Source organism: Mus musculus, chromosome 5, assembly GCF_000001635.26.
Source record: "Mus musculus strain C57BL/6J chromosome 5, GRCm38.p6 C57BL/6J".
Taxonomy (NCBI): Eukaryota; Metazoa; Chordata; class Mammalia; order Rodentia; family Muridae; genus Mus; species Mus musculus.
Window position 1 is genome coordinate 52955917 of NC_000071.6, and position 72089 is coordinate 53028005.

Below are 72089 nucleotides of genomic sequence, written 5' to 3' on the forward strand. Positions count from 1 at the left end.
GTTCTGATAAGACGCTGTGCCGGAGAGACTGGAGTGGACTCGATATTGAGTGGGCAGTGTCACACTTTGGTTAGGACTGCTTAGCCATGCACATCTTTTGCTTACTTAAACCCAACCCTCATGCCAGGACCCTGAAGACCAACTTGGGGAGGTGGTGTCTCTGAGCCTTTTTGTTCCTCTTCTGAATGTTGCCTCCTTGATAAACTGCCCCATTTACTTGTGTGTTTAGTTGAAGATTGGAGATGGGTACTAGGGCCTGACTTATGAGAAAACCAAGGCTCTGACTCTAACAACCCCAGTTACAGGTAGTAGAGGACATAGCAACCACTGGTTTCATGCTGCTTACCTGGTCCTCCTGGGCAAGGGCCATGTCAGGCATCATCAAGATCTGTTTCGGTCACCCAGGAAACAGTGGCTCAAAGAGAGAAAGCCACTTGGCCGAGATCACAGCCCTAACAAATTTATCCTTGTGGTGGTTTGAATAGAAATGGCCCCCACAGACTCATGCAAATGAATGACTGGCCCATAGGGTGTGGCAGTGGTAGGAGGTGTGGCCTTGTTGGAGGAAGTGTGTCACTGTGGGGGCAGGCTTTGAGGTCCCTTGCTACACTCAGTGTGGCACACAGTCTCCTTTTGCTGCCTGTGGATCAAGATGTAGCACTCTCAGCTCCTTCTCTAGCATCGTGTCTGTCAGCATGCTGCTATGTTTCCCACCATGAAGATAATGGACTGAACCTCTGAAACTGTAAGCCAGCCCCAATGAAATGTTTTCCTTTAAGAGAGTTGCCTTGGTCATGTTGTCTTCCCACAGCAATAAAACCCTAAGACACTTGTCCTGCCCCAAAGAAGGTTCCTTACCTTTCTGAGTTAAGCCATCCAGCTTCCTAATGCTTGGCCATCTCATCATTTGTGTATTCTTTGGAACTGCAGAGATATCTTGCTTTATAACTTTACTAATTGCTGAGACCCCAGACCACAATAGTAAAACGGTTGCTTTAGACTCAGGCTTCTGAACTCTGCTTCTCACAGGCTGTTTGTCCTAGGTAACTTCTCTGTGCTTCAGCCTCCTTTGTTGACAATGAACAATACTGTAGGGTATTCACTTCATTCCATTCTTGGGTATCAGAGTCAATGTATTACATTGCAATACACTGTCAGTGTTACATTGTAATACACTGTATGTGTTACATTATAGTACACAGTATGTGCTACACTGTAATACACTATACATGTTACATTGTAAAACACTATATGTGTTACATTGTAATACCTTGTATGTATTACATGCATTTGATGGGACACCTGGCATGCACCAAGTCTCAGCACTTGCATTGCTTAATTTGGGGGCTGAGAGTGCTGCAGGTGGAAGGCAGGGCTTTGGGCTTGGTAGGTAATTGCTCTACCTCTGAGTTTCATCTGTATCATCCATCATCCATCATAATTGCCTCTGAGCATGTGCTCCATGTCTCAACTGGTGCTGCGCCTCACACAGTAACAGTGATGCAGGCAAGCTGGAGGATGAAAAACCAAGGAATGTATGTTATTAGAGGGGAAGGGTGCTAGAAAGAAATAGTGTTTGTTTATTGTCTCTCTGTGGAGTGTTTTGTCTTGAGCTTCTAAGAGGCACCGAGGGTATAATTTACAGTTCCGGTTGGTGGCAAATCCTTAAAGGGCTCTTGTCTTATTCAGCTAGTCTCAGAAGATAAAGAAAACATCTCCCATGGCAGCTCTTTGTGTCTTTTATAGTGTAGTTGGGGTGTGGGGGTGGGGCACAGTTCTGAGACAGTGGGTAATGTTTAATAAGATAGAAATATCCAGAAGGAACAAGCTGCTTAGGGAGAATGAGTCCAAATGGCCTCAGTGGTCACAGACATTCTTTTCCTAGGTTCTGGATGCAATCTGCATTATATTATGACATTCACAAAAGCTCTGTGTGTCCTTCTGGTAGTTTTAGTTAGAATAGCTCCCATAGGTTCATGTATTTGAATGCTTGGCCCTCAGTGGGTGGAGCTGTTTGGGAAGGACTAGGAGGTGTGGCCTTGTTAGAGAAGGTATGTCACTGGGGGTGAGATTAAGTTTTCCAGTTAGTTCTGTCTACATTGTACTTGTGCTTAGACGTAAGCTCTCGGCTACTGCTCCTTCTTCCCTACTGCTAAGCTTCCCACCGTGATGGTCATGGACCATCTAACTCCATGGAACTGGGAGCCTCCAAATTTCATGCTTTCTTCTCAAAGTTGCCTCAGCTATGGCGTCTCTTAACAGTTATAGAAATGTAACTGAGAAAGAGCCCGAGTCAGGAATGCCTGGGTTCTGTGCACCAGTCTAATCACTGAAAATAGCAAGGATACCCTAATAGTGAGATCTTATGATCTTTCTGTTATCAAATTCTCCCCTCCTCCCCAAGGGAGAGGGTCTCTGGGAAGGGTGGAAGGGGGAAGGCAGGTTTGTGTTATGTGACTCTGCCCCTGAAAGTGAGCTTGTGGGCTGGAGAGATGGCTCAGTGGTTAAGAGCACTGTCCGGTCTTCCAGAAGTCCTGAGTTCAATTTCCAGCAACCACATGGTAGCTCACAACTGTCTGTAATGAGATCTGATACCCTTTTCTAGTGTGTCTGAAGACAGCAACAGTGTACTCATATAAATAAAATAAATAAATCATTAAGAAAGAAAGAAAGGAAGGAAGAAAGGAAGGAAGGAAGGAAGGAAGAAAGAAAGAAAGAAAGAAAGAAAGAAAGAAAGAAAGAAAGAAAGAAAGAAAGAAAGAAAGAAAGCAAGCAAGCTTGCTGGTTGTCCTTCCTGCCAGAGAGGCTGCCAGCTTCCTACAGTGTGCAGGTAAGAAAGAGCATGAATTGGCGGATATGGCTGTCTGCTCTACTCTGGGTTTCATGGCTTTGTTAGATGGTCGAGTCAGGTTAGATCAACTGGGGATTGGGTGAGAACATTTTCTTTCTTTTTTAATTAGATATTTTATTTATTTACATTTCAAATGTTATCTCCTTTCCTGGTTTCCCCTCCACCCCCCCCCATCCTATCACCCCCTCCCCTTGCTTACCAACCTACCCACTCCCGCTTCTCTGTCCTGGCATTCCCCTACACTGGGGCATCAAGCCTTCTCAGGACCAAGGGCCTCTCCTCTCATTGATATCCAACAAGGCCATCCTCTGCTATATATGCAGCTGGAACCATGGGTCCCTCCATATATACTCTTTGGTTGGTGGTTTAATTCCTGGGAGCTCTGCGGGTACTGGTTGGTTCATACTGTTGTTCCTCCTATGGGGCTACAAGCTCCTTCAGCTCCTTCAGTCCTTTCTCTAGTTCCTCCATTGGGGATTCCATGCTCAGTCCAGTGGCTTTGAGCATCCACCTCTGTATTTGACAGGCACTGGCAGAGCCTCTCAGGAGACAGCTCTATCAGCTGTCTTTCTTCCTTTTTATCCACTGTGTGACCCACTTTAGTGCCAGCATCCTACAGGCACAGAGACTGGGCAATGGTCAGGAGTCACAGTTTGCTCTAGCATGGGGAACATTTTCATCAGAGAGAATTTTGCTCTAAAATCCAGGATGGAAAGCAGAGAATAAAGATACAGAGGACCAATGAAAAGCAGCAAAAAACCTGCTGGCCTCTTGAGTACCATCCAGTAGGAAATGTGTCTTATCCTGGGATCTATGGAAGGACCCATCCATGTGCTTATCTGCCTCCTAGTTCTGCAATTTCACCAGGTGCAGTTGGTTTGTCTGTGTCACCTCATCTTAAAAACCTGTGATACTTTAGAGCACTGGTTCTCAACCTGTGGGTCTCAACCCCTTGGTGTGTGTGTGGGGGATCATATATCAGCTATCTTGTATAGCAGATACTTACACTATGGTTTCTAACAGTGGCAAAATTACAGTTATGACGTAGCAATAAAAATAATTTTAGGTGTGGGAGTCACCGCAACTGAGGAACCGTCTCAAAGGGCTGTAGCACTAGAAAGGCTGAGCGCCACTGCTATAGAGTGAACCACTGAACAGTTTCAGTCATGACCTGGCTTCGGAGTGCCTGTCTACATGCACGTGTCGTGTATGCTGCATGCTCTGTTGGACTTGTGAAGACAGTAACCATGGGGCTACCTTCCCTCCAACCAGGGCACAGTCTAGAAAGGGATCCCAAAGCAGAAGCTTCCAGTTCCTTGTCAGTACTGTAGGGCCTACAGGGTGTAGTAAGAAATGGGCTTAGAAGCTCGGGGAGAGGCTGGGCAGGGAGAGGAGATGGCTGGGCGGGTAGGGGAGAGGCTGGGCGGGGAGAGGAGATGGCTGGGCAGGTAGGGGAGAGGCTGGGTGGGGAGAGGCCCCCGCGCACAAGCCTGATGACCTGGGTTTGATTCTTGGTACCCACATGTGGAAGGAGAGAGCCAGCTCCCGTGAGTTGTCTATTGTACACTAAAGAACTGTGATAGAAAATGTACAAATCACACTATTGCATATGCCAGAAAGATTATGCTGAAGGGACCCTGATATAGCTGTCTCTTGTGAGGCTATGCCGGTGCCTGGCAAACACAGAAGTGGATGCTCACAGTCAGCTATTGGATGGATCACAGGGCCCCCAATGGAGGAGCTAGAGAAAGTATCCAAGGAGCTGAAGGGGTCTGCAACCTTATAGGTGGAACAACAATATGAACTAACCAGTACCCCGGAGCTCTTGACTCTAGCTGCATATGTATCAAAAGATGGCCTAGTCAGCCATCACTGGAAAGAGAGGCCCATTGGTCGTGCAAACTTTATATGCCCCAGTACAGGGGAACACCAGGGCTAAGAAGTGGGAGTGGGGTGGGGGGGTAGGGGAGCGGGGTGGAGGGAGGGTATAGGGGACTTTCAGGAAAGCGTTTGAAATGTAAATAAAGAAAATATCTAACAAAAATAAATTTAAAAAAAGAAAATAATGTACAAATCAAGTGAAATGTTCTTAGAAAGTAGTATCTTGGTATATGGGCTGGCTTCCAGTAAGGGCCAGATGGGCTTAGCACATGTTCATGTGTGTACATGTATGTACATGTACATGTGTGTGTGGGGCAGGGCTGCATGTCCACAGGAGTCCAGAGATTAATTGTGGGTGCCTTCCTCAGTCACTTTTCCACCTAGTGATTGATTTGTGAGAGAAGGTCTCGCTGTGTAGCTCTGGCTGGCTTCAAGCTCACAGAAATCCACCAGCCTTTGTTGTCCTCTGAGTGCTGAGATTGAAGGTGTGTGTGTACCACCGTGCCATGCATTTCCTCTTATTTGTTCAAACAGTGTTTCTCTTTGAGCCTGAAGCTCACTGATTTGGGTAGGCTGGCTGGCCACCAAGCCCCAGGGATCCTCCTGTCCCTGTCCCCCCTGCACTGGAGTTACAGGTACACACCACTTCGTCTGGCTTTTTATAAAGTCTGATTCTCACGCTTAAAGGGCTGAGTGTTAATATGTTAGCAGCTAATTTCCGGATAAGAAGCAGAGGAAGAGGAAGAAATTTCAGGTGGAAGGGTCATCTTACAGAAAGACTCAGCCACTAAAGGCCCTGAAAAGCCATAAGGACCTTAGGTGGAGTTCAGAGGCAAAATCTAATATTGAAAACTAGATTTCTCTGAGCATGGTGGTACCTGCCTTTAATTCCAGCACTCAGGAGGCAGAGACAAGTGGTTCTCTCCTACTTGGAGAGTTCTAGAACAGCCAGGGATACACAGAGAAACCCTGTCTTGGGGGAAAAACCAAACCAAAACCAACCAACCAAACAACCCAACTTGATTTCCTTTGCTGGGTAAGAAAAGCAAAGATAGAGAGAACAAAGATAATTTCTTTTTCTCGGTGAGGCTATCACATTGAAGCATTAGTGTATGTATATATATTCACATGCAACTACTCTCTTCCAAACTGCTTCACAGCTACACAATTTTATGGTGTGAGCATGCTCAGAGAATGTGGAAGTCTGTATCGTCTCAGCAAGTGCACAGAACTCTAGCACCCACTTGGAGGGCACCATGTCATTCTCCTCTAAGGGGTGCAAGGAAGAGAGAAGGAGAAAGAGGGGAAGAAGAAGAAAGAAAGGAGGGAAGGGGAGAAGGAGGAAGAGGAGGAAGGGAGAAGAGGCAGGATCTGGGAAAATGAGAGTCGGATGAGGAAGGCTCAGCAGAATGGACACCTCATCCCGCCAGGATCCTCTCAGGATGTTCCTTGAAGGCCTTTGACTTCCGACTCCAGTGGCTGGGTCCCCTCAGTTCCCCTGTGGTCACATGCCAGTTCACCAGTACTCTCAGCTTGAGCCTGGCTCTCCTTGGCTTCCCCAGATGACACTCAATGTCCTAGCTGAGGCTGGTGAGTCCTGGTGATGTAGGGCTTCATGGAGGCTGAAGTCACAGAGGCGTGGTCATGAATACTGGAGAGTTTCTTATCGCCATCCAACTACTGAGCAGAGCAGCGGTCTGCCCTAACGAGTCTGCGGTCCACACTCCCTTGTATGTTGGCTGGGGCCTCCCTCTGCTGCTGTTTTACTCACTAGTCAAAGTCTGGTTCCATGGTTCTCAGATCACACACTATGGTGTCCGGCTTTTGGGTGTGTTCAGGGCTGCACAGCATGCGTGCTTCCTGGCTGAGCCATCTCTTAGTCCCTACTTTTAGTAACTCTTTGGCTAATTGATAATCTTACTCAGCTTTGCACTGGCTGCTATTTGGAGACATAGTTTCCCTACGAAAGGGTGGGCATGGTGACTCATGCCATCATCCCAGTAACATTAGAGGCTGAGCCAGGAGGATCCCCATGGTTGTTCAAGACCAGTCTGGGCTACATAGTGAGTTCCAGGACAATGTGAACTACAGGGTAAGGCCTTATCTCAACAAAAACAAACCAACAAAAATAGAGGAGAGAGCTTTGGACATCTGCAAACATCTTAGTTGTTACCAAAGGAGCTGTATGTGGCCAGTGTGGTAATCCTTGAGATCAACCTAGGCCCAGGTAGTCCCAGAAAATGGCCCTAAAGGGACCCAGGCAGCAGGGCACTGAATGGGGTCACTCAGGATTTACCACCAGAGGCTTGACTTCCAGTCTGCGTCTCCCCTTTTTAGCCACAGGTCTTTGGGGAGCCATGCCACCTCTGGACCCTCGGCTTGCTAAAGTCAGACAAGGCAAGAGCTGTTAAGAACTCCACAGAGGCCTGTGGAAGAGCTCTGAGAAATGATGGGTCGGTGTCCAGGGGAACAACTAAGGACCAATTCTGTAGGGGTCATGGGAGGAGGCCATGTTGAGGTGATGTTGAGCCAGAACTTTGGAGATTCTTGGGAAACTAGCAAATTCAGAGATCCTTCACTGGGGCCTTTTCATGTGCCCTCTGCCCTGTCCTAAGCTCTGAGTTTAGAAAACACCAAGGCAAAGAGAAAGCTGCAATGTTCTGGATACTGGTTCCCTCCTATACCAGCTGGTTTTGTGTCAACTTGACACAAGCTGGCTGGAGTTATCACAGAGAAAGGAGCCTCCCTGAGAATCCTCCATGAGATCCAGCTGTAAGGCTTTTTCTCAATTAGTGGTTACTCCGGGAAGGCCTATTGTGGGTGATGCCATCCCCGGTCTAGTAGTCTTGGGTTCTATAAGAAAGCAAGCTGAGCAAGTCAGGAGAAGCAAGCCAGTAGGCAGCACCCTCCATGGCCTCTGCATCAGCTCCTGCTTCCAGGTTCCTGCCATGTGAGAGATCCAGTCCTGACTTCCTTTGGTGATGAACGGCAATGTGGAAGTGTAAGCTGAATAAACCCTTTCCTCCCCAACTTGCTTCTCAGTCATGGTGTTTTGTGCAGGAATAGAAACCCTGACTAAGACACCTATCAAACTCCTGTGGAAATGTTACTGCCATGGTAACAGTGTTGGAGAGATTGGATTTTGTTAGAGGAGATGGCACACATCTGTAAACCCAGAACTTGGGAGGTAGAGACAAGAGGATTAGGAAATCAAGGTCACCCTCAGTTACAAATCAAGTTCGAGGTCAGCCTGGCTGCAGGAGACATTGTCTCAAAACAGAAGTAGCTCTGGAGAGATGACTTAAAGGAATAAAATCTGCCTTAGTGGAGTTGGAACTTTCAGACTTGGTAAAAGGCAGAGCATGAGCCTCTATAACCCTGGTGCTTCTACAGGGAGACAGGAGACAGACTGTGCAGATGGGAGAAGCCCCACAAGACTGAGGGGACAGCTAGCCTAGTGTCCAGGGTAGAAAAACAGCAAAGAATTCCTGCCCTGAAAGGGCTGGAAAGTGAGAGTCTGTGAGCAGACCTGCACAGGAGCACTGTGGTGTGTGAGCAGACCTGCACAGGAGCACTGTGGTGTGTGTGCCTCAGACACACACAGAATAAAAATGGACCACCACCAGCTGGGAGTGCTCGCTGAAGGGAAGTTTTGGAAGTGTAAGTATAAAAAGGAGAAAAACATCTAGAATCCTGTTCCCCAAGTCGACTGTCATTGATAATGGCCACAAATACACTTCCTCTGACTAGTGTTGTCACAGCCAGTCATAAGTCTTCAACATCACCTCCTTAATGGCTCCACTGCACCCATCTAGTGGATACATGGAAATATATTTAACCGCAAAATGGTCTTTTTGTAAAAAAACTATTTTATGGTTATTACAAGATTTACAAATCTTACAGTTTATGGTGCCACAGAAGACGAGGCCAGAACTTGCCTAGTTATCAGTTTTTGAACCCTAAATCTCTACACAGACAGGACTCCTTGGCTGACGGTTGTTTACGAGCAAAGGAGCCAGTCTGAAAGTGAATGGGGAAGGCGCTACCAGCTCTGACAGGCGCGGAGTCCCTTCTAGGTGGGTCCCGCTGCTCAGCTGTCGCCTGTCCTTTTCTCTCATGCCAGTCGCTCACCCATGACTGCTCTTTCCATTGTTTAAGAACCAGATATGTCCATTGGCCTTGTGTTCCCCTCCTTCCTTCTTTTTTTTGTTTTTTGTTTTTTGTTTTTTTGTTTTTGTTTTTGTTTTGTTTTGTTTTTCAAGACAGGGTTTCTCTGTGCAGTCCTGGCTGTCCTGGAACTCACTCTGTAGACCAGGCTGGCCTTGAACTCAGAAATCTGCCTGTCTCTGCCTCCCAAGAGCTGGGATTACAGGCATGTGCCACCACTGCCTGGCTAATTTATTTTTTTCAATTTTTTATTAGATATTTTCTTCATTTACATTTCAAATGCTATCCCGAAAGTCCCCCATACCCTCCCCCAGCTCTGCTCCCCTACCCACCCACTCCACTTCTTGGCCCTGGCATTCCCCTGTACTGGGGCATATAAAGTTTGCAAGACCAAGGGGCCTCTCTTCCCAATGATGGCCGACTAGGCCATCTTCTGCTACATATGTAGCTAGAGACATGAGCTCTGGGGGTACTGGTTAGTTCATATTGTTGTTCTACCTATAGGGTTGCAGACCCCTTCAGCTCCTTAGGAACTTTCTCTAGCTCCTCCTTTAGGGGCCCTGTGTTCCATGCTGACTGTGAGCATTTCAGTCAGTGGATACTTCTGTGTTTGCCAGGCACTGGCATAGCCTCACAAGAGACAGCTATATCAGGGTCCTTTCAGCAAAATCTTACTGGTGTATGCAATATTGTCTGCATTTGGTGGCTGGTTATGGGATGGATCCCTCCCCTCCTTTCTTTTTTACTCCTTTCTTTTTGAATCCTGCCATGTAGTCTAGCCTTGAACTCGGGATTCTTCTGCCCCACCTTCCTAAGCGTGGGGTGGTAAGCATGTGCCAGGGCGTCCAACAACAATTTCCTCCTCCTCCTCCTCCTCCTCCTCCTCCTCCTCCTCTTCTTCTTCTTCTTCTAATTTATTTATTTTATGTATATGAGTACACTGTAGTTCTCTTCAGACACACAAGAAGAAGGCATCGGATCCCATTACAGATAGTTGTGAGCCACCATGTGGTTGCTGGGAATTGAACTCAAGACCCCAGGAAGAAGATTCAGTGCTCTTAAACACTGAGCCATTTCTTCAGCCTTGCCTAACTTCTTATCCCTTAGTTCTTTGTTGTTTCTGTCCTGTCTAGGTTCTTGACTTAGAGCTGACACTTGTCAGAGGAGGGGCGGTATAGTGTTGACATGTTGTCTCTTTTCTCACTTTATAGTGGGTAACAATGCCTCTCAGGGTCATTAAGAAGACAACACAGGAAAAATAGCTAGAGGCCCTTTGCCTACGCTTCTATGGGACGCTGTGGAGGACACTGTTGAGTTCACATGGTGGCCTGTACATCAATTGCTGGCAGGAATATGAGGAGAAAGAAGATAGAGCCATGGAAAGCAGAGATGTGCCTAAGCTGGTCCCCAGCCAAAAGACCCCTGTTTGTTTGTATGGCCTCCAGAGCTTCTTGCTGTGTCTAGTCTCTCAGCCTACAGAAGGCCAGGTAAAGCAGATCAGGTGAATCTCTGTGAATTTGAGGCCAGCCCAGTCTATAGAGTTCCAGGACAGCCAGAGAAACCCTGCCTTTTAAAACAAAACAAAAAGCAGAAGGCCAGGCAGGCTTTCCTCACTGTGTCTTGTGTGGGGCTGACCAGGCAATCTGATGTTTACCTCTGTAAGGACCTCTTGACTTCAGGAATTTTTATTCTGCCTAGGATTCTCCTAGAGCTTTCTCTGGTTTTCTCCCACACTTGTAGTGTAATGGACTTCCTTGGACTTTAGTGACTGCTCTGGGCCGTTAGGCAGCTCCTGAGCCGTGCTTATATTCCCACTTCTGTGGACTGTGGAGGAAGAGGTCTCATTTCTATCTTGCTCGTGGGATATTCATCGATGTATTTGAAGTAAGGAGGCTGCCACCAGACACATGGACTGGGGCTCCCAGCCTTCCGGTTCGCTTACATTTCCTGATACTCATGCCTCCGGCCACGTCCTCCTCACCAGTCGTACAGCTCATCTCTGAATGGTCAGTGTCTGTGGCTGTTGACCTCACAGTTCCCATCTTGAGATACAGAAATCCGGGTGCTCCTCTATGGTTTCTGATAGGCTGGGCCCCACAACCTGGATCCCTAAAGGTACCAGGTGGTTTCTTTCCTCCTGGATCTTGTACTCACTGAGCTGAGACATATCCCTTTGCTGAGTCGTGTCCACAGCACCCCTGTATGAAGAAGGTGTCCTCCAGCTGTCTCTCAGGCTGTATCTGCTGCCTTACCATCACAGCTTAAGTTAACCTAGGGTGGTGACCATGCACTGCTGACTTCTGAATCCCAGTTCTGGACCAAGTGTGTGTCATCCTTGACCTTGGTACCCTGGGCAGAGACTTGGATGTGTATCTGCACGTCAGAACAAATAAACAAATAACATTTACCTGTAAGCTATGGCTATTGGATCCATCAGGAACTAATGGGGACAAATGGAGTTTCTCCATCAAAACAGACCCTTCCAGACCAAGGTGAGGTATAGGCCTCCAGGAGAAGAAAATGTTTCCTCCAAAGATTATCATTTTATCCTCCAAAGGATGGAGGTCGAGCCTTCCATTCTTCAGTATCTCTGTCAGAAAATCAATTGTTAAATTATTCATTGAGTCAGATCAGGTAATTTTGAAACCAATCTCTATAGTGGGTGACGCTCTATCAAAGTCGACATTATTCCTGATATCTGAACAGATGAGCTCCATAATTTAATGCCTAATCTATCTTCCAAACACAATGATGGAAGATGCTTCTGTTTCCTGGGCATTGAGAGGGTCCAGCGCCTCCTAGATCTTTTCATTTTCCTATTACCTTATCAAGAGAACAAAACTCGAAAGTAATAAAAAGAGACACAAGAAACAATGCTCATTTTGGCTCCCAGTTCCTTAATTATTAATTCCTTAATTACCAGTAGCCTAGCTGCCTCACTGGACTTGCCCTTGACTTCATGCTGAAAGGTGAGAGTGTGTTGATTCAGAGACACCGGGCAGGACCTAAGTGTCTCCTTGCCTGTATGGTAGAGCAGCAGGTTAGAGCACCAAGGGGCTCTGAGGTCTGCTCTTTAGTTTGTCATGTTTGGGGTGAGGGACCTTGTCCTCATACCTTGTTTTTATCAGTGGTGATGGGGTGAGGCTGTCCATTCTCATTATTATTGGATGCATGAATGGTGTCTGGGCCCAAGGAGATGTTCAACAAAGTGCCCACCCTCAGAGGCATTCACGGTACTTCCTGTGGCTTTCCTCTGTGAGAAACCAGTAAAGGAGGCCTCATTTCTCCTTGCTGGATCCCTCTGTCAGTTCTAGGGTCTTCCTAGAAAGCCTTTAGTATGGCATCTATCAATTTCAGGAAGATTAGGGGCATTTGGGTATGGATGGAAGGTTGGCAGGGCAGGGTGATATTTTCCTTACTGAGACTTGTAGTGACTTGCAGGCTTTGGAAAAAAAAAATTAGGTTCACCTATTACAGAGGCGCCAGATTCACTCTCAACAGTCTGCCTAACTAAAGCATTCTGCTAGCTTTGCTGCTGCTGCTGCTGCTATTGTTGTTGCTGCTGCTATTGTTGTTGCTGCTGTTGTTGTGTTGTTGTTGTTGTTGCTGCTGCTGCTGCTGTTGTTGTTGTTGTTGCTGCTGCTGCTGTTTGGGACCAAGTCTTGCTATATAATCCAGGCTGACTTCAAACTTGTAGTGCTCCTCCTGGCTCTGTCTCCTTTGCTACTGTGTTTGGTACTGTAGAAATCACCTGTAAATTGCCATGTACCTTAGGCCAGGATGACAACTATTCCCTGTGATCCTCAACAAGACAGGAACCATGTCAAGTCCATATTACTTTATCTCCTGGGCAATGCCTCATACCTAGTAGGTGCCCAAATATAACCATTTGAATGAATGAATGAATGAATGAATGAATGGTATCTTATCCAGTCATGGGATTATATAGTATAGCTTTGATATTAACTAGCTACTTGGGAGTCAATAACTGGGGTTTACATCCACAAAGCCTTCTGTAGCCCAAAGTGTCTTCTATGTGCTGACCCAATGGTGCTGATGAACTGACTATATAAAGCTTACTTTAGCTCTGGTATGTCTCATGGCTTGCCCTTGATTTGACAGTTAGAGGAGATTCAGGGAGATTTGTACCATAGAGAAAGCCAATTAACGTCCAAATGGAAAGAATGTAATGGCTTGCAGTAACTCTGTGGTCTGAGGCTGAAGTCTCAAGTCTCTCACTTCCTGAAGCCAATGCTTACTTTTCTAACCTTCTAGAAGCTTCCATAATGGGTTTTTGCCGTTGCTGCTAGAATTGCTGGTGAATTACTGGCTTTTCAGATAACTCTTCACAGCACTTTAGCAAATGAGAAAATCGAGGAAATGTCTCTCTTCATGTAAATTTCCCCAGATTTATATGTTGGGAGGTGTCGTGTAGAGTTAGAATAGTTGGGAAATCTAATGTGCAGTAGTTGGAGCAAGCTTATCATTGTTACAACTTGTCTTAGTTACTGTCCTAGTTACTGTAAAGAGACATCGAGACCGCAGCAAGCATTTAATTGGGGGCTTATTTACAGTTTCACAGGGTTAATCTATGACCATCATGGTGGGGAATGTTGTGGTGAGCAGGCATGGTGCAGGCGCAGAAGCTGAGAACTCACGTCTGAACCCCAAGTTGCAGGTCAAGAGGCGGTGTGGGCTTCTGCAACCTCAAAGCCCACTGCCAGTGACACATCTTCTCCACTGAGGCCATAACTCCTAATCTTTCCCAAATAGTTCTCCCAACTGAGGACTAAGTATATGAGCCTCTAGGGCCTTTCTCATTCAAACCACCTCACAAAGTGGTCCCTGTCAGTTCCAGGGTCACTTGGAATGATTTGGAGAAATCTCAATCAACTGGACCTAAGGCTCTTACAGCTGTGCTCCTTGCTTACTGCACATCTGATCTGCATGTACGTGGTACTGACATTAGTGCCCATTTGCTGATTGAAAAGCTGAGAAGTAAGGGTTCACGGGGTACAGCTCAATGGTGGAGGTTAGCATCAAGTCCTGGACCAACCCTCAAACTAACCAAGCAAAGCCAAAAGGAAGAAAACAGAAAACAAAATGTGATGGCTCACCTTGGTTGTCAACTTGACACACCTGGGAAGAGGGACCCCTCTCCCCTTAAAGAACTGTCTCCATCAGATTGGCCTGTGAACTTGTCCATAATGTGTTTTTTTGATTGCTAATTGATATTGGAGGGACCAGCTCACTGTGGGTGGTGCCATCTCTAGGCAGGTGGGCTTGAGGTAGCTGTGTAAGAAAGCTATCTGTAGCTGGGCATCATGGCCCACCACTTTCATCCCAGCACTCAAGAGGCAGAGCCAGGTCGATCTCTGTGAGTTTGAGGCCAGTTGGTCTACACAGCAAGTTCCAGGCCTTTAATACCAGTACTGGGGTGAGGGTGGGGGTGGGTGGGACAGAAGTAGAGGCAGGCATATCTCTGTGAATTCAAGGCCAGCCTGGTCTACATAGTGAGTTCTAGGACAGCCAAGGCTACACAGAAAAACTATATCTTAAAACAAACAAACAACTACACCTCTCCCCACCCCTATCCCTGAAAGGAAGGAAGGAAGGAAGGAAGGATAGGGAAGAAGGGAAGGGAAGGGGAGGGGAGGGGAGGGGAGGGAAGGGAAGGGAAGGGAAGGGAAGGGAAGGGAAGGGAAGGGAAGGGAAGGAAAGGAAAGGAAAGGAAAGGAAAGAAAGAAGGAAAGAAAGAAAGAAAGAAAGAAAGAAAGAAAGAAAGAAAGAAAGAAAGAAGGAAAGGAAGGAAGGAAAGAAGGAAAGGAAGGAAGGAAAGAAGGAAAGGAAGGAAGGAAGGAAGAAAGGAAGGAAGGAAGAAAGAGGGAGGAAGAAAGCAAGCTATTTGAACAAGCTAGGAGACAGTGTTTGTCTCTGGTTTCTGCTTCAAGCTCCAGAGAGAGAACTAGTTTACTCTGAGGCTCTGTGACTGTCTGGAGAGCTTTGCTTAGTGGTGGAAGACATCTCACAGTCTGGTATGCAGCCTCTTGCCACACACAACTCCTGAGCACATGACAGGTGTCTAGAACTACCAGGAACTGAACTTTAAATTTAATTTTAATGCCAACGCAATTAATTTAATTGTTAGGCATTCTACCTGAGTGGTATTCTTAGTCAAAATTTATTTTTACTCGAAAGTTTTATGAACTATTTGAACAATCAGGAAACATGCAGGAAGTATAACAAACCACCAACCTGAGTGAGCATGTTGTTAATTTGTTTTGTTCTGTGTACTACAGATATTTATTCATTTATTTATTTACTTATTGAGACAGGGTCTTAGTATGTAGCCCTGGATGAATTGTTACACAAACCAGAATGGTCTCAAGCTTGCAATGATCTTCCTATCTCTGCCTCCTCTGAAAACATAAATGTGTGGTGTGTGTGTGTGTGTGTGTGTGTGTGTGTGTGCATTTTTAATTAAAACACTAGAGCTGGAGATATGCCTAAGTGGTTAAGAGCACTGGCTGCTCTTTCAGAGACCTGGATTCTATTCCCAGCCCCTGAATGTTGACTCACAACCATGTAACTTCAGGTCCAGCGGATTTGATGCCCTCTTCTGTCCTTAGGAGGCACCAGGCATGCACTTAGTATAGACATATCGGTGGTGGAAGAACAAGACTTAGTCTGTGTCTTAGTCAGGGTTTCTATTCCCACACAAAACATCAGGACCAAGAAGCAAGTTGGGAAGGGAAGGGTTTATTCAGCCTGTAAGTTCACCATCAAAGGAAGTCAGGACAGGAACTAACTCAGGGCAGGAACTTGGAGGTAGGAGCTGACACAGAGGCCGTGGAGAGATGTTACTTACTGGCTTGCTTCCCCTGGCTTGCTCAGCTTGCTTTCTTACAGAACCCAGGACTACCAGCCCAGGGATGGCACCACCCACAATGGGCCCTCCCACCCTTGATCATTAATTAAGGCATTTGCCTTACAGCTGGATCTCATGGAGGCATTTCCTCAAGGGAGGCTCCTTTCTCTGTGATCCCTCCAGCTTCTGTCAGATTGACACACAAATCCAGCTAGCTCTGTCTGTAAGATTAAACAACACATCTCAATCCTCCATGCCCAGGGAAAACTACAATGGGACCTTCCCTTTTCATGTGCAGTCTCCTGGCTCCTGCTTTAACCGCAGTTGTGGTCTCCAGCCGCTCAGGATGGCAGTCAATCTCACACACAGACCAGGATAACCTCAACCCCCCCCCCCCTCCGATTCTCCTGCTTCCACCGCCTAAGGGCTGGGATCTCGGGCTCACATCAGCACACCTGGTCCCACTCCTAGTTCCAGACTTTATTTATAGATGATATGAAACATTGTTTGTTTAAACAATTTAAGTAAAGGTCACTGTACTGTATAGAACATTCTGCAATTTCAATTTTCCACTTATAATTTTGTGACCTATTCATGTTAATATATAAAAATCAATTTCATGGCTGGGTGTGTGGCACGCTTTTGTAATTCCATCATTTGGGAGGCAGAGGCAGAAAACCCAGGAGATTACAGCCAACCTGGGCTATACAGTGAGTTCAGGGGCGGCCAGTGTTACACAAAACTCTTGTCCAGAAATAAAGAAAGAAAAATTAATTTTATGAATTGAATTTAACTTATTTATCCCATTAGAGAACACAAAATTATAAATAAGCCAAAATGTGTTTATCTAGGTAAACTCAGATTCAAAATATTGTGATGAATGTCGGGCGCCTGCTTTCTCTGGGGCAATGTCCAGGAGAACTCCATATGGTTGTTTGTATTGTTTTTGCTGATACGCCTGGGATTGTTATTCCTTTTGGCTTCTGGATGCTTTCATTTACTATGGTTTATGATTGCTTCTCTGACTATCTCTCCTCCTGTCTTGGCTTAGAAGTTAAATATGTAATGTCTATTTGCTTGCTGGTTAATTATTGGCACATATGAATAAAGGCTTAGATGCAAACATTATTTCTATATTTCCCTCCACTGTACAAGTAGAATGTTTGTGCTCCTAACACCCTGTCTTTGTTGTTGGATGATATATATATATATATATATATATATATATATATATATACACACACACACACACACATATACATATATAACCTTTAAAATAAGAGCTGGTTTCCATTGTTATAGCTATAATTTCCAAGTCAATACTGTTTACTTTTCAGCCGTTTATTTTTTTAAATTATATTTATTTATTTTGTATGAATATACATGCTTGTGTTTGAATATTCATGGGGCAGTTTGAAGACAACTTCCACCAGGTGGGTCCTGGGAATTGAACTCTGGTCTTCAGACTTGACAGCAAGCTCCTTTTTCCACTGAGTCACCTCACCAGCCCTTCAATAATTTTTCAGTTCCCCATTTGCTTTTTTTTCTCTCACCCCTTCCTCTGGTTTTGTTTTTCTTGCTAAAAGGAAAAAAAATCACATGTGGTAATTTTGTTTAGTAAGGTGATGTTAGCAATAAAAATTCAAAGACTTTTATATCTAAAATATATTTTTCTACTCTCTCTGCTTAATGGCTTGGCTAGAAGGCTCTGCTGCCGTCTCTGTCCCCGCTGTGGGACTCCCATTTAAGACTGACTGTAGATTCTGCAATTCCTGCCCCTGTGAGCTGCATTCAGAATGATCTCCTTAAAGTCGCTTGTTAGTTTATTTATTCTGCCTTCTGATTTGTGTGTCATGTAATGTGCTCATTGAATTTTTAATTTAAATGGCTGTTATTTTATGTCTAGAAGCCCAGTTGGATTTATTTTGAATCTTCCCCTCCACCTTTGACGCCGTTCTCTCGTCTCCTCTGCTTAGCTTTCATACATTTCCCCTCCATGGCTGCGTGCCTCTTTGAGACGGTTTTGTGTGGCAGTTACTTTTCTTGTTACTGCGACCAAAAATGCCCGACCAAACCAGTTTAAGGAGAGCCAGGGATGGCCACTGGGTAAGGGCACTCACCTCCACTTCCAAAGACCTGAGCTCAGTGCGGATTCCCCGGATACAAACACTGGCAAGAGGGAGTTGACTCCTGAGAGTCGTGTCAGTACGGATGCATGCACGCGTGCACGCATCCACAGTAAATAAAGGCATCAATGTAAATTTTTTAAAAAGCAATTTAAGGAAGAGTGGGTTTAGGTAGTACAACCAATTTAAGCTTATCCCTGGCTAGCTTGCAAATAAATGAGACTCGGACTATGGTTTTTTTATTTGGCTTTGACAATTACTTGGGAGTCACTCCTAATCGACTCTTCTAACTGCCGACCTGGCCGCATCCCCGCTGCCTCCCCAGCAGTGTGCCCCAGATACTTGCTGTTTCTCCTGACTGCGAGCTCATGGTCCTTCTCCCCGCTATCCCAATCTGGGGTTTCTACCCCACCTTAATAAAAGGCACATTATTATTATTAATTATTATGCCTTAAACAGCACACGAGCTGAGAAGATGCTTACCCTCTATGCTATTAGAATCTACTTTCCTATTGATAACCCTGAGCTGTTACTAGGTTCTATCTCGGCTGCTCTTGCTCTCTTACATCAGCCCCCAGGGCCACATTTTCATGTCTCACTTAACCCATTGCGGCTTCTCTTTCCTCCTCACCTTCTTCTTCCTCTTTCTTTCCCTCTTGGTCTCTCCTCCTCCAATCAGAGCACTCCAAACCCACCTGCCTCTAATTCCTCCAGTAACTGGCTGTAGCTGATTTTATCTAACCAGCTTGCAAAGAAGAAGTCACTCATAGGCCTAGACCATCCAGTTATAGAATTTGGTAGTCCAATACATAGAATGGTTTGAGTATTCATCCATCTTGGTGGGAAAGGTGTTGGGGCAGGAGCCTGAGGCAGCTGGTGGCTTTAAACCCTCCAGCAGTAAGCAGAGATAGATGAGTGCCTCTTCTCTTCTCTTCTCTCTCTCTCTCTCTCTCTCTTCCCTAGTACACATGCGCATGCATGTCTGTGTGTGGGGGTGGGGTGGGGGGGATGTCAGAGAACACCTTTGTGAAATCAGTTGTCTCTTTGAGCCTTATTGAGGCAGGCCCCCTTACTGTTTCTCAGTGTATATTCTTGGTTAGTGGGTCCTTGAGCTTTCTGGTGATCCTTCTGTCTCTGCCTTCCATCTTGCCTGAGAAGTGCTGGCTTTACAGAGATGCACAACTACCAGTTCCAGCTTGTTTTACGCAGACTTCAGCAATGGGTCTCAGGTGTCAGGTTTGTACACTAAACCCCTTTACCTGCTGAGCCATCCTGCTGGCCCTTCACTTTCTCCTTTTCATTCAGTCCAGGGTCCCAGTCCATGAAATGCTCACAGTTGGAGTGGGTCTTCCCTCCTTATTTAACCTTCTTTGGGTTTGGGGAAGTAGCTTAGCACAGGAGAGGTCCAGAGTTGGATCTCAAACAAACACTGCGTAAGTCAAGCTTAGTGATACTTGGGAGAGGTAAGGACGAGGGTCAGAAGATCAAGGTCATCCTTCGCTACATGACAAATTCCAGGCTGGCCCAAAAATCAAGAAATGTCTCAAAAACAAACACTCCCCAAACAGTCGCTTTTATTGGGCAGATAAGTCAACCGGAAGTACTGGGTTCCATTCACAGTCCAGCAAACAAAACTCTGACTCTTTCCCCTACATCATCCTGTGCAAGGAAAGTAGTCACTAAACCCCAAGTACATGAGTGCCCCCCTACAATACGGTGGTAGTTCGCATAGAGCTGGACCAATGGACATGGACGCATGGACTCCGCAATCTGGTATCCAGCCTCCTTCCTGGCCCCGCCCCTCCCGGGAATCCCGGGAGTGGGAGGGGCTCCATTCACATTCTGACTACCTTTGCAGAGCTATTCAGTCTCTTCAGTTTAGGCTCTGGCACTGCCTAACCTCCTGAGCTGCTAATTGGACAAGGCTGTCCAGGTAAGAGACTGGTTGTCCTGACCAGAAGGTTGTTGTTTCCAACGGTAAGTTTCCATTCCTTGCACATATAACACAATGACCCCCACAGGAAACAGCCAACAGGTGTGTTCACAATCCATCACTAATTCCACTTCTAAGCAGGGTAATGACTGACCAAACAGCCTTAACTTAGAAAGGGAAGTGTGAAGACAAAATTCCAGTCATTCCAGAACTTAAATAAATCATTTATGAAAGTCAGGCAAGGGAATATAGATGCATGCCACCCCAGCACTTGGGAGGCCGAGCAGGGTTGTAAGTGTGACGGCAGCCTGGGCTACATATGGAGACTCTGTGATTAATTAATTTTAATTAACTGCTGACTATGAGGTGCTTATTTAGCAAGCATAGGCTGTGGGTTTAATCTCCAGCAACTCCTTCCCATTCTTAAAAATTGCCACTATGCCTGTTTCTTCAATAATGCACATGGATAAAAAGATACAGGTGGCTAGTATCAGGAAAATACAAACGAAAACTATAATGAGATATCTGGCACAATACAGAATAGCTGTTAGGAAAAAAAAATACTGATGAGAATGGGAGGAAAGGTGGGGGGGGGGCGTGCTGAAGAGCTGGCTTAGCGGTTAAGAGCACAGACTGCTCTTCCAGAGGTCCTGAGTTTAATTCCCAGCAATCATATGGTGGATCACAACCATCTGTAATGAGATGCAATGCCCTCTTTTGGTGTGTCTGAAGACAGCTACAGTGTAGCGTACTTACATATATGAAATAATAATAATAAATAAACAGAATAGGAGAAAAAGAAAACTTTCTTCATTCTGGTGGGAATGCGTGGAGGGAGGGCAGCATGGATGTTCCTCGAAATACTGAACTAGCCAAAGCATGTGACCCAGACATCCAACTGCTGGCTATATATATATATATATATATATATATATATATATATATATACACACACACACACACTCACAGGGACCGAAATCGACATATGAGATAGACACGTGCCGATGTGCCTGTGTGTGCTTATCTCAGGATTATTTACAAGCATTAAGATATGGAATAGACAAAGATGCTCATCAATCCCAGCACTCAGAGGCAGAGGGATCTCTGTGAGTAAGAGGCCAGCCTGGTCTATATAACCAGTCCAGGGACAGCCAGGGCTAAATAGGGTGATTCTGTCGATAGATAGATAGATAGATAAAAGAGATGCTATGGAGATGGTTCAGTGGGTAGTGTTTGAGTTCAGCCCTCCAACACCCCATAAAAAGCCAGCTGTGGTGGCACGTGCCTGTAATCCTAGTGTGGGGGGAGGCAGAGATGAGAGAATCCTGGAGACTCACTGACCAGCTGGGTTAGCCAATCAGTGATCTCCAACCTCGTGAGTTACCCTGTCTCAAAAAATACAGTGGGAGGGAGAGAGGATGGTGACCTCTGGCCTCCACACGTGTTTGTGCACACGCAACACAAAGACACGGGCATAAGAGACGAGAGGGCAAAGAAAATGTGAAACATGAAGTTTTAGTCGGGCATGAAGAAAAAAAAATACTGTCACTTGAAAAAAAAAAAAAGTCTAGAACTGAAGGATATGTGCTACATGAAATAAACCAGATGCAGGAAGAGAAGTTGCCCCGGGTTCTCAACTCAAATAGGATGGCGGTGATAAGAGGCTGGGAAGGAGTCGGAGAGATGGATTTGATCATTGCACACGATATATGCCCATGTTGGAATATGACATAAATACAGTTGATAGACATTAAACAGAGACAAAAGAAAAATTTAAAACCCCGAAGGCGAGTACCCAAAGAGAAGGATAACTCAGAAAGGAACTTCGGAATGGACTCTTGCGGAAGCGCTCCCAGCTTCCCTTGTCCCTAGAAACAAAGCTGAAAAGGGGAGGTGATTTTTCTTCTCCTCACACGGCGGAAAGTAATGATTCTGATAAAACTACCTTTCCACAGGGACTCAGTCTGAGACCCCTGCACGGAGGGCTAACTAGAACAAGCACTTGGAGCCGCAGCCTTGACGTTACCTGGCAGAGCAGACGCACCTGCACTTGAAGCTGAGCCCACTCCGCGTGGACCAACCCCACCACAAACAAGGAATGCCTCACTAGTAAGAGGATAAATGCATTGCATACTATTCACGAAAAAGAATTCCATTGGGGCAGGCGTGTGAACAGAAATGTGTTATCAAATGTGACGATAGCTGGTGGTAAAGGGAAGCAAAGAGAAGCTGCAAAAGCTGGTGGAGTTAAGCCCCGCCCCCCAGCCAGTGGGTCTTCCTGCCGCCCCTGATCCTGCCGCTTAGGAGGAGGTTTTGCTGTCTTTGGTTTTGTTTCTGAGACAGGGTCTGGCTCTACTGAGTATCCGTTTGGATTTTAGCTCTGCCACTTTGTGTGGACAAAGGCTCTTGGCTTCCTAGGTAGAGGGAGATAAAATCATGCCAACCGAAAAGTGTTATGGAGAGATGAAGGGGAAGCCCAAGTTCAAGTGTTCTTGGCTTTCAGTACTGTTTGAAATTGGCCGGGAGTTGCTGCTTAGTGGTGGAGCAATCTTCTAGACAGAATGTGGCAGTCACAGAACCTCACCCTTACTTGGTTTGCTCCTTGAGAGATCAAAGAGCTGTGGTCATAGGCTTTTAGCAAGTTGTCTCTTCTAGAAAAAAAAAACATTTATTTTTATGTATATGAGTGTTTTGTGTCATATATAATATATGCACCACAAGCATGCAGTGCCTGTGGAGGCCAGAAGAGGGCAGTGCATCCCCTCTAACTGGAGCTACCATGTGGGTACCTCACCCTAGCTCTCTTCAAGATCAGCTAATGGTACTTTTAACCAGCTGTCTGTACAGCCTTAATTAGTAAGTCATCTCTACTTACCCATCAGTTACACACATACACCACACACACCACATACCACACACTATTCCTTGAAGCCTGGTAGTTGGGCACTGGGGAGGCAGAGGCCTGGGGTAGAGAGAGAGTTCCAGGACAGCCAGAGCTACACAGAGAAACGTTGTTTTGAAAAACCAAAAACCCATAACAAAATATTCATTGTGTTTCTTTTCTTTTCTTTCTTTTTTTTTTAGGATTTATTTATTTATTTATTTATTTATTTATTTATTTATTTATTTATTTTGTATATGTGAATACAATGTCACTTTCTTCAGAGGCGGCAGAAGAGGGCATCAGATCTCATTATAGATGGTTGTGAGCCACCATGTGGTTGCTGGGAATTGAACTCAGGACCTCTGGAAGAGCAGTCGGTGTTCTTAACCGCTGAGCCATCTCTCCAAGCCCCCCTTGTGTTTCTGAAATGCAAATCTATTAGGAGCCTTAATTCCTGGTCTGTGCCACCCCTATGTTTGTGCATCAAGGAGGAGGTGGGTGATGTTAAAGGTGACTGATGTTCTAGGGCTGAGCTGGCATTCCCTGTCATCCCTGACCCTCCAGTCCTCTCCCAAAGACTACATCTGGTCCAGCAGCACAGAGTTTGGGGGACACAGTCTTGGGTTGAGATACAATCTCTTTTTCTAGTCACTTTATGATTTATAGCCAACTGCTTAAGCTCTGTGAGAGCCAATTTCCTGGTTTGTAAGACTTAGGAAAATAAACAAGTGCGCACCCCAAAGCTCCTAAGCCGTGCAAGAGACAATGCTTGAAAAACAGTTCCCCATTATGAGACCCTATCTCAAAAGAAGAAAAAAAAAAAAGCTTTACTGCCTAAAACAGGAGTATGATGAGATTCAGGCATCCCCTAGGGTAATGTAGGCAGCTCTCCTAGAGCTGTGTTTAGCCTCCTCGTGGGTAAAAAGGAAACAGTAACAGAATGTGGGGGCCTGTAAACCTGAGAGACTGGGAATTCTGGTTTGGGCTGGCACTGGCTGATACTGGCTGGCACAAGTGTTGGAGCCCTTTAAAGAAGGGAAGTTCTTTCTGGTTTCCCTTGGGAGGGAGGGTAATGTTGCTGCAGGTGCTGGGCTAGAGGTCTCCCAGTGAGCTGCATCCCAGCCCACTGTGATGGGAGAGGGTTGCAAGGTTCATGGGGCTGCTGTAAGGCAGACATGGGGGATGGGGGTCTGTGGCCCTTGAAGGACACTTTCTGCTTCCAATACACCCCACTTTCCTAACTGGCCCAGATACAAGTTAGAGTAAGATGTCCGTGTACTTTTCTCCAGACACAAATACAACCATCGACTGAGGCTTCCCGGAAGTACTCAAGGGTGAGCCATTTTAAGTGTTCTCAAACTGGTATGTCCAGGTAGCCAACCCCTTCCCTCTATGTCCAGGAGCCCAAGGGTCCTCTTCCACTTCCTGGAGGAGGTTGTTGTTGGTGAAGTAGAAAATGGTCTCCAAGGGCCAGAGAAGTAATTAGTTTCGTGCTACTAGAGCCCCTGTCATTAAAGGGCCAGGCACCCATTCCTCAATTCCTCACAAGCATTTATCTCCTACCTGTCTGACGAGTAGGCCTAGGAGGGGCTCCCTCTTCTGTTTTCTAGTTTAGGGTGTGGGAAAGACACCCTGTCCTCTTCCGGCCGGCCGGCTGGGGCATTGACCCCAGAAACAGCTGGAGTTGAAAAGGCCAGGCTGGTTTCAGGGAGGGGATGGGTTGGGCCCCAGCCAACTCCTTTCTCACCTTCTGGACCAGAAGAGATGTGTGAGTGAGGCAAACAGAGGAGAGAACCACTAAATATAGGCTCAACATTCAGTCTGCAGCAATATTGCCCTGATTCGGACCTTTGCAAGTTTTGTTTGTTAATACACTAAAACTATTTAGTTAATAACAACGAAATAGTTTAATCTGTTTTTTGTTTGTTTGTTTGTTTTCTTTTTTCTTTTTGTTCTTTAAGATTTATTTAGGGGCTGGTGAGATGGCTCAGAGAGTAAGAGCACTGACTGCTCTTCCAAAGGTTCTGAGTTCAAATCCCAGCAACCACTTGGTGGCTCACAACCACCTGTAATAAGATCTGATGCCCTCTTCTGGTGCGTCTGAAGTGAGCTACAGTGTATTTATGTATAATAATAAATAAATCTTTGGGCTGGAGCAAGCAGGGACTGAGCGAACAGAGTTGACCAAGCAGGGTTGGCTTGAGTGAGCAGAGGTCCTAAAAATTCAATTCCCAACAACCACATGAAGGCTCACAACCATTTGTACAGCTACAGTGTACACACATACATAAAATAAATAAATAAATAAATAAATAAATAAATAAATAAATAAATAAATAAATATAATTCTTTTTTAAAAAATCAGATCAGATCTCACTACCAGTGGTTGTGAGTCACCATATGGTTGCTGGGATTTGAACTCAGGACTTTTGGAAGAGCAGTCAGTGCTCTTAACTGCTGAGCCATCTTTCCAGCCCTTTTTTTGTTCTTTCAAGACAGGGTCACTCTGTGTAGCCCTAGCTGTCCTGGAACTCACTCTGTAGACCAGGCTGGCCTTGAATTTAGAAATCACCTGCCTCTGTCTCGCAAGTGCTGGGATCAAAGGCGTGTGCCACCACTGCCTGGATCATAATGTTTCTTTTTTTTTTTATTTTTTATGTCTTCACCATTGCTCTCTTCAGACAAACCAGAAGAGGGCATCGGATCCTATTACAGATGATTGAGAGCCACATGGTTTCTGGGAATTGAACTCAGGACATTCGGAAGATCAGGCAGTGCTCTTAACCACTGATCCATCTCTCCATGGCTCATGCTTTTAATTGCAGCAGTCAGGAGGCAGAAGCAGGTAGATGTTGGTGAATTATAAGGTAGCCTGGTTTGCCAAGTAAATTCCAAGCTAGCCAAGGCTACATAGTGAAAACTTGTTTCAAAATTAAACAAACAAAAATCATGGAAAGCACATAATATTTGATACTAGTATTTGCTGTATACTGTTCACTATTATACACTGTCTTCTTTGTTAAGGGGAAACTAGGGGCTCCTCATACATGCTAAGCATGCCCTCTGCCACGAAGCTCTACCCCAGTACTGTTTTGTTCTTTTGAGACAGGGTCTTCCTGTGTTAGCTAAACTGCCCTTGAATCCATGATCCTCTTGTAAGACCCTGCCACGTGCTGTGATTACAGGTGTGAGAAAGTATATCTAGCCTTTTAATTATTTTATAGTATTTTCATAAAAACCTGGCTTTGATGCAGGATGCCACCCAGAGCAGGGGGCTCACACATATTTGCTGCCTCCCTGTTGACGCTATTGATTTCATCCTTTTCTCTGGTGCTGATCAATGTTATATAGTCTTATTCAGCAAGGGCTACCACCAAGTATTATTTCCAGCCCATGATCTCCATCTATAGGCAGCAAAGTGGCTGGAGGCATGAGGATGTTGACATACTTGAAGACTCAAGACACTGAAACCAAACCTAGACACTGAGCCTGGGACCTGCTCATGTCTGGTGCTCACCTCTCACGATTCTGGAGACACCAGCTAGCAAGCAGATCCCAACCCACCAACGCAGACACTGGCTCTTTGTTACCTAGATTCAACACGGATGGCACTGGCTTTCCTAGCCAGCCGAGAGGTGGGTGTTCACAGAGGACTAGTGGGTGGAGGAACCAGAGATCTGCATGGAGATGCTAGACACTCACCTGTTAAGTTGCTCTGCAGAGGCTGGTGAGGGACATGGTGCAGGATGCTACATGTTAGTCTATTCAGGACACAACCTCAAAGTGGGAGAGTCCACTTCCTCTCACCATTCCTGCAGTGAGGTGCCAGCGGCTCCAGTTTTGAGCAAAGGCATTGACATCGAGTTATTTACCAGAATATTCTACATGCCTGTGCCTCTAGTCTCCAATCTGCTTTGAAAATTTACAATGCCATTTGGTGAGAGAGAGAGAGAGAGAGAGAGAGAGAGAGAGAGAGAGAGAGAGGTTGAAAATGAAGATTTGTTGTAAGTGATCTTTCTGACCACCCCAGAGGCCCTCATTTACATTCAAGTTGAGCACCCCGAATGTGTAAATCAAAATGGACAATGCTCAAAATCGAAAACATTCTGAGTGCGAATATGGTAAATAAAAATGAAAAAATTCCACATCTGTCCTTATGGGACAGAACCTGGTCACAGAACACAGGTACACTCAAAACATTACATAAAATTATCTTCCAAGTTGGAGAGCTTTGGGGCCTCAGCCCCGGGGGAGAGGCTGAGCCCGGAGCCAAGTACTTCCAGCTCTGACACTCCAGTTCTCGCCTTTCCCAATAGAGTGAAGAGCCCTTTGTGAACAGCTAGGAAGTATACAGATCCTCAGGTCAAAAGTGGTCAAATAATTGCTTACAATGTGACCTTAGGCAAGAGCCTGCGATTTCCTAAATCCCAGCCTCCCACATGGGAGAGGTTGTCAAAGGGAAGCCCTAAGTATCTTAGCCTTAAGATCCTGTAATTCTGTGCAATATTCATGTTATTGGCAGGCTGTATGCATTAACCCTTATGCTGTGCAGTGGCTTCAGGCCATGTGTGTATATAAGGTGTGTTGCGTGTAGTTTTAAATAGCTACTGCCTTTGCCAGGGGCAGGCTGAGCTACCAGCCCCTCCTGGCTTCTGTTTTGCTTTACTCTCCTTTAGCTCCGGGAGGTGACCTTGCTACTAGCCCATTCCCATGACTCTTAATTGAATCTGAGGATAAAAGACACACACACACACACACACACACACACACCACACACACACACAAGTTTACAACTTGCCTTCTAGGCACAATTGCTGGGTGCAGATATCTCCTACCCGGAAAAGTGTGTCCTTATCAATTTATTATCTCTGTCTCTCCACCAGCCATAAACTTAGTGGCTAGTCCCACCTAGCCCCTGCCAAACATCTTTGGCCATCTGCCTGTAGAGGAGGCTACTTGCCCAAGCTCTCTCCTGAGACCTCACATGATTGCTGTTTTCTTCTTCTTCCAAAGCATGACAGAAAGACCACTCTCCTTCCTTGTGTCTCCTTTTCCCCCTGGGACCTGGAAGTCCCATTTGTACCTTCTGCCCAGCAATGGTACAAAGACTTCTTTACTGACAAATCAAGAACCAGTTCAGAAACAGGATGTTAATATTAGAACCTCCCTTACAAAGGTTAGTTACCTTTCTTATAGCTATAACGAAATGCCAATAAAATCAGTAAATCCATTATTTTTCTATTGTTGTGATAAAACACCATGACCAAAGCAACTTATAAAATAAAGTTTATTTTGAGCTTATAGTTTTAGAGGGTTTGGATCTACGGTGGAGGGACAGAAGGGCAACGGGTGGTAAACACCACAGCTGGGAACACACATCTTGAACCACAAGCAGAAACAGGGTGAACGGAAAATGAGGTGTGGCTTTTGAAACCTCAAAGCCCACCCTTAGTGATGTAATTCCTTCAGCAAGGCTACACCTCTTAAACCTACCCAATCAGCTCTATTAACTGGGAACAAGTCATTCGAATGCTCTAAGACTACGGGGATGTCTGATTCAAACCACCACAAGTAGTTTAAGGAAGGACGGGTTTCTTTTGCCTCATGGTTTTGAGGGCATGGTCCACCCTGGCAGCAGGAGCTTGGGGCAGCTGGTTATACTGTATCTACAGCAGAGAGAGGGCGTGATGGGACCGGAAGCAGAGAGCGTGGTCTCAGACTCAGTAAACGTTCACTGAGTGTGTATAAGAGGCAATTGCTGGGAGCTGGCTCTGCCATTATGAACACCGGATGCTCTTCCAGAGGACCCAGATGAGATCCCTGGCACCCACGTGGCAGCTCACAACCTTCTGTAACTCCAGTCCCAGAGCTAAAACTCCCTTTTCTGACCTCTGTAGGCACTGCATGCATGTGGTACAGATACATTGGTGCAGGCGAAACACCTGTACACATAACCAAGTTATTTTAAAAATAAAAGAAGACGAAGCACTAGTTTTCACACCTAGCTTTCTATGCGGGTGCTGGGCTTGAAGTCATCTCCTGGTGCTTGGGTGGCAAGCGCTTTCCTAACTCAGCCGTTTGTTTGTTAGAGAGGGAGTCTCCTACAGTCTAGGCTGGCCCTCTGAACTTGCTATGTAGCTAAGTTTGGCCGTGGACTTCTGATTATCCCACGTCTACCTTCCAAGTGCTAAGGTTTCACTAAGGTTTCAGGTTTGTACCACCATGCCTGGCTTTCACGGTTTCGCTGTGGTGGGGCTAGGGATGGAACCCATGATGCATGGTGGGAAACCACTAACCATTGAGCTACGTTTCCACACCTGTAGCTGCGTCTGCATTTGCTTTGTAGCCTAGGATAACCTTGAATGCCTATTTATAACTCCCGGCCCTCCTGTCTCCGCTTCCCTGTGTGCTGAGGCTGCACACCATATCCAGATTAACTGAGTTATTTTTATTTTATTTGAGTCAATTTTAAAGTAGGTGTTTTAGCAGGGTGGTGGCACACACCTTTCCCAGCACTTGGGAGGCAGAAGCAGATGGATCTCTGTGAGGTGCGGACCAGCCTGATCTACAGAGGGATTGCTAGGAAAGCCAAGGCTACACAGAGAAACCCTGTCTCAACAAACAAACACCCCAAAAGTGAGTAATAATAACAATAATAAAATAACAAAGTAGGTGTTTTTAGTTTTTTAAAACTGTTGTTGGTATAAGTGTTTTGTCTGCATGTATATCTGTGTACCACACACTTGCCTGATATTGAGAAGGACATGAGCCTCTTCATGGGTGCTGAGACTCAAACCTGGGTCCTTTGCAAAAACAAGTGATCTTAACCACTGAGCCATTTCTCCGCCCAGGTATCTTTACTTTTAAGCGAAAGGGCAACTGTGGATTTTGCATTTTTTTGTTTGTTTTAATCTTTTTTTTTTTTTTTTTTTTTTTTTTTTTTGGTTTTTCGAGGCAGAGTTTCTCTATATAGCCTTGGCTGTCCTGGAACACACTTTGTAGACCAGGCTGGCCTCGAAATCAAAAATCTGCCTGCCTCTGCCTCCCGAGTGCTGGGATTAAAGGTGTGTGTCACCACGCCCCGCTTAATCACATTTCTGCTCTACTAAAAACACCTGAGAGGGGCTGGAGTGTAAAGCCATTTACATGCTGCTCACCTTGTTCCAGAAAGGGTCTCAGGCTGAGATAGAGAGTCACAAAGTGACTCTGCTAGTCACTGCTAGGAATTACAGGCAGTGGGAAGGTTAGTCATTGTTCATCAATTCCATCTCTCAACTGTAAAAACTTAATGTACCTAGGGCTGTGGCAGGAGCCTTGAGAACTTGATGCCAACTTGATTTGCACAGGAGTATCCTGTCTTAAAATAAATGAATAAATAAATAACAATGGGACAACAGAATTCTTGTAAAGCTCTTAGTGTCAAGGTTCTCTCCCCAGTGTAACAGTTAGTCTCTATCCTGAAAATATTAACCAGCCCCTGACCATGCTTAGTCAGTCGACATCCTAACTCGTCTGTGGCATCTTCCTGAGGACGCCATGGTGGGGTGTTTACGTTATGCTGTTAGTTTGTCACTATTGGCACAGTGTGCACCTCACCGACATGTGCATGTTTAAGTATAGTCGGTAGGCATCTTCCTGCAGCCAGTGAAAGGAAGATGTGAGTGGCTCTGTCCATTAAGCAGCCAGTGAAAGGAAGATGTGAGTGGCTCTGTCCATTAAGCCCGTTGCTTTGTGGGTAAATGGCAGTTGGGGCCCAGCCCCTCTGCTGTTCCCATGGGAGGTGCTGAGCTTGGTCATGAAGGCAAAAACTGTGATGCTCTGGGGCTGCTGTAGCCTCCATGTTTCTCTTATCACACTGGGACACCAAAGACAAGAGTCCTGGTTCTTTACCAGGAAAAACAGTCAGGTGAGGTGTTCTATACATTATAGTCAATAGGGATGTGTATATAATGACAGTCCCTAGGGTTAGGACGGATCTAAAAGTAAATCCTTATTGCCTACAGCATGAACCAAGCACTCTGTATCAAAACAAACAAAAACAAACAAGCAAACAAACAAACACCAGGCACAGCCGCCCAAGCCTTTAAATTCTAGGACTCAGGAAACAGAAGTTAGGTAGACCTCTGTGAGTTTAAGCCCAGCCTGTACTATGTAGCAAATTCCAGAACAGCCAGGGCTACGCAATGAGACCCTGTCTTAAACTTTTTTCTGTTATATGAAACCTAAGCAATGGTAGCACACTCTTTCACACTCCGGAGGCAGAGACAGATGATCTCTGAGTTTGAGGCCACTCTGGTCTATAGAACAGGACAGCCAGGGCTACACAGGGAAACCCTGTCTCCAAAACAAAACAAAACAAAAGCAACAACAACAAAATTCTACTATATAATAAAACAAACAAGCTAATCAAGAGAGTGATTTCCAGATTCTAATAGAGCTGGATGTGGGACCTACAAATGGCTTAGATCCTGTGTCCTTTGGTTTGGTTTGGTTTGTGGCCTGTTCTACTGAAGGACCCAGAGATCTCAGCTTCAGGAGAGAGGATGATGGTAAGTAGAGACTTATTTCACACTCTGTGCCCTGGATGAGATTGTCGAAGTGGGTGCACTCAGAGACCCTTTGATACCCTGACATTTTCCAAAGAGTTGTTTTTCCCCTGGGCAAGTCCCTCAATACCTCCAGCACAGATATTTTTTTCCATCATCATGCAGGGATACTGTTTATCAGACATTATTCTCATAATGAACAGAGCTAATCTTGCACGAAGCAATGCAAGCTCAAACACTGGGCAGACAGCAGGTATGCTGTATCAAGAGCAGCTAAAGGAACAGCACAATCATTTTTATTAAGCAGCTACTATGTGCCAGGCACCACACTTAGCACACTGCCTTCAGAGCTTGGTGAATGCTCATGGCAATCCTGTGTTAGGTGCTTAGTTCTATTTCTCAAATCTGAAAACGATCTTAAAGGAGTAGTTTCTAACTAAGACACAAGTAGGGAGTCAGGCCCAGGGATGGCTGCCTGGCTCAGGAAGCAAGTTCTTCCCCCAATCCCCCCCAATACAGGGTTTCTCTGTGTAGCTCTGGCTGTCCTGCAACTCTGTAAACCAGTTGGCCCAGAACTCAGAGATCCATTTGCCTTTGCCTCCTGAGTGCTGGGATTAAAGGTGGCTACCACAACTACTGTTTCTTTAAGGTTGGGAATCAACCCCTAGGCCTTGCATTTGTCAGGCAAGAGATCTACCTTCCTCTGCCTCCTGAGTGAATGCTGAGATTGAAGAGACACAACTCCATGCCTGGCATGCCTCCAACTCCGGAGTGCTGAGATTATAGACATGAGACACCGTGCCCAGTTTTGACTGAAGCTCACTTCATAGCCTGTGATTGTTGGGGTTCAGGAATCGCCACACAAACCATATGAACACCAATCTCATTTAAGCATGAATAGTTTATTGAACACACACCCTGGTACTGAGTAGATCAGGACCACAAAAAGGAATCGAGAACCTAATTGGGGTACCAGTCTGTTCTCAGGGTGGGCTTATAAAGAAACACACACACACACACACACACACATACACACACACACACTGAGCTCATATGCAGGTGCAGGTAGTGTTACCCAGTGGTCAGCACTGACTCAAGGCATTTTAGACTTAACTGTTCATATTGACCTTTAACTTGATGGGTCCTATATAAAACTTTGTGGAATTTCTTAAGATTAACAAACCTCAGATAACTCAGAACATAACAGGGCATGTGGTCAGCATGACCTTGCTGTGAGCCAGCCAATGACTGGCATGCATATTACAGCAACAATATGAAATAGCTGGTAGGCATGGAACAAACAAAACAGCTACAGCTATTCTTGGGGGATGGGGTCAGACCACAACACGATGCCCTCAAACTCTTGGTGATCCTCCTGCTTCAGCAGCCAAAGTGTTGGGATTACAGGCATAAGACATACACACTCAGCTCATACCTTTTCAAATAAATGATCTATATGTATGTGTGTATACATGTGTATACACATATATGCACATTATCTATTTTTTTTGAGACAGGTTCTCTCTATTAGGTAGCACTGGCTTTCCTGGAACTCCCTATGTAGGTGAGGCTAGCTCCAAACAGAGATCCACCTGCTTCTGCCTCTGGTTGAACGCTGGCATTGAAGGTGTGTGCTACCGCACTCAGCATGCAGACATTACTTTCCAGCTCTTTCTCCATTCTGGAATTTGGGCAGGGCACTTTCCTCTGTGGCTCTTCAAGTTTCCACCATCTAATGCCAAGAACAGACTTAACGCCCTGGCTTTCTGGGTTGTATACTGAGTGCCTTCAGCATGTCACCCCTTCTGAGAAATCCCTCCTGGCACCTTTGAGGCAAACTTTCATGACATCAGAGATGCCCAGGGTTCCAGAAAGTCCAGCTGGCTCCAGGCTTAGGGCACAGACAGGGTCAATAAACCCAGAAGCATGCACCTGCATTCTGAAGAGGGAAGAGAACTCAGGCCAGGGGCCTGGGCTTGGGACTCACAAGCTCATTTTCTGCTGTGTGGCCTGGGGCATCTCACCAAATGACCTGCCTCACCCTTATTCACCTCCACACTTTTATTTTTATTTTTTTTAAATTAAAAAAAATTTTTGGAGATAAGGTTTTTCTATGTACCCTTGGCTATCCTGGAACTCATTCTGTAGACCAGTCTATCTCACAGAGATCCACCTGCCTCTGCCTCTGGAGTGTTGGGATTAAAGGCATGTGGCCACAACCACTTGGCCTGAAGGAATTCTTAAAAAGACAAAGGGTGTGGCAGCTCACTCCCTGTTTCCAGGAGGTTTGAGGCTGGAGGTGGCCAGCCTGGGCTAAGTGCCTTATTTGGATATCTCTGCTTTGGTTCTAGTTTAGTTGTTATTTGGAGGTAGGCTCCTGCTATTTAATCCAAGCTGGCCAAGAATTCAGGACCCTTCTTTCTCTACTTCCAGAGTGCTGGGATTATTGTGTGTCACTCCACAGTTTGATAGCCATGGCACACATGGATCTGGGTTCTGAAGGTCTACCGACATTCCAGTTAATCACCATCTTAGCCGGGCATTCTCTTACTCCTCATGGCCGTTACGGTTACCGGTAGGTGTAGAATCTGCCAATTCACTGTGGCGGGTATGGTGCTAAGCACAGCAGTGAGCAGCTGAGAGGATGCTAAAGATCAACCTGGGAGATGTAGCAAGACATTGAAACAGGGTCTCATCTTGTGGTCTGGATGGACCTATAACTCACTCTATTGTCCTGGTATATCCTTGAACTCATGGTACTCTTCCTGCCTCCGCTTTCTGGGTGCTGGGATTACAGATGTGAGACACTATGACTGGCTGTAAAGTGACTCCCTACTGTTAAGAAAGGAAGGATGGGCCGGGCGTGGTGGCGCACACCTTTAATCCCAGCACTCGGGAGGCGGAGGCAGGCGGATTTCTGAGTTCGAGGCCAGCCTGGTCTACAAAGTGAGTTCCAGGACAGCCAGGGCTATACAGAGAAACCCTGTCTCAAAAAAACAAAAAACAAAAAACAAAAAACAAAAAACAAAAAACAAAAAAAAAAAGAAAGGAAGGATGGTAGCGTATGGTGGCTAGGCGGGCAGGGGTATTGGAGGCAGGAAGACTGGGTACACACTGCTGCTGTTGACTAGCTGTAGGAATGAAAGTTCACTCGAACTCTCACGCCTCTGGAACACAGGGATAAATAAAGACAGGCCCAGCTGTGTGTGCTTCTTTGAGTTTATGGTGATGAGAACTTGGGAGATGGCTTCAGAACACTTGCTTTTCCGGGGGAGGATCGGATTTTGGTTTCTAGTACCCACTCCAAATGGCTCACAACTATTTATCACTCTAGTTCCAAGTCCTCAACCCTCTCTGGCTTCCAGGATACCTGCACATATGTGCTATTCACTCACATACACAAACATGGGCTTCACCTGCAATCCCAGCACTTGAAGGGTCCAGAAGAGATTGGAATTTGAGGAGCTTTTGCAGAGAGCTTGGGTATCTGCTGTGGTCTTCCTAGAGGCTCAGCAAGTTAGAGGTTACCCTTGGCTAGAGAGCGAGTCTGAGGCCACGTGAGTCCCTGTCAAAAGAAGGGTGAGGTGTGTGTTGGTGAATTGCACACAGGAAGCAGGAAGTACTTCTCTGGAAGGAAAGAGACAGAAAGGACAGAGAGGCTGCGGCCTTCCAAGCTCTCAGGCACGGAGCAGTCACCAGATTCCTTTGAATTCCAATTTCCTCATTTGCACACCTCCGGCTTATCAGAAAATTCCAGATTTACCCAGACGAGGAGCCCTTCCTTATCTTGGTTTACTGCTGTTTAGATTCCCAGAGGAAAAGGCAAAGACTTCCATGGAGTTGGGAAATGGGCAAGAGGTCAGCGCCTCCCCTGGTTAATCAGGCAGTGAGAGAGTTTGAATTTAAAAGGAGGCAAAGAAATCTCACTTGAAATCAGGAAAAAGCTGAGAATAATGTTCTAGTCAAAAATGTGTGGACTTTGGGTTGGTGAGATGGCTTAGTAGGTCAAAGGGTTGCACAAGCCTAATGACCTCAATGCCATCCCGAAACCAACAGTGACCAGGAAAACCAACTGCAGCAAGTCTGAACTACACACACACACACACACTCACACACACACACACACACACACACACACACACACACACACACTCACACACTCACTCACACACACACACTCACTCACACACACACTCACACACACACTCACTCACACACATACACACACTCACTCACACCACACACTCACTCACACACATACACACACACTCACTCACACACACACTCACTCACACACATACACACTCACTCACTCACACACACACTCACACACATACACACACACTCACTCACACACATACACACACTCACACACACATATACACACATACATACACACTCACACACACACTCACACATACACACACTCACACACATACACACTGACATTCAAACATACACATGGGCACACATGGGCACACATACACACTCACACATACTTACACACATGTGTACATGGACACACACATATTTACACACACATACATGAGTGCACACAGACACACACATTTATATATGTGAGCACATGGACACACATACACACTTCACTCACACATGCACACACACACTGACATTCAAACATGCATACTTGTGCACACATAGACAGACATACACACACATACACACTCACACACACACACACACACATAGAGACATGGGCACACAAATAAACAAGACTAGTGATGTTTCTCAGTGGTAAAGGTACCTGCCATCAAAACCTTAGTCCCATCCCCAGAGCCCACATAGTAGAAGGAATCGACACCCAAAAATTACCTCCAACCAACACACACACACAGGGGTATGTGGACGCCTCTCTCTCCAATAATTAAAAAACATAATTAAAAGTGTTTAAGAGCTGGGGGAAAACCCAATATTCCTCCTCTTGTAACCAATATCACAGAGACCTGAGACCCTCCCCCCCGCCCCCAGCAGTCAGGAGGATCAGAGTGCACTGCTTTTTTCTGCTGAAGCCTCTCTGTACCTCATTTTGTAGAAGGTCCTTCGGACTCTTCCGGGATGGAGGGCAGCTTTGCTTTTGGTCCTCCATTCTTTATAAAATCTGCTCCCAATTCTTCCTGCTCCTGTTTTCCTGGCCTGCTCTCTAACTTGTCTGGGCCTGAGTTTTAATGATTATCCAGAGATCAGGGCTCCCTGCTCTGATAGCAGGTCCAGTTTCAGGCAAATCAATGCTAGTATTGGTTTAAGTTTAAAGATAAACCAAGAGTTTAGCAAGACGCCCATGCGTGTGGTTTCTGAGCATAGCATTTGTCATTCCCGTGGCAGTGTGCTATGGGAGACAGTGGAGCCCACGGTGACCCTAGGGGTCTGTTTCCCACTTTTAGATAAGACGGTAATTCTTGGGAGCCAAGTCTGGTGTCTCATGCCTATGCACTGAGCACTCCTAGGTTGCAGCTGGAGAACTGCCATGAGTTTGAGGACAGTCAGGCACGGAGGAGCACACATCTCTGATCTAGCCTATGGGTAGACGTGGAGTATATAGACAGAACAGGCTGAAAGCTAGTTACTCTGGTGTGCACTGCACAGTGGTAGAAACGCCACCAGAGACACTGCCTCTACAAGACAGATGGCATAAGCCAGCTTCTGAAGTTTGTCCTGTGACTTCAAGGTAGGTTTGATGTTTATAAACAAACACACTGCCGGGCAGTGGTGGCACACACCTTTAATCCCAGCACTTGGGAGGCAGAGGCAGGCGGATCTCTGAGTTCGAGGCCAGCCTGGTCTACAAAGTGAGTTCTAGGACAGCCAGGGCTACACAGAGAAACCCTGTCTCAAAAAAAACAAAACAAAACAAAACAAAACAAAACAAAACAAAAAAACCAACCAAACAACCAAACAAAAAAAAAAAAACCAAACACACTTCGATTTGAGGTCACATCTGGGAGTAACAGAGAATAGAAATTTGAAGTTGGAATATAGCTTATTGGCAGGGCCAGCCCTTACCAATGAGGCATGAAGCCCTGAGTTTGACTCTTTTGTTTGATTTGGTTTTTGTTTGTTTGTTTGTTTGTTTTGTTTTGTTTTTTAAAGGTAGGGTTTCTGTGCATAGCCCTGGCTACCCTGGGGACTAGCTCTGTAGATCAGGCTAGCCTCAAACTCAGAGATCCACCTGCTTCTGCTCCCCCAAGCACCACCACCACCACCTGGCCTGAGTTTGATTCGTAACAATTAACAAATGAACACAAGCAAAGCAATATGGGAGCAGATGAACCATGGGGCGCTGTTCGAATTGAAAACCAGATTTGTATATGTGCCTTTCAATACGACCTTGAAATGCAGTCTCACAGAGGAATTACAGAATGTGCTAGGCACTATGGAAACCCTTTACAATGCAGAATGCAACTCTGAAGGTAGCTACTCCAAGCCAACACCACACCTCTAGGAAGGAGGAATTAATTGTCCAGTTTTCTACACAGCATCTTGACTTTCAAGTTAAACTTTATATGATTGAGTTACAGTAAACAGTAGCCACTTAGCTTGTCACCAGCCCCTGCTCTTAAAAAATGAACAGTCTGAAGAGCTTTTATAAGAACAATATTACAAACAGATGTTATTTGCTTTCTGAACTGAAGAGCTGATGCTGTAAGAAATCAAACGGAACTGTGACCCATCAGTCCTTGCTCAACTTCCCCCAAACATCTCGTTTGCTCCTCCGGCTCAACTCAAATACTCTTGGGAAATGCTAAGTGAAATATCCTCTTTGGTGCCTCAACTAGAACAGTGGCAAAGTACCCCGAAGGACTGAGAGCCAACATGGGAGAGGGCCCTTCTGATATTGCTACTGCTAACCTGAACTTTTGTATTGAACAGAGATATGAAGCAAGACTTACGGCTCACCGTCCAACTTGGAAACTTCCAAAGCAGGTTCCAAGAACGCAGTTGTGTTGGCTTCTCTGTTGCCACGGACCTCGGCTGGCACTGTAAGAGCAGAACTCCCTCGTCCCACTCATGATAGCATTCACGCCTCCCTGATCCCTGGCTTGTACATTTTTATCTACCCAATTACTATTCCTCACTCCTCCAACTTCCCAGAAAGCTTTTGGCCCTGGTGAGAATCGGGCAGCTGTAGTGCCCATTAGTCTGTTATGGGGACTGGATCTTAGCCGCTTGAGGCTGCTTCCTTATGACCTGGAAGATGTCGCCTCCAGTTGTCTTTCTGGAAAACCATGTTGTATGAGATTTCACAAAGCTTCAGGCTTTAGAGCCCTCTCCTTATATCAACTGGGGACTTGGGCACATTTTTGCACTCCCTTGGGAATTATTGTCTGGCAGTAGAATTACTGCTGATTATCTTATGGTTTTACAACTGTGTGAGGTGGCTTTGTATCAGTTCTGGGCTGAGATTGGAGAGTGGCTGTCCTTCAGGAGTTTAAGACAAGGAGTTATCTGTGAAGTAGGCAATACAAGTAGGAGAGCCAAGGAATTATGCCCAGAAAGGGGATCTTATCTTGCTTCTAGGTCAGCCCTTTTGTGAAGCCAGTGTCTCAGCACGTGGAAATGAGGGTTGGAGATTCCGTGTATGCAACAATTCCAGATCCTACTTCCCAGCTAAAAGTGCACTAACAGTGTCTGCTGGGGACTCCCTGACACCATATGCTAGATCTGGTTCCCAACATCACATTTTTTTTTTTGACAGAGTCTGGATGTCCTGGAACTCACTATGTAGGCCAGGCTGGGCCCAAAGTCATGGATCCCTGGGCCTCTGCCTCTCATGTGCTGGGAGTCAAGTGATGGACCCCCATACCTAGACCCCTCAGTGTTTTTAGCAGACAGAGCTGCGGGCTACTGTTCACACTATGGTGTCGCTTGCTCTATGAGCCCTAGCTCCTGACCCTGGCTGAGTGAGGTGAACGAGTTAGGCTATAAGGAACTTATGTTCTCTCTCTACAAAGAGAGAGGCCTGTCTTGGGGTTCTGCCTGCATTAGTGACAGCAAAGAGGTTCATGAAGAGGCTCAGTGTGGTGGTATACACCTGCGACCCCGTCACTAGGAGGCTAAAATACGAAAATCGTATACTCTAGGCCAGCTGGAGTTACATAGACTCTGTTTTGAAATAAATGAAATAAAATCAAGACAGCACGGGAGCCCCTTTTTTTGATTGTAGACATTCCTGGATCTTCAGGGTTGCTCCCTCCATCCAGGACCTCCCCCATGTCAGTGTCAGATGGGGACACTTGGCCAAGACATAGCTCCAGCTGGGCCAGGGATGTAGTTCAGTGGTAGATTCCAGGCCTTGAGTTTGACCCCCACAAAAACTGTGCTTTGTTGTTGTGTGTGTGGGAAGGGGATATGGGAGAGGACCCAGCTTTTCATATGGTACTAGGATCTGGCGCAGGGTCACAGGAGGTCTGGGCAGCTGAGTGATAAGCTGTTCTGAAGGCGAGATCCTGCCCAGTCCAGTCATTTGGCATCAATACGGGGCTCACAGAGGGTCCAGTCTGTTACACCAAACCTCTCCAACTCCTTGCTTCCCTCTAGGGCTCCTCTCAGAGGCAAAGGCCACCAACCAAATGGTCCTGGGTCTCACATCATAAACCCTGAGATATAATATTTATTGCCCTTCTGCAAGAAAGATGTCGAAATGAAGAAGAAATAATAATTCTAAATCTCACAGGAGGGCTTGGGCAATCGATGAGGTACTTGATATGAAATAGTTTGGACTCCCTGGGAAGCAGAGTATGGCATAAATTTGGGCTTCATCGCTGGATGGACCCCCATGCTAATACCTGATTGCAGTCAATGAGACACTTGCTTGCCTGTGTAGATGGCGGGACTGTGTGGGTTATGCTTGGATCTCAGGATAAAGTCATTCTGCTCAATAAATCTGTGGCCTTGGTGTAACCCTGGTGCATCAGCTTCAATGGTGTAACCATGGTGCATCAGCTTCAAGTGCCCCCCCACCCAGCCTTCTTCTTTTCTTCTTTTATTTATTTATTTTTTTCCTCTGTGACAAAGTCTCTTAATGTAGCTTTAGGTGGCCTGGCTAGTTTATACCACTCTGCAATCCAATCCTCCTATCTCTGCCTTCTGGGCACTGGGATTACAGGCATGAACCATTGTGCCTGGCAGCCCCTATCCCCTTTGAAGCAGGGATTCACACAGCCTAGGCTGGTCTCAAACTAAGTAGCTGCTGAGAGTGGTGTCCTCCTGTCACATCCTCCTGGGTGTTGAGGTTACAAACATGTGCCACTCGTAGCTTCTTGCCATCAAATGCTGCCTGAGGACAGTATCACCGTACTGAAGTCATCTCTCCACGGCTTCTAACTCAGAGCTGGAGCCCAAGCCTCTGCCTTTGTGACTCTCAATAATGTGGATTCCTTGAAACGCCATGGCCGTGATGGGATGCTTTGACTAAAGGAACCTCAGCCACTCCTGTGTTTTGGTAACAGTTGGATTCTGTGGGACTAACAACCGCATTCCTGGTTCACTGACCAAAAAGAATAGCGGCTCTCTGAGCATTCCCCCCTCCCCTCTCAGGAGCCAGAGTTCTTCAAAGGAATTCCCACTCTTTGGCCCTCATCCTGATCAGCCTGCCTGCTCATTGTACCAAGATGCAGCAGTCGAGGCCACTTGTCCCCTGTGTTCCCATCGTCACTGGCTGGTTCTCTTTTATCCACTCTAGCTGTCAGCAGCATTTGATCCCACGTACTGCTTTGCCTCGGAGCTCTCTGCCAACTCGGCCTCCAGACAGAACATCAGCTCTCCCACTCTCTGCCCACGTGGCTCAGCTCCTGGGGCCACATTGGTTTCTACCAGAGGTTTGGCATATGAGAGCCGCAGGTCAAGTCAGCCTGTGCAGGTTCTCACGGACTTTACTGGATGGAGTGCAGTGATGTCTACTGCTCACTTGCGTCTGAGGATGCTTTGTGCTATGATGGCAGAACGAAGTGGTGGCAACAAGGGGCGTGTGGCTCATGAGGGTGAAAACATTTACTGTGTGGTCCTAGTGAGAACGTGTGCAGAAAAATAGCGTGGACCATCTGGGGATGGCCACGCCTCCTCCCCACTGGCCACTCCCAGTCTCCCTTGATTCCCCTCATTTTCCCAACTGACTGCTAAGCCTCTGCCCTTGAACTCCTCCTATACTTTGGCTGAGTGCAACCAAACCCAGACACGCCCCCCCCCCCCCCCCCCCCCCCGCGCACTCCTCCATTTTATCTCTTTCTAGAAGGATCTCACGCGGCTGAGGGTGGCCTTGAGCTCCTGGTCCTCCTTCCTCAACATCTCAAACACTGGGATCACATTTAGGCACCACCAAACCTGACTTACGTCTATGCTTTCACATCCATGGGTTTAGGTCCAAGCTCCTCGATAAATGGCAAGGTCTCTGCTTCCAGTGGGCTTGAACTCCTGATGAGCCTGCAAGCCTGATGAGCCTGCAAGCCTGCTCCCTCAGCAGCTCCTCTCCTGTCAGTTAGTGGCGGCTTCCTACTTGCTCAGACCAAACACAGATGCTGCCTGGATTAGAAAGTGTCACAAGGTGGAAATGTACCCTGCCATCTTAGTGTCCTGAGCATGCTGGCTAGCCTGGCCTGACTCAGTTACCTTTGCCTACAATTTAGCTACAAAGTTATCAAAGATAAAGCCTACTTCTGTTATATGGCCTTTATCTATTTACTTGTTTATCTATTTATGAGACAGGGTCTCCCGCCAGTTGTCCTCTGACCCAGCTGCCCACATACCCACATACCATATACCTGTGAGCCTGGAAGCTGTAAATTTGAGCCATTTCTTTGCATAGAATACTTTCAAATTGACTGGTTCCCCACCCCCACCCCCCCTTTTTTTTTTCAGTTTTTGACACAGAGTTTCTCTGTGTAGCCCTGGCTATCCTAGAACTTGCTCTGTATACCAAGCTGCCCTTGAACTCAGATATCTACCTGTTCCTGCTTCCTTTTAGTGCTGGGACTAAAGGCATGCCCTGCCAGACCTGGCATTTCTAAATGGAAGGCATTGCAATCTTGTTTTCCTTTGGTTTGTAGAATCCAATACCCCTCTTCCCTGACCAGCGGTGCACAGAGAGGAACTGCCCGTATTTGGGTCATGACAACCAGAGGAATCAATCGTTGGTCCCAAGTCCACATGGGATCCTGTCACCTCTGTGGAAAGTCACAGCAGGACAGGACTTTTAATCTCAGAAATTCTTCCTTCCTCTGGACCCCCTGAGTCAGGGTTCACCTGATGGTCAGCACTGTTGCCCTTCTGGCCAGGTACAAGTCTCCTCTGTCATGATCAGGAGGCTTCTAGCAGCATGATTAACTCATGACCACAGAGGTGTGGGGCCTTCCTGCCCTTGGACTCCAGGATGCCTGCATGCCAGCCCTGTACAAACAGGCTATCATAGTCAAACTTTGCTCCAGGAGACTGAGTTTAATCCCTTGGCAGCACCCCCATCCGTTCGGTTTAGCTTTTAATCTTCTTGCAGTGTATTTGACTTCGGAAAGCTACAAAAATCCTAAGGTTCATGAAGAGAAACAGGACACTAGAGAGAATTACAGACACCTTGCACCCTGGCTCCAAGCCTGCCTAGTCACAGTTTCTGGTCTGAGTTTTTCCTATTCTTAATTTCTGAGACCAAGCTACCATTCCAGAGTGGCTCTTTATTGTGTGGCCATAGCCTTTCTGACTCTTCTTTCTTTCTCTTATTCTTTTTCCATGGTCACAATGCTCCTGCCACTCTTATTGGTTGCTGTGTGACTGGGCACTCTGAGGCTGGCTCTCCATCAGGCTTGGTTTTGGGAGGAGACTGTGTTGTACACTGGTCAAGAAGCTCTCTGAGCATCAGAGAAGAGGACAGGGAGTCACAAGGGTAATGGAAATTGAGACCATCATCAATATACAGCACAAGTCCTGGGCATCATGGGTAGTATTGAAACTGCCAAGTTGTCTGTGTGTCCAAGTCCCACCTGCCTCAGAACACCGCTGGTCAGGAGACAAAACTCAGGGAATTTGACCGTGGTATCCCAGTTGAGACAAAGAAAGATACCATCCTACAGAGGGGCCCTTGAGAAGAAGTTGGAACATTTGAACAGAAAAAGGCAGCCTGCCTGGCCTAGGAGGAATAGTTTCCACGAAGAGGCTGGTGTGGTGATGTACGCCTCTAATCCCAGTACTCAGAAGATAGAAGCAGGAAGATTGCTGTAAGTCTGAGGCCAGGCTGGCCTGCTCTACACAGCAGGTTGCAAGCTAGCCAGGGAATGATACAGTGAGACTCTATCGAAAGCAAACAAGAACAAGAAGGGTCCATGAAGAATTATGTGGAAATAACAGACCCTGTCCCCAGAAAAATTGACAGGGGGATATCAACTCTTTATAAAAATAGGATATCAGCTCTTTATAAAAACAGGGTTTCCGTGCTCTGGCTATGTGCAAGGCAGAACGGCAGCAGGGTACTCACAGAAACTCTGGAATCCTCACCGCATCCCCAGTAGGTAGCTACTGGAGACTGAACTCATTTTGCTGTTCTGGAAACAGCACAGGATCGGAAGGAAACTGCCAAAGCTGCAAGGCCAATACAGCTTCCTTAAGGTTTGTGTTCTGAGTATGCTGTGCTGACCCATCAGCCCCTAAAAACCCCCAAAGTAGTTTTAAGCCTGCTCTGACTGTTTGCCTCTCCCTCTCCGAGTGACAGCTGGTAAGGTACTGTGCCCAAGTCCTTTGAGGGCCAGGTGCCCCTGCCTGGCCCCTCTCCGTCCTCCCTTTGCCCTAGTTCTGGCATCTGGAACCTGGAAGGGTCCTGGCATGGTGCTGGCCAAAGAGCTTATGAGCTGAATAACAGCTGATTCCGTTTTGAGGTTAGTGGAATTTGGGAGGGAAGCAGGTGATTTCTTCCTGCCCTTAAGGCTGAGAATGTTTAGAATTTATCTTCTTGGTAACAAGTACATGAGCGCGCGCGCACACACACAAACACACACACACACACACACACACACACACACACACACACACACACAGAGAGAGAGAGAGAGAAAGAGAAAGAGAAAGAGAAAGAGAGACTCAGTTATTCTGGGGTCATTACCTTTCTTTCTCCTGCCCACATGCAGTTCACTCCAGATCTCCTCCTTTCCTCCTTCCTCCTCCTCTTTGGTCGGTCAGGGTACACACGTGCCCCTCAGGTGAGCAGAGAGCAGTTGGTTTAATCTGATAGCAGGGTGGAGGCCATTTAGCTGGGCTGTGCCCTAAGGCTCCCCTGGGCCTGATCCACTGCAAGCTTTTAGTTTCAGCAGCTCTTTAAACAACCTGCCTCACTCCCCTCCATTTTACAGATGTGGTAAATCTGATCTTTGTAATGACATCGTACAGCAAGTGGCCTCCTAGCTGGGCCCTACAAAGGACTCCTTTTGCACACTAATTAGAAGATCCAAAGGAAGAGTCACCATGCTTGAGCCACTGGTGCATTCCCCCGGGGGCAAAGTCAAGTTAGGATGATAGGAAGGTGCAGTCCATGAAGGGTGTAGTACCATACAGTAGTATTGCCAGCACTTCCAGAAGCAGTGGCAGGAAGATGAAGAGTTTGAAGTCAGCTGGGTTGCATAGGATGATTCTGTCTCCAAACTCAAATATAAACAAATATGTAAGTAAGTAAATAGCCAGGCATGTGGCTCGTGCCTGTAATTTCAGCACTGGGGCAGAGGCAGTAGAATTATAACAAGTTTGAGGCTAGCCTTGGGTCACAGAATGAATTCCAGGCTGGCCTTGGCTACCCAGTGAGACCTTGTCTAAAAAAAAAAAAAAAAAACCAAAGGAGCAGACAAACAGCAACAAATAGGAGCCGGTGAAGCAGTTCACAGTAGATGAAGTGTTTACAAGAGTTTGGATCCCCAAAGTCAACTGAGAGTCAGGTGGGCTTAGTAGCCCATATGTATTCCCAGTGCTTGGGGGTCTCTGGGCATACTGACTAGCTAAACTAGCAGGATCACTGAGCTGATTCAGTGAGAGACTCTGATTCAGTTAAGAAAGGAAGGAAGGAAGGAAGGAAGGAAGGAAGGAAGGAAGGAGAAGGAAAGAAGGAAGAGAGAAAGAAATGCTTCTTATAATCTTGAAAGCTCCACATATCTCACCATTTCCCAAATCCTTGATAAGCCTGGGATAGCTTTGGCTGTCCTAGAACTCTCTCTGTGGGGATAGCCTTGGCTGTCTTGGAACTCACTCTGTGGACCAGGTTGGCCTCAGAATCAGAGATTTGCCTGCCTCTCGACCTCCCGAGTACTGGGATTAAAAGCATGTGCTATTCTGCCCAGCTTTTCCCTTTCTTTTTGTTTTAAAAATTTTTATGTTTATGAATGCTTTGCCTGCATGTATGTCTGTCCACCGTGTGTGTGCAGTGCCTGTGGACACCAGAAGTGGTCATCAGATCACCGAGGGCTGCATTTACAGACAGTTGTGAACTTCCGTGTAGGTGCTAAGAATTAGTACCCATATCCTCTGGAAGAGCAGCCCTGAGCCATCCTTCCAGCCTCTTTAACTGCCCATGGCTGCACCCTGCTGATGAAATTGAATCATCCTGGAGTGGACGGTGCAGCCTCTCCTGTGCTTCCAGTGGGCAATGCAGCTAAGTGTTACTGTTTTAGATTTATGTGCTTATTTTATTAGTTGCATGGGTGTTTTGCCTGCATGTGTGTTTATGTGTATCACATGAACTTCTCATGCCCATAGAGGTCATAAGAAGGCATTGGATCCCCTGCATCTGGGGTTACAGCACCATGTGGGTGCTGAGAGTCAAACCCAGGTCCTCTGGAAGTGCACTTAAGTGCTCTTAACCACTGAGCCATTGCTCCAGCCTCCAGAGAGTTACTGTGAGGATTTAGATACATCCTGTCCCAAAAGTGTTGGTGTAAATGCTGATTCTTGAGCCCCATCTGTGGCCCACTGAGTCCCAGTTTGCATCTTAGCATGGTCTCAGACTGAAATGCACTAAGATTTCGGCTCACCTGAATCCCGAATCTCGAATTGCCTTTGGGCCCCTAGACTGTTGCTAACATTTCTATAGTGACCTACACTGAGGACTCTAGACTTTTGAAATGCTCTTATTTGTACTTTATCTTTTAACTTTTAACCTCAATGTGCCTGTGAGGTGGGCTTACTGGGAGCCTCGTTCTAGCAAGTGCAGTTAGCTCTGTTTCACCTACCAGATGCTGACCTACCATAGAGATGCTGCACTCCCGTAATCCCAGAACTTGGGGTGGAGATGGGATCATCAGAAGTTCAAGGCCGTCTTTGGCTCTTGAATGAGCTTGAGGCTAACCTCAGCTACATGACACACTGTCTCAGAAACAGAAGCAGGACAGGGCAGTTTGGCAGGTAAAAGGCTTTGCCTGTGAGGCTTACAAGAGAGTTTCAGGACCCGGATGAACACACACAGAGCCTGTCTTCTCCCTGCCTGCAGAATCAGTTTTCCATGAACACACCTCACGTGAGCGAGCAGATTGGTTTCTCCTCTTCCTTGCACCAGTGTACTCTGATGACGCATACCCCAGCTGGAAACCGGAAACCCAGAATTTGGACATGGAAAGATTTTTTTTTTTCCTGGTACCAGGTAACATGAGCCAAACAGCTTATATATAAAATTTGGCAGAAAGAGCATAGATAGCACATTCTGGGAAAGGTGGAAGTAGATGATCTTGGCTTCAAAACTGAGCCTGTGCCCACGCTGTAGGCACACAGCTCATGTGATCTGATAAAAATAGCAATCTGCTGAGAGAAGGCAGCTGATGGCAATCTAAAGCACCAGGGTATAAATTAGTGTCAGCTACCTGTTCAGCCATGCATTTGTCACGGAAGTGATTTGATTCCTCTGTTCTGTGCCGGGCGGTGGTAAATGTGCAAAATTACCCCTGGGAATTCAGGTTGCTCCAATCTTGTAGGGACACAGACTGGGGAAAAGAGGCTGGGCTGCTGTATACATTTGGTTAGGGTGAGTAGGAGGTACAGCAGGGCTGAGGAAGGGTAGAAGAGGAAGGTGAGAGGGATGAGTGTCATAGCACTCATGAAAACTGGGGAGAGGGTGAAAAATGACATCCTGTGCGCCGGGCAGTAGCAGCACACATCTTTAATCCCATCACTCAGGAGGCAGGGGCTGGTAGATCTCTGAGTCTGAGGTCAGCCTGGTCTACATAGTGAGTTTCAGGACAACCCAGGCTATACAGAGAAACCTTGTCTTGAAACAACAACAACAATAACAACAACAACAACAACAACACCAACAACAAAGGCCTGTCATTTTTCACCCTCTCTCACCCTGGAGTTTGTGGAAAGTAGGGTTCTAGGTCCAGACAGCAGACATTTATCCATGCTTTTCCTGATGCCAGTTTGTTCATCTAGCTCAGGCCACATCTACTTTCCCAAGTCTCAGTTCCCTGTGATGAAAACAGGCACAACAAGCTCCACATTGCACAATGGTTTTGAGGGGGTAAGCACACTGCCTAGCCCAGGTCAACCCTGTGCACTGGTGTACACTGGCCTTCGAACATACTAGCTCTAAGACCACAGTAGACAATCACTAATCACAGCTGGCACTGTTGACCATGTACTAGCCTGTGTGGTGGTCAGGAAGCGAGCAAAGTAGTTAATATCGATTGAGTGCCTTTAGTATAGTAGGTTTTTTTTTTTCCATTTTTGCCCAGCTAATTTACGTCTATACAACCCCTGGGGAAAGGTGCACTATAATTACTTCCATTTTATATTGAAGAACTTAAAGCAAGCGAGGTTAATTAAGTCGTTCAAGATTATACCCTTATGAGACGGCACATAGCAAGGGTGGGAGAGCATTTTCCTGGCATGTTTCAGGCTCCTGCTTCAATCGCTGGTACTGAAAAACATTTTTTTTCAATTAATTATCTTTTGGAAAAAGCCAATGTGTTACCTAGGTATAGTGGTCCATGACTGTAATTCCAACACTCGTGATATAGCAACAGGTGGGTTGGCATACATTCAAGACCAGCTTGGGATCTGTGTAACAAGCTCCAGGTCAGTAAGGATGACATAACCAACCAATCACCTAGCCAGCCAAACAAAACAACACAAAACAACACAAAAACCATGCACAATATAACAAACAAACAAACAAACAAACAAGCCAAACAAAACCTGCCAGACAAATTGGCACAGTCTGTTCCTAGAATCCACTGTGGCTCCAAGCCCTTCACCTGTGGCTTGTCACCATGTGGCGTGGGTCTACAGGACTCATGGGTCTTCACTACTGCCTTTTGCTAGAAAGCCTCAAAGACTTCTCCCTCCAAGAAAAGTGACTTGTCATCTGAGCAGCTGGAATTATTTTCACTACCAAGATTGCTGACTAATCTAGATGAGATTTACATTATTTGCTGAATTTGTGTCCCATGACATGTTATATTCCTCATAGCCTCATGGCCACAGGGTGCTTAGGTAATGCTGGCCTAAACAGAGCTGACTAGTTTGGTACGGTAAGCTGAGGGATGTCTCAGTGACTTTGGCCTTAATAGACACTGGATCTCAAATGGATGAGTAGATGACTAGCTAGATTGCTAGGTCGATAGATAGATAGATAGATAGATAGATAGATAGATAGATAGATAGATAATAAATAAGGCTGGAAAATGGCTCAGTGATTTAAAGTACTAGCTGCTTTTCCAGAGGACCCAGATTTGTTTCCCAGGACCCATATGGCAGCTCACAAACTTTTGTAACTCCTGTTCCACGGTGCCTGTTGCTGTGATTGGACACCATGACCACAGCAACTCTTCTAAGAGAAAGCATTTATTTGGAGGCTTGCTTACAGTGTCAGAGATTTAGTGCATTATCCTCATATAGGTAGTCACTGAGAGTGATATCCTGATGTGAAAGTATCTTTTATCTGCCTGATACAATTGTCATCTCTGAGGCTTACCTGCTTCCCTCTGCTAACCTAGGCCTAGTTTTGGAAGCTTCTAGCTTTCGTATAATCTAATCTAGGCCTAGAATGTTTTCAACCTCTGAGACTTACTGCTGAATAAGCTTACCCTTCCTAGTTCTCTCTGCTCTCTGGCTGGCTGATTCAACTCAGCTATTCTTGCTCAAACTCTTCTCCAAGCTGACTAATTCAAACTGGCTTCTTATGACTTCTGACTGAATTGCTGTGCTTGGCCTCATACTGACTTTAGCAATCTGTTCTAATCTTCCGGCTCCTTCTCATTTTCTGGGTTGTTCTGTCTTCACCTGAGGCCAGCTTGTTCTCTATGCAACCTTTTTCTTTCTCTGAGCTGAGCTCTTTTAAGCAGCCTCCCTTTTTCTTTCTCTTCTCATGAGAGTTGGGAATAAACTAGTCTGCCAAGTCTTTCTCTGATTCATCATTTTGTCTGTCACTCAATTAGACATCATTTTCAAGCTGATTCCTTATATAAACTAACTTTACCTTCATTTGGAATAAAGGTGTGTGCTAAGGGCATGTCTATATATTCTAACCAGAGTAGCCCTATAGCTGGATTAAAATCCCTCTACATATATCTGTTTGTAGTCAGAGAGACTCTGGGCCTGGTGTAGGGTTTCAAAGCCCACCCTGCAGTGACACACTTCCTCCAACAAGGCATACCTACTAGTCCTTCTAATCCTTTCAAACAGTTCTACTCCTTGGTTACTAGACATTCCAATATGAGCCTATATTCAGTTTAAATACAGAGCCCATTCTTATTTAAATCACCACACAGGGAATCTAACATCCTCTTCTGTCCCCCATTGGCACTTCACATAATGTGGTAAATAAATATAGGTACAGCCAAACATTCATACATATAAAAATAAAAATAAAAACAAAGCCCTTTCTTATCTTCTCTTCTGTCTCTTCTCTTTCTGATTTTTGGATTTATGGAGGCAGGGTCATATGTAGCTCAGGCCAGCCTTTAGCTCACTATGTAGCCAAGGTTGAGTTTGAACTCTGGATCCTTCTGCCTTTGCTTCCCATACACTGAGATTACAGGTGTGCCCCACAAGTGAAGTATGGCATTCTTTAAGCAAAAAGAGCACTGCCACCGCCAGGCATGGTGGCGCATGCCTTTAATCCCAGCACTTGGGAGACAGAGGCAGGCAGATTTCTGAGTTCGAGGCCAGCCTGGTCTACAAAGTGAGTTCCAGGACACCCAGGGCTATACAGAGAAACCCTGTCTTGAAAAAACCAAAAAACAAACAAAAAAACCAAACCACTGCCCAGAAATAGTAACTCCCCGGAAGGTGACAAGAGTCAGTTTCCATTTTGAAGAAGAAGGTCACTTCAGTGAGAATCCCACTACTCACTGATGCAATCCAGAGACCTGACTTTCTAGAAAGTTCTTCCTTATGTTGAAACAAAGTGGACTGAGGAGATAGCTTAAATGGGTAAAAATAATGCTGCACAGGCCTAATAACCCGAGTTTTGTCTCTGCAAGTCACAAAAATCCCAGCTCCAAATACCTGGAGTCTGTGTCTCTGCAGTCCCAGCATACCTACTTTGAGATGTGAGTCAGAGACAGGAGAATAACCTAGAAAGTCAGCTGACCCAGAGCTAACATCATCATCATCATCATCATCATCATCATCATAGTTGTCGTCGTTGTCATCATTATCACCACCACCACCACCAGCAGCAGCAGCAGGACTGTCTCAATAAGACGAAATGAAAAAACTAAAGTCTCAAAAGTTGTCCTCTGAGCTCCAGTCTCATCTGTGCACACACATAGCAATAAACAAACAAACAAACAAACAAACGTGAATAAATATAAATTAATAAATCAAGTCTCCTCTCCTCCCCTCCCCTCCCCTCCCCTCCCCTCCCCTCCTCTTCATTTATTTATTTTATTTATATAAGTACATTGTAGCTGTCTTCAGACACACCAGAAGAGGCATTAGATCCCATTACTGATGGTTGTGAGCCACCATGTGGTTGCTGGGAATTGAACTCAGAACCTCTGGAAACAGTCCATTCTCTTAACCACTGAGCCATCTCTCCAGCCCTTCTTCTTCTTCTTTTTTTTTTTTTTTCTCCTTTTTTGAGACAAGGTCCGTCCACCCCCCACCCCACCCCCGTACTCCTGGCTCTTCTAGTGTTCAGTATATAGACCCAGACTGGATTCAAACTCACAAAGATCCTCCTGCTTCTGCCTCCCAAGTGCTGGGTTTAAAGGCATTTACCACCATGTCTAGTTTAGGTATCATTCTTTTCCATATGACATTTAAATATGTCAAGAAAGCCAAGCTGGGTGGTGGTGGCTCATGCCTTTAATCCCAGCACTTGGGAGGCAGAGGCAGGTGGATTTCTGAGTTTGAGGCCAGCCTGGTCTACAGAGTGAGTTCCAGGACAGCTAGGGCTATACAGAGAAACCCTGTCTCGAAGTAAACCAAAAACAAACAAACAAACAAAGCCATTGTATTGGCAAGTGATTTCTCTCCCCTACCTTTTTTGTTTTTGTTTGCTCACTTATTTGCTTGCTTTGAGACATGGTCTCATTCTATAGCTCAGGCATTGGTCACAACCAACATTAAATGCTATAAATGCAGAAAACCTAACTCAGCTTATCGTAAGCAAGGACATTAATAATGAAGGGAAAATCTCCAGAGTTTGTTTTAGCCGTTGGTATCATTTGATCTGCAAGTACAATGCCAATAGGTCTTGAGAGTTTTCTGCAATATTTTTATTCTTGGTTAGAAGTTTGGTAACTCCTGAGAGCCCAAGTTCACATCCTCCCAAATTCATGTTCAACAGGAGAGAGGAGCAGAGCTTCCGAAGAAACTGAAAATCTCATTTCAGCTGAGCCAATAGCACATGCCTGTAATCCCAACACTTGGGGGCTAACAGCAGAAGTTCAAATTTACCTTCCACTCCAGAGCAACCCCAAGGCCAGGCTGAGTTGACTCCTGTGCCCCCGAGAGTCTTATTACATCACTACCCTTGACTCCATCACATGCCTGCCTTCAAACCTGATTGGTGTAAGAACACAAGTTGTCTACTTAGTCAAGTCAACCTCCCAACTCTCATAAGAGCGGTGGTACCACCACTCAAAATTTAAGTAAGGGAGCAGTATATTCTAGAAGGTCAGAGTGCTGGTGCCCAGTGGACTGGCAATGGAGCCAGCAATGTTCTCTTCTTCCTCCTCCTCCCCCTTCTCCTCCTCTTCTTTTCCCTCCTCCTGTTGCTCCTCCTCCTTCTTCTTGTCTTCTTCTTCCTCTTCCTTCTCCTTCTTCATCTTCCCCACAACCTTGATTTTTCTTTTCTTTTTTTCTTTTTTCTTTTTTGAGACAGGGTTTCTCTGTATAGCCCTGGCTGTCCTGGAACTCACTCTGTAGTCCAGGCTGGCATCGAACTCAGAAATCCACCTACCTCTGCCTCCCGAGTGCTGGGATTAAAGGCAAGTGCCACCACTGCCTTTAATTTTACTCTTTTTGAAATAGAGTCTTACTCTATAGTTTAAAATGTCCAGGAACTCACTATCTGGCCTAGGAGTTTGCCACCATACCTGAGTCAACCAATTTTTCTTGTTGTTGCTGTTGCTGTTGCTGTTGCTGTTGCTGTTGCTGTTGCTGTTGCTGTTGCTGTTGCTGTTGCTGTTGCTGTTGCTGTTGCTGTTGCTGTTGCTGTTGCTGTTGCTGTTGCTGCTGCTCCTGCTGCTGCTGCTGCTGCTGCTGCTGCTGCTGCTGCTGCTGCTGCTATTGTTGTTTTTCCCTTGAGATCTGAGGTTAGTCTAGAACTCTGTAGCTGAGGATAACCTCTGATCCTATTTCCCTCTCCTGAGTGCTGGATTTACAGGTGTGTACCACCATGCTAAGTTTATGTGGTGCTGGGGACTAAACCCTGGCTTCCTGCAAGCTAAACAAGCACTCTGCTGATGGACTCCCAGTCCCACTTGTCTTTTAAGTCCCCACTTAGAGACAAAGGATCCAAAGTGCAACTGGAGGGGCTCTGTGCAAACCATACATTTAGAAGGTGGCAGAGCCACAGTGTGCGCATGCTTGACTGTGAAGCCTCACTCACAGCTTCTAGGGGAATTCTGATGACTGGAATTGAACCGTAACAAAGACATCTCCACTTTCAGTGATTCAGTAACTGCGAGTGACAAAGTAACCAGTGTTAAGCCTCAGTGGTTGATAACCTCCCCCAAAAATGTTTCCTGTGAGCTACATGTTTCAGCTGGAATTCCTGGCAGAGGTAACAGACCATTTCCACAAGTGGCCAGAGACTCACCAGGGTCTTCCCAGCACTGGGGCAGGTGCAGCCATAACGGGAAACAAGTCACTCCTTCAAGGGGATTTTCATTTCCTGGTAGAGATCTGGTGCTGCCTGGCAAGGGTCATTATCTGAAGCAGTCTCAACAGTATGTGTCCAGCGCGGACTCTCTGGCCATCAGTGCTGCTGTGGCACGCATCACAGGGGACTGCTTTAAGACAGAGATGGGATTGCCTCTGCACCCAAGGCACATCTCTGCTGTTGGCTCTGCATACTGCTACACATCTCTATTGTCTGACTGAGAGTAGCTGAATTGCCACCACGAAGAGACCTGAGAAAATTAAACTACATCCTTGTATTGGTTCCTCTCCTCATTGTTGTGACAAATTACCTGACAGAAGTGACTTAAGGGTTTATTGTGGGTACAGTCCAGACCACATTGAGGCTGTCATGGGGACATGAGCTTGAGGCAGCTGGCCAATGGCACCTGCAGTCGGGAGCGGGAAGAGGGGAAGAGATGTAGAGATGTGTACTGGCGCTCACCTTACTCTCTCCTCTTAATTCAGTCCTATACCCAGCTCACGAGGGGGGGGGTGGAGAGGGGGCTGCCACCTATTCAGCTAACACAGTCTAGATGGTTTAGCTTGGGTGATTCTAGATTCTGTCAAATTCAACAATCATTAATAGCTACCACATCTGATACTGGGAAGTTGGTCCCATATGTAATCTGCTTGCCACAGAAACATGAGGACTTGAGTTAAGTCCCCAGTAGCCACATAGAAAAGTCAGTCTCAGTGCACGTGACCCCAGTATCAAGGAGAGAGGAGGATCCCCGAAGTCTAGATGAATCAGTAGATTCAGATTCAATTAAAAAACAAACAAACAACAAAACCCCAAAACCAAAAATCCCCTATTTCAGCCAGGCATGAACACCTTTAATTCCCAGCACTTGGGAGGCAGAGGCAGGCCAATCTGTAAGTTTGAGGCAGGCCAATCTGTGAGTTTGGTCTACAGAGTGAGTTCCAGGATAGCCAGGGCTACACAGAGAAAACTTGTCTAAAACACACACACACACACACAAATTAAAATTTTTTTAAAAATCTATTTTTTAATAGCCATTATGCCAACAGGAGAATAAATTGTGATGTAACTACACATATACTCATATGTGAAATACCAAGTTAAAAGACTAAATTGAAGCACAGTGGTTGTGGTACATGGCTTTAACTCCAGTCCTCAGGAGGCAGAGGCAGGTGGACCTATGAATTTGAGGCCAGGCTGGTCTACAGAGGGTGTTCCAAAATAGTGAGGGCAACACAGAGAAACCCTGTCTCAAAAAACTGTAATAATAAAAATAATAAAGAATAAATTGAGGTGGCCACTTATCACCATTAACAAATCTAAACAAGGTAGGGTTGGGCCAGGTAGTGGCTCTCCTCTCTAATTTCACAACTTAGCAAACAGAGGCAGAAAGATCATTACAAAGACACAAGCAGACAGGGGCTGGCATCACATGTGGCATTCATGAAATCCTGGATTGGAATCTCAGTGCCACACAGGTTGGTATATCAGTGCACGTTTGTAATCCGCAGCACTTGGAGGGAGAGGCGGGAAGGCCTGAAGTTCAGTGTCATCTTCTGTATGTTGTGTGTTTGCGGCCAGCTCAAAAGCAAACTCAAACCAATCACAACATCATCAAAATAAAATTGACAAATGTTGAAGCAAAACATAGAAGGATATACGGAAAGCCAAGGCCTGGTTGGTGCCAGGCTATGTGTAGCATGAAAATAAGCGTGCACACATGAGTGGTTGCAGATGACAGGACCCAGGAAACAACACCAGCATCCAGATAACAAGCCATTGGGATGGAGGGAGGGGCTTCCATTGGGATGGAGGGAGGGGAAACGCAGGCATGCCAGCTACACCTCTACTCAGGCCTCCTAAAGAGGAAACAGACAACTCTACCTGGAATGCTGTATTAAGCTGGGTGTCACGCAGAGACAAGGCACTTTTGAAAACTCTATAGCCTAGGCTGGCTTTGAATTCACTATGGCCTAGGTTTCTGTTGCAGACTGGGGATTGGGGTTGGCTGTTGGAGATTCTATTGATGAAAAACAGATGTGATTTTTTTAGCTGTTCTTCAATACAGCACAGGATTGGAGCAGATGGCATGCATGGTCTCAATAGACTGCGCTCAGCTACACGGACTCAGGGAAGGCAATGCTATGCTGATGAAAGACCCTGACTCTCTCAGGACTTGTTCTGTGGCTTCACCACTTGGTGGAGTGTGAAGTCACCCTCCAAGATGTTGGGTTTTGTTTGTTTGCTTTTGTTTTCAATAAGACAAATGAGATGGTGGTGAGGATAAGCCTCCTAACTGGGCTATTACGAGAACCAAATGACACAGAAATGACAAGATGAGCAAACGCAACTGTGCTTCAATGTCTCAGGGCCTTGCCTTTGGACTGGGGCCATTCAAACTCCTTTGCCTTCTTTGCAAGGTCTTCCTGCTTCTGCTCCCAAGAACTGGGGTTGAAGACTCTGAACTCCAGGCTATTGTTCTCCTCTCATTGACCTTCAATTTCATCTCTCTCTGCTGCTTCTGCTGGGATCACAGGTGTGTGCCGCCATGCCTTTTATGCAAAGGGATCAAATGCAGGGTTTTGTGCACACTAGAAAAGCACTCTGTAGATGGAGATAGGGTCAGAATAGCTCAGGATGACTTGGAACTCGCAGCAGCTCCCCCCCCCCCCCCCCCCCCGCCTCGCCATCCCCTACCCGAAAAGTGCAAGAGAACTACAGACATGAGCCACCACACTCAGTTCAGGAAACACAGCTGTTAATCTATACGTGTGGCTCAGGCCTGGCAGGAGGATGGAGACCAACTTTGGGTACTCCATTAGAGGTTGTCTTTTAACCAATATGAAAACAAGCGCATAGTGGTTGCACGTGCTTTTAAGCCCAATGCTGGGGAGGCAGAGGCAGGCAGATCTCGGATTCAAGGCCAGCCTGGTCTACATAGTGAGTTCCAGGATAACCAAGGCCAAACAGGGAAATCCTGTCCAAAAACAACCCCCCCCCAAAAAAAAACCCCAGAAAAGCAGAAAGGAAGGAAGGGAGGGAGGGAGGGAGGGAGGGAGGGAGGGAGGGAGGGAGGGAGAGAGAGAGAGAGAGAGAGAGAGAGAGAGAGAGAGAGAGAGGAGGGAAGGAGGGAGGGAGGGAGGGAGGGAAGAGAGAGGGAGGGAGGGAGGGAGGAAGGAAGGAAGGAAGGAAGGAAGGAAGGAAGGAAGGAAGGAAGGAACAAAATAAAACCCCTAACCAACAACCCCAGCCATCTGGTTCCAGACTCTGTGTCCAGTCTCAAAAGAGACAAAACATTCACTTGCAAAGACACAGTACATATTTTTAACTCTTAATTCCAAGGTGGAAAGGTAGATGGAGAGAGGGTGGGGATGAGTACCAAGGTCCTAGCCAGTGAAATGACAAGCACATATTATGGGTAGATCTAGGGCAGCACTGGGTGGATCTTGAAGCCACTGATGCTATCTGTTGTCACACTGTGTCCAGGCAGGGGTGGAGCACGAAAGGAAGAGGAGTCTGCAACACAGCAGATTTTTTTTTTAATAGTTGATAGTCACTATCTCCTGTCTTAGCTGCCGGAGGGCTGGGCCAATCCTCTGCTTAGAAATCAGTTTTACATTAGTTTGTTTGTTGAGATAAAGCCTCAGTTATTATGGGCCAGATTTGAACTTGATTTGTAGCCCAGGACCACCTTGAACTCCTCTGTTCCTCTAGCCTCTAGCTGAGATCATAGGCATGCCCCAATGTGTCCGGCTTCTAATCAGTTTTGGTTAATGGTATAAAGGGAATTCGTCATTAGGTATCTAGATATTCAGGCTGGGAAGTCAGGTAGGCACAGAGGAGAACCGTGCAGACAAGGTCCTGGGCATGATGGCAGTATCCTTTGCTTCTCTGGCTGAGCTCACAGCCGTAACTTTCATTCCAGCACACAGAGGTTCAAGGACAATCCACAGAAGTTGTTTCTCTCTTTCTAACGTGTGTGCTCTGCCCAGGGATTGAACTCAGATCAGGAGACCCGGTGGCCAGAGCTTTTACCTTGGAGCCATCTTGCCTGTCCACATATCTCTTTTCCCGAATGCTTGGGACTACTTTTCTTCCCCACCCCCCTCTTCCTCCTCCTCTTCCATCTTCTCTTCTTTTTCATCTTCCTCCTTTTCCTTCTCTTCTTCCTTCTCCTGCTTCTCTTCCTCTTCCTTCATCCATGCCTCTTGATATTGTTGGTTTAGTTTGGCTTTTGAGAAAAGTTCTAATCTCAAACTCACTACAAAGTGGGGGAGAGATGACTTCCATCTTGATCCTCCTACATTCACCTCCCCTATGCTGGCATTACAGCACGTACCACCACACCCAGTTGAGAGTACCAGGGGCCAAACCCAGGGTTTATACAAATGAGACAGCATCCTGCTAACTGTTTTGTTTGTTTTGAGTCGGAGCCTTACAGTGCAGCCTAGACTGCCCTAGAACTCACTACATAGCCTAGGTTGGCTGAACCTTACTTTTCTGCTTCGAGTGCCGAGTCTAGGTCCTCTTTCCCACTGTTCACGAAGGGAGCTTTGCAAGTACTAAGAGAATCAGGCAGCAGATACTGGTACCCAACTGATAATTCTTTTCCCACAAAATATATGTAACAGTACAAGTCCACTTAGAATATAGGAGCTCTTTCAAGTAAATGTGCATCTTATTAAATGTAAGTGCCTACATGCCTTTGAAAAATAACAGAAGTAACTAGACACATGTGTTCGTTCATGTCCATGACCTCAGTGGAGGCTAATGCAACAGGAATGTTGAGGTGGGGGGCATCCTGTGCTACATATTATTAGACTAGCCAAAGATAATACTTGTTTGAGGAGATGTTGAGGAATGTTGAGGTGGGGGGCATCCTGTGCTACATACTATTAGGCTAGCCAAAGATAATACTTGTTTGAGGAGATGTTGAGGAATGTTGAGGTGGGGGGCATCCTGTGCTACATATTATTAGGCTAGCCAAAGATAATACTTGTTTGAGGAGATGGATCTTGGTTTTTGTCTCCTTGAGACAGGGGTGAAAAGAGGCAAGGCCCTGAACCTTAAGACTTTTCTGTGTAATGGTCAGGGCCTCTATACAATTTTCTAGACTTACTACCAAAGAAAAATGTTGACCCTTCAATAAAAATGTCTTCTGAATTTCAAGATAAGAGCAACAGAGCATTAAGTTAAAGGTGAGGACATACACTGAAACAGGCCCTGTTCATTGTGAGGAGACACTCCTCAACACCAGAGGATATTGGTGGACAGACAATGGCCACACTGCTGGAATCCCTCCTTCTTTGTTCTGAGAAGTTAGCCAAGCAGGGTACTGGGTGATGCCTGTAGAAGATAAGATACTGCCTCAGTATAAGAGCACCCTCCTCTAGCAAGACATGGCTCCAGCCCTGGAGACACTCAATCTAGTGAGGGAGATGATAGCTCTGCACGCAACAAGACCCCAGTGCAAGGGAGATGCATGGAGCACTATGTTTGGAGAGATGGGGCCTGGACATCCTAAACATGGGCTTTATGTGTGATAACGAGACATGGGCAGGACTGGATTTTACACTGTCACAAAGGCAAAGATGGAGCAGGCCTGGCTGTGGCCAGAGAGTATGATTATACTGCTCCACAGAGACATTCCCAGGTCCAGAGATGGGACCACAGTAATTGGTATCAGGCACTGGGAAAGGGCCCCAAAATTGGCCTTAACTTAGAGATGGTTCAGAGCAGATTGGTGATGATGGATAGGATTAGAAGGAGGAGGGTGGGTGTTAAAGCCGAAAGAAGAGGCAAAGGTGACTACTTGGCTCTGGATGAATAGGCATAGAATAAAAAGGCTTTTTTTTCCCCCTTTTTATTGTGTTCGGAGGGGTGGGGGAGTATGTGAGGTGGTGGTGTGCTTCTGAGGGCCTGAAGACAACTTGCAGATTTTGGCTTTCTTCTTCTTTGTTTTAGTCATGGGCCAGCCTCTAGATGAGTCCCCTGCCTCTATCTCCCATCTGCATTAGAGATGCTAAAGTTACAGATGTGTGGCTTCCCAAATCTGGCTTTTTTAAAATTGGCTCTCAGGATTGAACTCAGTTTCTTTGGCTTGTATGGCAGGAGTGTTTACATGCTCAGCCATCTGGAAAGTCTCAGTATTCTTGTTCTCTTCCTTCCTTCCTTCCTTCCTTCCTTCCTTCCTCCCTTTTTCTTTCTTTCTTTCTTTCTTTCTTTCTTTCTTTCTTTCTTTCTTTCTTTCTTTCTTTCTTTCTTCCTTTGGCTCCAAGGACCAAGGCCAGGGAAGTTGCCATGGGGAAAATGGGGGGGGGTAAGTTGGGGGGTAAGAAGAAAGAGAAAGGGGTGTGGACTCAGAGAGAGAGGGGGAGAGAGAAAGAGAGAGAGAGAGAGAGAGAGAGAGAGAGAGAGAGAGAGAGAGAGAGAGAGAGAGGAGAAGCAGTAGCAGCATTCTTATTTTCTGAGACCTTACTCGTATAGGTAAGGGTGACCTCAAACATGCTATACAGCCATGGATGACATTGAACTCCCAATCTTCATGCCTATCCTCCCTAGTGCTGAGACTACAGACACATACAACAACACGTTTTTATACAGGGTTAGGGAATGAACTCAGGGTTTTCTCCATGCTAGGCAAACCCTCTACCGACTGAGCCACGCACCCAACCCTCTGAAACGCAAGTTGAAGGAAACATTATGGATGCTATCATTAATTTTGTAAACCAACAGAAACATGTGAGAATGACATCACTAAACATTAGTTTCCCTCATGGCTTCTTTCTTTGTTCCAGCCAGCCCAGTTCCACCCCAATTGCTATAGCCCAAGAAAAAGCACAAAAGAAACACCATTTTTATCAGAAACTGAAAACTTAGAGGTAAGGTGAGTAGACTGGGTTTTCTGTCTCTGAGACAAGAGAGACTACCCAACTGTTGGAAAGGGAAATGTTAGGTTTAAAGTTCTCTCTAGCCTGGTGTGGGAACACACAGCACTCAGGAGACAGAGGCAGGCAGATCTCTGTGAGTTCCAGACCAGCCTGGTCTATATAAAGAGTTCCAGGACAGCCAGGACTACATACTGAGAACCTGACTCAAAAATGTTTTTTTGTTGTTGTTTTAAGTATTTAAAGGTTTAACTGCTTAATAGTCACCTTATATACACAAGGTCCTTGAAACAATTAGCACGTGGAAAGATTTGTGCGGCCCATAACATTCTCCTTACTTAGGAGGCATTGGGCAGACTTCATAATGTGGCCTTAAAATAGTCTCTAATCACGTCCTGATCTGGGAGCTGTAAGTCTGGAAGCCCAGTCACTCACCTGAGCAACAATTAGCATGAAGCCAACCCGTGTCCGGTTCTCATTTCACACTTTATAAGCCCTTTAGTTCTACTTCAGCAGTAATGGAGGGGAACTATTTAAGTATTTATATATGCCAAATCACACAGGCAACTCTTGGGGCAATAGCTGGGATAGAGTTTAGCAGGGGAATTCTTGTCTGTTGAAACACACACACCAGCAGCTTTCCAGCTGCACTTAGAGCACAGCACAGCCCTTTTCCTTCCCTTCCATGTTGGGCTATCCGTGATCACCCCTGAAGCTGTGTGATTTTCATGGCTGGATTTAGGAGACCAATACTGTAACCGTGATGCCTGATGCCGTAGGTTCAGACTCCTCCTTGCATAGTTTCCTGTGGCAAGGCAAACTGCTGCAGTAGTGGTTGGTTCAGGCAGATCAAAAGAAACTCCCTCCCTCCCTCCCTCCCTCCCTCCCTCCCTCCCTCCCTCCCTCCCTCCCTCCCTCTCCCCATCCCCTCTTCTCTCTGTGTTTCTCAGTGCTGAGCCTGGAACCCAGGGTTCTACATATTCTAGACAAGTGATCTCCCATAGACCCTGACCCTTACCCCAATGACACAGATCCCACTGACCTGTTAAACGCTGTAGTGACGCACTTGTCCTACAGGTAATTGCTTGGTGAATTCAGGTTTTGAGCCTGGATAAATTACACGACAGGCCTAAATGCCCGTGCTCGTCTCTTCTCTCTGTCTCTCAGATGCTGCTTTGTTGCTGCTGCCCGTCTCCTGGAAGATATGTCCTCAGAAGTTTGAGAGACCCAAGCTGGCCCCAAGGAGCTGCATGTGTGAGAAAATCTCTCTATTTCTTTCTTCCTCCCCATTCCCCGGTATTAGGAACAGAGCTAGAATGTGTGCCTGTTGGGCAAGCATTCAGGTATGTCCTAGGCTGCTGCTATCACATCTCTTCTTTCTTTCTATTTTTGAAATTAAAATATAATTATAGTTGGGTGGTGGAGGCACATACCTTTAATCCCAGCACTTGGAAGGCAGAGGCAGGTGAATTTGAAGCCAGCCTGGTCTACAGAGTGAGCTCTGAACAGTCAGGGCTACACAGAGGAAACCCTGTTTTAAAGACATACATATAATACATATACACATATGTATGTATATATAATTATATGTATATATGATATCATATATTATATAAGTATATTATATAAACATTTTATTATAATATTTAATATTATTTATATATAATTTCTCCCTTCCATTTCCTCCTTCCAACCTTCTCATGTATCCTACTTGCTCTCATTTTTCCTTCATTGTTGTGACACACACACACACACACACACACACACACACACACACACACGCGCGATTTCAGGTCTCAACAAGTTCTGTGTTCAGTAAGGGATCCTGCCTCAAAAAAGACGAAGAGCTGCTCAGAGAGACAGTGATGTGCATGGGCACACACAGACACACACAGAGAAACATTTCTATCTTATTCTTGTTCCTGGGGTTGAAGAATGACAGAATGGTTCTAGAAACTCAACCCAGTATCATCTTAACTGGGCTTACACGCATGCCTGTGATGTATGAAGAGTAACTGGACTCTGTCCCACAATTTCTTGCTGGAAGCAGGTGAACGTTTTATGAGCAATCTTTAGGGGAAGATGCCAGGTGCTCAAAGGCACAGAAATTAATCCTTCAAGGACATCAGTGATTCAGAGGGTGTGACCAGTGTCCCAGATTCTCTCTTGGAGCTGAGTAAGACAGTTGCTGTTCCTAGAGCAATCAGCAAGAGACTTCTGGTCACATAGCTTCTTGTCAAAGTCTCAATGGAGGTCACTCTAGGATGACAGAGAGTGACGCCCATTGAGACTAAAACAGCTCCAAATCTTCCAGTGACTCAGTGATGGTCTGTGTTCAGTTATCGAATCTAGTCTTCAGGGCAGAGCCCTTGATTGCTAAACAAAGGAGAAGAAAGCCATCTCATCCATCAGGAACTGTAACTCCATGGCTGACATAATCTTCAGATCCTATAGGACAGCTTTCTGACCAGCTACCAGGCACACAATAGCTCCTTCTACAAACCAGGAGTTCTCTCTAATAGCTCATTGGCAAGAGAATGCAATTGTTTGGTTTCCTCTTGGGAAGTTGCCAATGATTCTCTGAGGCAAGAAGTCTTCATCTGGGACAGGACAACTGTGAAGTCCAGGAGGATGAGACAGAAATGCAGGTAGTAGGGAGGAGAATGACGTTATTTGAATCTTCCTCAGCCAGGCTTCATGAACACCCACCATCTTCCATTCCCCTGTCCACACACTGCTTAGCCCAGCATTCTAATGTATGTTTACACATATAACAACATCTATTAGAACTTACAACTGTTTTGCTTGTTTAAATAGCTCCTTGTCTGTGGTCTCTTCTTTATTAAAGATGAAAATACCATTTTTCTTGTCTCCTTCGTTCCTCAGCACCCATGCCTGGCTTATGGCAGATAATCAGTATACCTTTACTGAATAAAAAAGTGAATGAAATGCAAATGAACTGTGTGTGAATCTTCTATTAGGCCCTATAATTTTTATTTTAAATAACTAGACCCTAGGGTTAGAAATTTACTAATACGAAGCTGGGTGTGGAGGTACACATGCTGAGTCCTAATACTCTGGAGGCAAAGGCAGGCAGATTTCTTTGATTTTGAGGCCAGCTTCATCTACATAGTGAGTTCTAGGACAGCCATAGCTACATAGTGAGACCTTATGTCAAAACTAACAAGAGCTGGAGAGATAGCTCAGCAGTTAGGAGCACTAGCTGCTCTTCCAGAGGTCCCAATTTCAATCTCCACCTACATGGTGGCTCACAACAGATTATAACTGTAATCCCATGGAATTTTGTGGGGCTGTAATAGCCGAGGACTATGGAGGAAGGTCATGGAGAACTTCAACTATGGATGTCAGATGAGGATATCTCAGGAGTTGGCTCTCTCCTCCTTCCAACCTGGTTCCATAAAGTCAGCTCTCTCACCATCAACCCTACCTTATCCTGACACTCCTTGTTTGACCTTATAAGGTTTCCACCCTGCCCCCTACAGTCTCTGAATATGCAGACGAAGCATCTTACAATGCCTCTGTCCTGCCCAATGGTGTATGGCCACATAAACCTTGCCCCAGAGATAGTGGCCACCTACCTAGGGGCATAAATACCCCTCCCTCCTCCCCACCCACAAGAAACAAACCAGTTTTATGAAGCTGTTATGAGTGTGTTATCTTTGCCACACAACCCAATTCCCTTTTCTGGTATGCAAGTATACATGCTGACAAAACACCCATAGATAGATAGATAGATAGATAGATAGATAGATAGATAGATAGATAGATAGACAGACAGAGATAGGTATAATAATTCGTTGTTGTTTTGTTTTGTTTGTTTTGAAACAAGATTTCTCTGTGTAATAGTTCTTGCTGTGCTAGGCTGGCCTTTGTCTCCTGCGTGCTGTGATGCACATTCAACTCATAAATCTTAAAAACAAACAAACAGGCAAACAACAATAACAAAGATACTTAATAGAATGAGGGCTGTAGATGCGGCTTAGTTGGTATATTGTTTGCCTGGCTACCATGTATGGAGCCCCAAGTTCATTCCCTAGCACCAAATAAAGCTGGGTATCTTAGTTACCTTTCTGTTGCTATGACAAAAGCCATGACTGTGGCAACTTATAAAAGAAAGGATTTGAGGCTGGAGAGATGGCTTAGTGGTTAAGAGCACTGATTGCTCTTCCAGAGGTCCTGAGTTCAATTCCCAGCAACCACATGGTGGCTCACAACCATCTGTAATGAGATCCGGTGCCCTCTTCTGGTGTGTCTGAATACAGCAACAATGTACTCACATATATTAAATAAATCTTTACAAAAAAAAAAAAAAGTCTATGTATGCAAAGATCTGAATCCCAGGGCTCAGTGACCACAAGCAGTGACTGGGCAAAGCTAAAGGCCCAGAGTCACTCCCCAGAAGCCAAAGGAAGGAGAGGATTGGCTCCGCAAGGCTACAGTGTTATCCAGTGGCAACCCTACAAGCAGTATACTCCCCCAGTATAATCACAAAGAAAAAAAGAAAAAAAAAAAAAAAGAAAAGAAAGGATTTAGCTGGGATTACCGTTTTGGAGGGTTAGAGTCCACGATGGCAGAGCAATAGCATAGTAGCAGGAACAACTGAGAGCCTACATTCTTTTTGCTGTTGTTGTTTGGGTTTTGAGGCAGGGTCTCTCTATGTAGTCTTGGCTGTCCTGGACTGTGCTATGCAGATTTGGCAGATCTTAAATTCACAGAGATCCTCCTGTCTCTGTCTACCAAGTGCTGGGATTAAAAGTATGCCTGCATAAGAACTTATATCCTGAACCACAAGCGAGAGGCAGAGAGAGAACACTTGGAATGGCAAGCATCTTTGAAACCTTAAGACCTGCCCCCCTCCATGGGCTGGAGAGATGGCTCAGTGGTTAAGAGCACTGACTGTTCTTCCAGAGGTCCTGAGTTCAATTCCCAGGAACCACATGGTGGCTCACAACCATCTGTAACCATATGATAGTATACTCTTATACATTAAATAAATAAGCTCTTAACCCCCACCCCCACCCAGTGACATACCTCCTCCAATAAGACTACACCTCCTAATCCTTCCCAAACAGTTCCATCAAATGGGGACCAAGTATTCAAGCATATGAATGTATGGGGGCTGTATAGAGTTATATATTGGGTTTAAGGCCAGACTGGAATACCTAAGACCCTGTCATAAAAAAGGAAATAGAATTTCCTGAAATAAATTGTTTACTTTTGTGCCATTTTGTTGTCTCTTCTATCTGGACAGTAATCTAGCAAGGCATGAAGGCACACACATGTAACTACAGCACTCTGAAGAAAGTTAGCCAGGCATGGTGGCACATGCCTTTAATTGCAACACTTGGTTAAGGCAAACAGATCTTTGTGAGTTCGAGTGCATCCTGATCTACCTAGGTAGTACCTAGGACTATAAAGTGAGACTATCACAACAAACTAAGCTACTAGCTTGTCCACAAACTAGTCTACTAAGTTCACAGAAGTGTGAAGACCTTATTCCCACCATTATGAATGCATTCACCTTTTCATTCTCAAAGATTTTAGCATCTTCTCCTGTCGCTTCATCCCCTTGGCTCCACCTGATGGTGTCAGACACCATGACAGTTGTCTATATGTTAAGAGAAACTGATCTGGCCAGGACATTTCTTGAGGCAACACACCTGCTAAGCTTTGCCTGTACCTCATACTTTTCTGGAAGGCTCTCCCAAAACTCCATTGTCTTAACCTCACCTTCTCTGATCCTAACCTCACCTTCTCTGATCCTATTTCCTACTAACCTTTACATGAGCTAACAATCACTTATTTTACAGGGTTTTATAAGGGTTAGCTGAGTGGAGCATCATAAGTACTATCAAAATGTTCTCTCCCTCTCCCTCTCCCTCTCCCTCTCCCTCTCCCTCTCCCTCTCCCTCTCCCTCTCCCTCTCCCTCTCCCTCTCCCTCTCCCTCTCCCTCTCCCTCTCCCTCTCCCTCTCCCTCTCCCTCTCCCTCTCCCTCTCCCTCTCCCTCTCCCTCTCCCTCTCCCTCCCCCTCACTTTATTTTTGAGTCAGTGTGTCAAGTAGTCTAGTAGTGCAGGCTGGCCTCTAACTTCATATGTAATCTCAGAACATCTTGAGTTCATGATCTTCTTGCCTCTGCCTCCTGAGTGCTAGAAGTACAGGAATCAATCACCACACTCAATTTTATTAGAGACAAGCTCTCACAAGATATATAGGCGAGGAACTCCATATATAGCCAAGGCTAGACTGGAACTCTATATGTAGCCAAGGCTTGCCTTGAACTCATGCTCCTTCTTGTGCTACCCTCAAGTGAGGAGATTATAGGTACATGCCTCCATGCTCTTGGCTTCACAGAATAGAAAAAGGATGTCCATAGACCTCAGGATTTCTTCATTTGTCCAAGCACTGAGGGATTAATGATCAGCACTATTTCAAAGTTCTATGCAAGGAGCTAATTAGTCCAGCTCAGGTCTGAGGTCTTCTCTGGTCCAACCAGTTGGGTTGGGGGTAGGGAGAACACAGTCTAAGCTTTCCACCAGAGTGGAAAGGCAGAAGATCTTTGCATAGCAGGATGAGGACTTCCTGTAGCATTTGAGCCCTAGGCTATGTGGCTCACACGTCGCTACCTGTCCTGAACAGTTTGTCCTTAATGCATTAAGGCACTGAGATCTCCAGTCTAAACTCAAGGGAGCGGGTCTAACCTGGCATCCTATCAAATACCTGGGTTTCAGAAACTCCAGTGATGGCAACAGGACATGTACCACCTGAGGTGAGAAGCAAGCTTCACCTGTGCAAGTGACCCCTGTGACCCTGGAGGAGGAGGATAGCCTGTGTGGAATTGGTGACCTTAAGAAGCAACACACCTGTAAAGAAGGAGTGAAAATCCAATTCCTGGCATCAGGGGTGCGTGGCCTACATTCAGTGTGACCTCTGCTCTTGGGGGTTCTGTGGGAGAAGAGAGGCTGAAAAATGACAGAGGTGGGGTGGGGAGAGCGCAAGAAAGCAGCCCACTCATTAACACCACAGGTGTAGAGGTTTGCTGACCTGAGCCTTCTTAAGGACCCTTTTAGGGACAGAGTGACAACTAGGGATCTGCACACCCTGTTCACTATCCTGTGTCTCTTGTTGCACAAGGTTCTGAATCTAGTGACCAAGCCAGGAAGGAGTAAGTAAATTCCTATCAGAAGGGCTGTGGTTTGGTGCCCCTTGGACTCCACATTAATCCCAAATGTGAGCTGCTGGCTGCCACAGCCTCCCCTGCCCCGCCCCAACCCCTCCAATGAACCAAGAAAGGATTAAAGACTAATTGGTTGGGCAGGTTATATCCTCTAAGAACATTCTTAGGGCTGCTCTGTGACGCTTCTTTTAGGCCTGAACCATTTGGAGTCCTAAGGAGAATGATCTAGGCCATGCCATTCCTGGTCTGTCTGAGATCAGCAGGAAGTCCTGCATCTAGGTGGTCTTGAAGACCCAATGGACTTAGCCTGTCAGAGGCAGGCTTACTTTGCCAATTAGAAAAGTCTGTTCTGGGAGCCTGTCCTGGCTTTCCATTGTTATGGTAAATACCATAGCTGGAAGCGACTTGGGAAGGAAGGGGATTCATTCATTTAACAGCATACTGTCCATTGAGAAAAGCTGCTTCCTGGCTTACTTTCCCTGGCTTGTTCAACTACTTTTCTTATGTAACTCAGGACCTCCCGCCCAAGTGCGTATCCACACACAATAGGCTGGGCCACCCCACGTAATCAATGATTAACCAAAAAAGTGCTTCACAGACTTCGCTACAGTCTAATCTGATGGAGGAAGTTTCTGGATCCCCAGATGACTCTAGCTGGTGCCAAGTTGACAGAAGACCAACCAGCACAAGGTTCCACAAGGACATAAAATTTGGTATATTGTAACTTAATCACCTCTAGTGTAGTCCTGGTGATGGCTCATAGCTTTTGGGTTTATTTATACTTTCTATTTTTACTTATTTATTCTTTCTGTGTGTGCATACGCACGTGTGTTTGTGTGATGATGTCTTATTATTCTATTGCAGAGGTTAGTGCTGAATTCAAGCGGTGGGGCTGGGCTCAAGGAATCCTTTCATTTCAGCTTTTTAAATGTCTAAGATACAAGTATGGCCACCGAGGCCAGTTGTACTATGTAACTCCCCACCCCACCCACACCACCTTTTACCCCTCCCTTCCTTTCCCTTCTCCACCTCACCCAACAGTGTCTTCCGATGTGACCCAGGCTGGCCTTGAACTTCTGATCCTCCTGTCTCAGCTTTTCAAGTGTTGGGATTTCAGACACGCACCTGGAGGTTAGTACTTATTTACAAATTGATAATAAAAATGTTCAGAGAGCACCAAGTTCAAGAACACAGAAGGAAAAAAAAACAAAAAACAAAAAACACAGAAGTATGCACAGTTAGGAGGTCTCCCTCCCAGCCCAGGCCCAGGAGGCCCCAGTGGTAACTGGAAGCCTTGTCTATGTTGCTCCAGAGAACCAACTGATGGATACTAGCTGGTGAAGTGAGGAATTTTCTGAAAGCTAAATGATTGGCTTCTGTCTTACTCCAAGTTTCTATTGCTGTGCTAAGGCACCTTAGGGAGGACAAGGTTTATTTCAGCCTGTAACTCGCAGGTCACACTTCATCACCAAAGGCAGTTAGGGCAGGGATTGAAGCCGGGAACCTGGCGGCAGGAACTGAAGCAGAAGCCACGGAAGGGTGCTGCTCACTGGCTTGCTCCCCATGGCTTGCTCTGCCTGCTTTCTCCTACTATCTAGGAGCACCCAAAATAGGCTGAGCCCTCCCATGAAGACAATGTCCCACAGGTTTGCCTACAGACCGTTCTTATGGAGAGGGGCACTTTCTCAACTGGGGTTCCCTCATTTCATGTACTGTCTAGCTTAGCTTGTGTCAGGTTGGCAAACAAACAGACTAGCAAACCAAAAAACAAATCAAACCAAAAACAGTCAACCCAGAAACCTGTTCTTTATTCTACTGAGCCCTAGCCATGCCAGACACATGCAGAGATGCTGAGGGGCCATGGCATAAGACCAGCTTTGAGGGCAGAGCCTGGCTCCCAAACTAGTCCACATTCCCTTGGATCTTTGGCAAGGCCCAGTTTCTCTGGTAATCGGGGAGAAGGAAGAGGGGTGGAGAGAAAGGAAAGGGAGGGGAAGGAAACAGCTCCACGACTCCTGGCCCGTGACCAGGCACATGCACTGCACATAAAATTCTTGCTAATACCTGCATACATTTCTGACTTTTGACAGGGATACAAGCTACTTCAGAGTCAGACTGGATCCATCCTCAGCACCACGGTCTACCCATTAGTTGGCATGTGCCAACACTTAATAATGCAACAGCCTGGCTCAAAGTTCTGGATACATGCCATGTCAGGCACCGTACCCGGCTTACTGAATTAGCCCAGTTCTTACCTCAGCCATTGTCCTTGCGGCATAGAACAGGAAATGGAGCACGGAGAACACATAGCTAGTGCCAAACCAGAATGCTGTTACTGCTGTTTTAACTCAGGACTAGCTTTGCCTGGTGTGCCCAGAACTTTCCTGGCTTTGTTATTTACTCATTCATTCATTCATTCATTCATTCATTCGAGACATTGTTTTATTATGTAACCCAGGCTGGCCTAAAACTCAAGGCCATCCTCCTGCCTCAGCTTCTTGAGTCTTGGGATTTTACAGGTGTGGGTCACACATAACCTCTTTTAGTTTTAAATTTGAATCTTCTACTTTATCCACTAGGGTAAGCCTAATGCCTCAGCATAGGGTGAAGTGAAGGAGTCTCCTGCTACAGTAACAAAATTATAGAGATTGTCAAAAGGTAATCAATAGAAATAGTGTTTTGTTTTATTTTGTTTGATTCTGAAGGCAGTTTCACTATGTAGACTTAGATGTCCTAGAACTCAATCTGTAGACCAGGTTGGCCTCAAACTCATAGATCCATCTGTCTCTGCCTCCCGAGTGCTGGGATTAAAGGTGTGTGCCCTACACCTGGCTTAGAAATGATATTTTGATGCAATATTTAAAAACAAAACAAGCAGAGTGGTAGTGGTACTTGCCTTTAATTCCAGCACTCAGGAGGTGGAGGCAGGTGGATCTCTCTGAGTTTGAGGCCAACCTGATCTACAGGACAACCAAGATTACACAAAGAAATCTTGTCTCAAAAACTCATAATAAAAATAAAAATAGATACATTTAAATGCACACACACTCACACACACACCAACTGTATAGAATATATGGTAAACAAATAAACAAAATGTCACTATTGTCCCAAGATGCTTGGCAGCGGAGGAAGTAGACGCAATGAAGAAAAGCCTGAGTGCTCTCAGGCAAGCCAGAGAATGGGGTGTCTTGGCCCCCTCTTTTCGTTCCTCCCAGTTGGCTCCAGAGAACCTTCTAGTGTTCCTGAGCTATAGACTGATGGTTGGCAGGTCTCAAGGACAGTGGGAGAGCTGCTGCCAGGAGGAGTTAGTGGACCTTGCTATAGGCAATGCAGGGTTGTCATCCAATGTAGATAGAGTGTGGCTCCCCAGGGGCAAGCTGTTGGAGGACAGACACCAAAGTGTTTCTCTTGGCTGCTCTAGGAGAGAGGACCTGCTAGATCAGGAAAGGCCATGTGCTGGAAAGCTAAAAGTCCAATGCCAAGGCAAAGCTATCATGTCCCAGAGGGAACAAAGGCTCCGTTGGCAGGGGACCATCTTCCTGGGCAGGGACAGAGAGAGAAGACATCTTCTCCATTAACTTCACTTGACCCCTCCTTCCTTCCCTCCCTCTTTGCAGTCTTGGTACTTTTGCGGTCATCACAGACTGGTGTGAGTGGTCTCTGCAGGGAGACCTCAGAGGCCAGAGCCCACACAGCCTCCCACCCATGGTTGCAGGGACCCGCCGCTTCCCTCTGGGAAGGATGCTCAAAGGCTGCTGCTCCTTTGTGAGCCTCAGTTACAGATCCAGAGTGACTTTGCTTTCGTTTGGATGTCTATTTTTGTATCCACTTTCCATCTCTAATTCTGAGATAGCTGGAGGTCTAAGTGCTGTGTTAGCGGCTTTGCCTCTTGCCTGATATTTATCAGAGCTCATTATGGTATCTCAGAGAGCCAACCTCTTGACCTGAACTTTTCTGCTTCCTTCCTGCATTCCCGTTTACAGAATCACCTCTCAGCTGTTCAGGCTACATTCCTACCTGCCCCCGTATGTCTTTCCTCCCTTCTATCGGCAAGCAAGGTGGACTTGGCTTCACCTGGGGCTGCCCAGATGCCCAGGTTTTCTATGGATGTCTTCATTTAACATCTAAGGTCTCTGTACAAAGTTTGTTTGTTCCTTGCATTATGGGCACTCTTTCAAAACAGCGAGCACCTCTATGCTTACCTGCCCTTGCTCCTAGTCGTCCTTGGCACATTGTGTCTGCATCCCTCCAACATAAGCCTACCATAAGACAGGAACATCTAGATCTGAGTCCCTGCACCCAGGCTAAGGTAGGCCAACATTCATCCTTTGGAGACTGGGGCAGGAAGGAAGGAGTCCTGCACCAATGTAGTGAGTCCCAGGGCAAACCGTGCTATTAGTTAATTAATTTATACCTCTTTCTTTAAAAAAGATATTTGTGTTG

At 46.0% G+C, this 72089-nt stretch overlaps 2 long non-coding RNA genes and 1 other non-coding gene across 5 annotated transcripts; 1 reads left to right on the top strand and 2 right to left on the bottom strand.

The window, feature by feature from the left end:
• Positions 1 to 3434: 3434 nt before the first annotated feature.
• Gm23532 lies at positions 3435 to 3546 on the bottom strand. Its single transcript, XR_003956075.1, has one exon. It is a non-coding gene; the product is annotated as a small nucleolar RNA SNORA42/SNORA80 family (small nucleolar RNA).
• Positions 3547 to 17095: 13549 nt separating this feature from the next.
• On the bottom strand, positions 17096 to 36376 carry 5033403H07Rik (RIKEN cDNA 5033403H07 gene). Its single transcript, NR_040413.1, has 3 exons — positions 36298 to 36376; positions 34673 to 34821; positions 17096 to 17346 (listed from the first exon to the last, which is right to left on the bottom strand). It is a non-coding gene; the product is annotated as an RIKEN cDNA 5033403H07 gene (long non-coding RNA).
• On the top strand, positions 18853 to 40234 carry Gm30301. Of its 3 annotated transcripts, XR_376956.4 has the most exons (4): positions 18853 to 19826; positions 21782 to 21935; positions 38145 to 38254; positions 39813 to 40234. It is a non-coding gene; the product is annotated as a predicted gene, 30301 (long non-coding RNA). The 3 variants fall into 3 exon arrangements; XR_868420.3 differs by lacking the exon at positions 39813 to 40234 and having other exon boundaries at positions 38145 to 38830; XR_003955921.1 differs by lacking the exons at positions 38145 to 38254; positions 39813 to 40234 and adding an exon at positions 26121 to 26655.
• Positions 40235 to 72089: the final 31855 nt, after the last annotated feature.